This window comes from Plecotus auritus (assembly GCF_963455305.1).
Source record: "Plecotus auritus genome assembly, chromosome: 3".
NCBI lineage: Eukaryota > Metazoa > Chordata > Mammalia > Chiroptera > Vespertilionidae > Plecotus > Plecotus auritus.
The window spans coordinates 46456386-46528474 of NC_137772.1; positions in this window are offsets into that span (position 1 = coordinate 46456386).

The window sequence follows — 72089 nt, forward strand, 5'->3', positions numbered from 1 at the left end:
CTCTTCTATTTGTACTTTTTCTCTGCCCCTTTCCTGAGAGCATAAGAATATCCTGCAATGATGGTCCCTGTGCTGTGAGGTATAGCGGGAACACTCAGGAATCCAGCTTCAGTTTGAATTTTGGCTCAGCAACTTATGAAATGTCATAAATTGAACAAATTTATCTCTCTGAGCCTGCTTTCCCTTCTTAAAAATGTTCACAAAAATCTTTCTTGGAGGATTATAGACAGAATTAGCAATAAAATATGCAAAAATACTAAACACATTGTAGGGACAATTGTAGAAACACAATGTCCCAAAGTTAACCCAGCTGCCCTAAATATATGTAAATTGGTAGTTCACTCTCATGTTCATAATGCCTTCTGGATTAATAACACAATGACCCAATTTGTTAGAATAAAATACCAATCTGGGCATGTTCTTAAATAACACCCCCGAATGAAAAAAAAAAAAAGTTTATATGGCTGCAATTTTAGATTCCTCAGAGGTGATTCTTTTTTGTGAAATGATTCCAAAAAAATGTCAGTAAAACTACAAGGGTGGGGAAAACCCTCCAAAGCAACAAAAGATGGAAATTCTTTGAGTATTTGTGCACTTGAATTAGAGATTATTACTGAAAACATCCAATAAAAGTTTTCCTAGTGAAAAGCAAATAAAATGAATGGCTGTCACAAAGTCAAAAATCCGTTTTCATGAATATTGGGCAGGATAGGTAGCAACATTTGACTAGCAATTCTCTGGGAATGTAAAACAGTGAACGTATAAATCCTTGGCAATTTGTTGCTATCACTCAAGCCGAATCACCTGAAGTTCGTAAGTAAACTGGTGCAGCTGCCAATTGGCGAGCTCCTGACTGCATAACACACTGGGAGCCAATCATGCTGGCTACAGAACAGGGTGTGAGGCAGGTTGAACAAAGGACAGGTGCTTTCTTTGCAACATGGTCCACAATTTAGAAAGGAATTGTTCACAGGCACAAAAGGAAGCAACTAAAATATTCTTTCTTAATGAAATTTTTGTTTCTAACTTTCAAATTTTAAAAAATGCAGAATGTTGAACTTAGCAGGCTTTCTGGTAAATGGGAAAAGTTATTTAGAAAAATGTTTTATCAAATCATCACAAATTTTCCTCTTATATCCAGAAAAAAAAGTCTTCTTTATTTTAATGGTTGATTTGCTTTTACTTACTTTTAGGTGTTGATTCGGAACTCTGTCCCTGCACCTTTAACAGGGAATTTTTTTTAAAGGATGTTGCTATTTTGGATGACATTCTGCCTAAAGCATTTGCTCAAGGTGGTGCCCGGTTGTTTCCCTCATTTTGATGGGATGTTATGTATGTAAAACTGCGTTTCTCCATGTAGGGTCCTCATATGCTTGGAGGTGTATTCTTGGAGGTCTGGGCTTACTCATAACAATTTTATAGTTTAATGTGTTTTTTATTATAACAGAATGAACTGTAAAATTAAAATAGCTTAAAAAGAGAAAAATGGTGGAAGAATTGAATTATTTTGTAGCACATGGTAGGCTTTATAGGCCAAACTTTAAAAAACCCAAAAAACTTTGTTGCCCTGGCCAGCATTGTTCAGTGGTTAGAACATCGGCCCACAAACCAGAGTCCCGTGTTTGATTCTGGTCAAGAGCAAGTACCTGGGTTGCAGGTTCCCCACTCTTTTTAGGGTGTGTGTGAGAGGCAACCAATTGATGTGGCTGTCTCTCTCTCTCTCCCTCTCTCTCTCTCTCTCTCTCTCTCTCCCCTCTCTGTCTTCTCTCTCCTCTCTACCCTTTCCCCTCTCTTCCCCTTTCTCTAAGATCAATAGAAGAAATATCCTCCAATGAGGATTAACAAAACAAAAATCTGTGTTGTGACAATCAGCATATATTTCTTTATTTTTATTTAAAAAAAATCTTTATTGTTCAGATTATTACAGTTGTTCCTCTTTTTCCCCCCCATAGCTCCCCTCCACCCGGTTCCCACCCCCCCCCCACCCCATGCCCTTACTCCCCCTCACTGTCCTGATCCATAGGTGTATGATTTTTGTCCACTCTCTTCCCGCAACCCCTATACCCCTTTCTCCCTGAGGATTGTCAGTCCACTCCCTTTCTATGCCCCTGATTCTATTATATTCACCAGATTATTCTGTACATCAGATTTTTTATTCACTTGATTTTTAGATTCACTTATTGATAGATATGTATTTGTTGTTCATAACTCTTATCTTTACCTTTTTTTTCTTCTTCTTCCTCTTAAAGAACACCTTTCAACATTTCGTATAATACTGGTTTGGCGGTGATGAACTCCTTTAGCTTTTTCTTATCTGTGAAGTTCTTTATCTGAACTTCAATTCTGAATGATAGCTTTGCTGGGTAGAGTAATCTTGGTTGTAGGTTCTTGCTATTCATCACTTTGCATATTTCTTGCCACTCCCGTCTGGCCTGCATAGTTTCTGTTGAGAAATCAGCTGACAATCCTATGGGTGCTCCCTTGTAGGTAACTAACTGTTTTTCTTTTGCTGCTTTTAATATTCTCTCCTTGTCTTTTGCTCTTGGCATTTTAATTATGATGTGTCTTGGTGTGGTCCTCTTTGGATTCCTTTTGTTTGGGGTTCTCTGCGCTTCCTGGACTTGTAAGTCTATTTCTTTCACCAGGTAGGGGAAGTTTCCTGTCATTATTTCTTCAATTAGGTTTTCAATATCTTGCTCTCTCTCTTCTTCTGGCACCCCCATAATTCGGATGTTGGTATGCTTGAAGTTGTCCCAGAGGATCCTTACACTATCTTCATATTTTTGGATTCTTTTTTCTTTTTGCTTTTCCAGTTGAGTGTTTTTTGCTTCTTTGTATTTCAAATCTTTGACTTGATTCTTGCTATCCTCTAGTCTGCTGTTGGATCTCTGTATATTATTCTTTATTTCAGTCAGTGTATGCTTAATTTCTAGTTGGTCCTTTTTCATATCCTTGAAGGTCTCACTAAATTTATCGGCAGTTTCTAGAAAATTCTTGAAAAACCTTATGATCATGATTTTGAAATCTATATCCAGTAGTTTGCTTTCCTCCATTTCTGTCATTTGTGACCTGTTTCTTTGTCTCCATATTTTGGCTGCTTCCCTGTGTTGATAGAGTGGCTTTGTGTGCTAGGTGTCCTATAGGGCCCAGTGGCTCAGCCTCCCCAGTTACCTGAGGTGGACACTCTTGGTGCACCCCTTTGTGGGCTGTGTGCACAGTCTTGTTGTAGTTAAGCCTTGATTGTTGTTGATATCACTGGGAGGAATTGACCTCCAGGCCAATTGGCTGTGAGGATCAGTTGTGTCTACGATGGGAGAACTTCTGTTCTGGAGACACCCTTATGGGGCAGGACTTGCTTCAGTGGGGCTTTGGTGCTCACTGAGTCTGCCCCCTGAGTGTGTCCCTTATGGATCTGAGGAGTCGTAATCTGGATGGTCCCACTCTTACCCCTGGGTACACTGGCTCTTGGATCTCCAAGGAGGTGCTAATTTAGCCTCTGCCTGAGGCCACCCAGCAGAAGCTACAGAGAGATCTGCAGATTCCTCTTTTTTATTTTGGTTTTGTAGGTGCCCCATGAGGCCCAGCTGTGAAGCAATGCAAGCTGCTGTGGAGCCTTGGGCCTTCTTTTGGATATTCTGGGTCTCTCTGACTCAGCTGTAGTTTGTAAGGTAAGTTTAGATTTCAAAGGACCAGGCTATTCATATGCAAAAGCCTCTGCGCACAGCTTGGATGGGGCGGAGTCTCAGGGCGGAGCAAACATCAATGGCTTCCCATCAGCCCTACCCTAAGAGGCCCCTGGGTCTTAGTGTCCCGTGATAATCGCTGCAAGCACCTCTGAGAGAAGCAGCCCTCGAGTTCCGCCTGATGCCAGATAGTCCAGTTTCTCCCGTTATGAATCTGGGTCCCCAGAGTCTCGCCTGGAACTCGAGTTCAGAGCAGTCTGGAGCTTGTGTCTCCCTCCGGCTTGAAAAAGCCAGCCGCGTACTCAGTTGCCAGCCCTTTCTCCTCATGTTGCGGTGACCCCCAACCATAAAATTATTTTTGTTGCTACTTCATAACTGTAATTTTGCTACTGTTAGTGAATGGTAATGTAAATATCTGTGTTTTCCGATGGTCTTAGGCTCTACAGCAGCAGTTCTCAACCTGTGGGTTGCGACCCACAGGTTGAGAACCGCTAGCAGGGTTGCCTAAGACCATCAGAAAACACAGATATTTACATTACGATTCATCACAGTAGCAAAATTACAGTTATGAAGTAGCAACGAAAATAATTTTATGGTTGGGGGTCACCGCAACATGAGGAACTATATTAAAGGGTTGCGGCATTAGAAAGATTGAGAACCACTGATACATAGTTTTCCAATTAAAAGAAGTTTCTGTGTATTTAAGCTTAAAAAGTACTAATCTAAATTGTTCCACAAGCTGATATAGTTTCTGCTAAAGTGTGTGATGACAAAGCCAGTCAAGAAAACATGGCTGCCCGGATTCTAACTCTGAGAAGGAGATATTTATTGGATGACTTGGTCACCTGACACTTTGGCTCTAGTAAGGGGCATACATGATGGGCTTTCTGTCCATGGAGGCCCCAGGAGTCAAAAGTCAACGTAACTTGTCAGCTGGTTGCAGTTGGCCTCTGGCTGCAGCGCTGCTACCTGCAGACAGTGCCTCTGTGGCTATGGACCAACGTAACTCACTGTCTCCGTTGGCTCACTGGTTTCTGAGCTTTTGCTTGTATGAGGCCTTTTTTTCCCCCAAAGGAAAAATATCAGATCCCTTACTTGAAAGATAATTGTACTTATAATGGAGAAATATATACTCACCTAGATACCATAAATTCAGTAATGCTATTAAGTGAATTTTAGAATTTTAATCATCACCATAGCACTTACCTATTTTTTAAATTAGCCCTTATGCATGAATATTGCTGATCAGTCTTCGGAGAAGGCTTGGTATGTGTAGAGATGCAATGACCACTTGAAACTATTCCTGGTCCAACAAGTGTCAAACCCCAAGTTGGAACCATTGTTGTGGCTGTTACTGCTTACAGTTTCAGCATAGAAATGAGTTTTCATCAAGGCAGGCAATTGCCATTGCGCTTCTTGACATTATTTAACAGCTATCAGAAGGGCAGCCCAACAGATAGATGGTGGAATAATTGACAGTTGAAATGATTTACTTTAAAGCACCTGAGTTATGCTTATATATGTGTGTGTGTGTGTATACATATATACATACTAGAGTCTCGTTCAGTGCATGAAATTTGTGCACGGGTAGGTTTCCTAGGCCTGGCCAGCAATCAGGGCCAATTGGGGCCTTCCGGCTGCCGGCCAGAACCTTCCTTTGTTCCGTGCTGCCCTCTGGTGGTCAGTGCACATCATAATGAGTGATCAAACTCCAGGTCTCCTGGTCAAACTCTGGAGGGGACACTTTGCATATTAGCCTTTTATATATATACTAGAGGCCCAGTGCACAAAATTCGTGCATGGGAGGTGGGGTCCCCTCAGCCCAGCCTGCACCCTCTCCAATCTGGGACCCCTCAGGGGATGTCTGACCCCTGTGGGATCGGGCCTAAACCGGCAGTCAGACATCCCTCTCAGAATCCGGGACTGCTGGCTCCTAACTGCTCACCTGCCTGCCTGCCTGATCGCCCCTAACTGCCCCCCTGCCAGTCTGATCACCCCTAACTGTCTCTGCCTGCCGACCTGATTGCCCCTAACTGCCCCCCCCCCCCGCTGGCCTGGTTGCCCCCAACTGCCCCCCCTGTCAGTCTGGTCGCCCCTCACTGCCCTCCTCTCCTAGCCTGGTGGCCACTCACTGTTCTCCTCTGCCAGTCTGGTCACCCCTCACTGCCCCCCCTGCCGGCCTGGTTGCCCTACGCAGCCTGCTGTTCAGTTGTTTGGTCGTCCCTCACTAACCCCCCCTGCTGGCCTGGTTACCCCACGCAGCCTGCTGTTTGGTCGTTACTATGAGGGCGTCCTGACCAATTTGCATATTACCCTTTTATTAGTATAGATTAGTAGATAACAGATATATGGGGTGGGCAAAAGTAGCTTTACAGTTGTGAGTATGCAAAACAGAGTTTATTGTATTATTATTTATTAATTATTGCATTATTTTCCATATGAACAATTGTAAATGCACTTTTGCCCACTGCTGTATATATATGTTAAATTAATTCAGGTAAATATATACGTAATTTTTGTTATCTAATGTTTTATTGATATTAGAAATTGCAGGAAAAGGCCTTGCGAAGTTCTACTTCATGGGAACTATAAGGAAGAAAGAAAAAAACATAACTATATACATATTTAATTCTATCATCAGTCAATTACAGACCCAGGGCAGAGATATTTTTTTGCAAGACTTTGGCAGATTTCCTTATTTGTGAAATGGACACTAAAAGAGAAGTTTCAGGAAGGAGAAAACAAATTATTCTTTTTAAAAACCTCTTTTCCTTCCCCATGTTGCTACCCTGCAATGTACAACAAACAAAACTCTGAGTGGTGACACGATTTCCTTACAAAAAAACATCTTGAGCTAGACCTGGCAGCCAACTTTAGTAAGTGGCTGAATTCCAGAGCGCTGACTCTTGTCAACTGAAATAGTAAAAATGTTATCACCTGTTTAAGCACCGCTGACTGATGTATATTCAAAAGCAAATCCAAACAGTCGCACCCACTTTTCAAGCATCAGGGAAACCAGATGAGACCAGTGTCTCAGGGATTTGGTGTCAATGGATTCTCTCTCTCTCTCTCTCTCTCTCTCTCTCTCTCTCTCTCTCTCTCTTAGTAGAGTAGGGGAGAGAAGGAAGAATTGCATTAAAATGTAATGTTTCTCAATGGCTGTGATTTTAAAAAAGGGGGTGGGGGGAGAAAGAAGAAAGGGAAAACTTGCCAGCCCATTGCCAGCTAAGGTATGCATCTCTCTGAATACATTGGTAATGCGAGGGGCTGATTAGTCTGGAAGGCTGCCTACAGGTTAGCAGGCCTCATTTCAAATCTCTGACAGCAATATGTGTCGTTTCATGCTTCATCCTCATTCCCCATGTTCAACACAAACCGGGGTCACTCTATATATGGAAATCACTGTCTTCGGGGCAAAAAAATTAAAAAAGGTGAGATTGCCGCTGTAACCTCACTGGCCTCAGAAAATATGTTTTAGTCTGATACATTATACTAGTAGGAATTATTTATCAAGAAGATACAAGCTTGATATTTCAGAAATAATGAGATGTTCTGGTTTTGCAGCTGAAATTTTATGGTCCACAGAGCATCGGCTATGAATCCTGGGGGATGAAGTAAACTTGCAATGAATGATATAGACCATGCAACCCAAGAAAAATGGCCGTGGAAAGGGTAATATGAAAGTTATAACATAGTACAAAGCTTTCTGTAGCCGAAGTTCCTTTGTTGCTAAGAGAGGAAATATATTTTAAGGAATGTTAAAAAAAGGTCCGCACATAAAAATCTTTCAGACTTTCCTTCCTGATATTTTATTTGGCAAACATCCTACAGGATGAGGAAACTGTAATAAACATTACAGTCTATGGTTTACATGAAATACTAAAAAATTCACAGCAAAATAATCAGAAAAGCTCTCTGACCTGTCATTATTGCATAATGTGAAAGCTGTAACAAGATTAACCCATAGAAATGGCAATTAGGTAGTGAATAAAAATATATGATAGTACTTTTTGGAAATGTACACATAAAAATGAGAATTAAAAACTCCATGTGAGGAAAAAAAAAAGAAGCCATATAAGGAAGTGATGGTCCAAATAGGAATCAACTGGTCTTAATTAGCAGAAAAAGTCAGTAGACAGTCATGAAAAAGAATAAAATTGATCTTAAGTAATAGGTAGAATGAGTAAGAAGCTTAAGGGTATTAAGGATGTCATAAGAAGGCACATGATTCTTCTCTCAACCAGAAAAAGAAGTCAATCTCATGGAAAATTAAAAAGCTGTGCAAAGCATGATCTGACTCAAAAGCAAACACAACTATAGCAGATTTTTAAATAAGTGACTAGATATAATAAAGGTGACTCCTTTTATTAAATATGTATTTTATTGATTTCAGAGAGGAAAAGAGAGGGAGTGAGAGATAGAAACATCAATGATGAGAGAGAACCGTTGATCAGCTGCCTCCTGCACACCCCACACCAGGGATCAAGCCCACAATCCTGGCGTGTGCGCTGCCCAGGACTCAAATTGTGACCTCCTGGTTCATAGGTCGATGCTCAAACAGTGAGCCACGCTAACCAGGCAAGATGATTCCATTTTTATACTTGTTGACTAGAATCGGGGTAATCACTTTCAAATTATAGAGAAGGAAATGTAATCATATCACAACATCTGCAATGAAGAGTATGACCAGCAGAAATTGGGAAGTAAAAGATCAAGAAGAGATCTGGAGAGAAGGACAGAGAAGTTAGCAACCTCACCTTACAAATGTGGGAGCTGTTGACAGAATGAGAAATATAAGTTTAAACATATTGATTAATTTTAAAAGGTAAACAAATAGATGTAAAACATAGTGATATTAAAATATAAATATTAGAAATATAAATGAAGCCAAATCTTGGTAAGTAAAGAAATGGAGGTGAAGTATATTATTTAAAGATATGGAGGTTACCACTGGAAGTACTAAAAGTAGAGATTATTTGATTTCCCCTCCCCCATCTCTCCAGGGAGGCAGCTGAAAACAAGGAAGGTTGGGCAAGCAATTCTTCTTTCCATAAAAGTCCTTTCTATTTTTTTAAAAGTTATATGCATATATTACTTTTATTTTAATTAATTAAAATAAAATTAATTAAATAAAATTTTAATTAAAATTCTTTCCATATAGAAATTTGCCACAGGAATTAAAACAGATTATCAAATCAGTTTAAATGAATTTAAAGCAATAGATTATTTGCTGTAAAAATGTTTTCATTTATCAAGGGTGTTTCGCCCAAGGCAATGAATATTATATCATAGAAATCAACTTTTTTATAAAGAATTTTTTTTTAGCCCTAGCTGGTTTGGCTCAGTGGATAGAGTGTTGGCCTGTGGACCGAAGGGCCCCAGGTGCGATTCCGGTCAAGGGCATGTACTAGTACCTTGGTTGCAGGCTCCTGCCTGGCCTAGGCCCTAGTCAGGGCCCATGCAGGAGGCAACCAATCGATGTGTTTCTTTCACGTTGATATTTCTCTTTTTCTCTCTCTCTTCCACTCTCTAAATATCAATGGGGAAAAAAAAAAAAAAAAAATATATATATATATATATATATATATATATATATATATATATATATATATATATATCAATGGAAAAATATCCTCAGGTGAGGATTAAAAAAAAAAGAGTATTTTTTTATAGTAACACTATCCAACTTTTAATGACTTTATTTTAAAAAGGAGATTTCTCATGGTTTGCTGATTTCAAAGCACTTAGGGTACAATCTGGTAAATTTTCTAAAGAAAATTATTTCTCCAGATGTTTGGGTTTTAGGCACACAGTGTTTCAGAAGCAAATCTGTTTATTAAATGAAGTAGTCTCTTAAAAATCTAAGTATATTTTTAGGTAACACAAAACCAAATTTATTTTAAATAATTCTTGTTTTAAGGCAATCAGCTTTTTGTGAATTTAAAACTTCCAAATATTACTTGTTTTAAAGGAGTGTGGAAAGTAACATACCTTTCCCTAGAATATGTTTCCCAGCAGCACCCACAGCCTTCCCCATTTGGCAAGCCCCTACTCATATTTCAGGACTCAGCTCATGCAATTTTCTCAATGCCATAATCCCTTTGTGTTCTCACTGTGCCTCATACATACATCTCTCACTATGTTGTTTATATGTTTATCCCACCTAGAGGCAGACAGTAAGCACTTGTGAGGTTCTTCCTTTCCAGCTTGTATCTCCAGTGTTTGTTGCCCAGTTAATGGTTTCTGGGTGGTTAGATGAATCCCCCATTCTTTCTATATCTGTTTTGCTTATATAAAATATTCAATGTATTTGGTTCATTTAAAAATACATTAGTACAAAAGGATATAGAAAAAGATAATAGTTTAAAAAGTAAGAAGTATTTAAGTTGTCAACTAATGCAGAAGGTATTATCACATTAACCTTTTATTCCCTACTTCCCTTTCTCCATTATTTTTTTTCATCTTCCTTCTTCCTTATTTTGCACCTAATTCCAAAGAAAGAATTTGAAGTGATGCACAATAAAGCATATACAAGTATAGAACAGAAGTAGCATAAAAAATATGACAATTGTACCACAACGAGGACGTGTTTTCATTTATTCTACAACTAGAGGCCCAGTGCATGAATTCGTGCATGGGTGGGGTCCAGCCAGCCTGGCCTCAATTGGGGTGGATTGGGGCTGGGCCTGTTGGGAGGAGGAAATGGCAGGAGATTGGCTGGCTGGCCTTCCCCTGATTGGTGTTGGGGGGCCAATCTGGGGCCAGCAGCCAGGGGGAGGGGCCATGGGTGTTTGGCCAGCCAGCCCCGCCCCCAATTGGAGGGGCCAATCAGGGGTGGGGCCAGTCGGGGAGAGGGGCCACAGGCAGTTGGCCAGTCAGCCCTGCCTCTGATCAGAGTGTGGGGGGGGGGGGCAATTGGGGGTGGAGCTGGCTGGGGGCAGAAACCATGGGCCGATTAGGGGAGGTGGGGGTGATTGGGGGTGGGGCTGGCTGTGGGGAGGTGCTGTGGGCAGGGGCCCTGCCAGCCCTGCCCCCAAATAGGGTGTGGGGGGCTGATCAGGGGCCCTGCAGCCAGGGGGAGGGGCTGTGGGTGATTGGCTAGCTAGCCCTGCTCCCAATTGGGGGGGCCAATTGGGGGTGGGGCCAGCTGGGAAGAAGGGCAACGGGCAGTTGGCCGGCCAGCCCTGCCCTTGATCAGTGGGGGGAGGCGATCAGGGGTGGAGCTGGCTGGGGGGAGGGGCCATGGGCTGATCAGCGTGGTGGGGGTCGGGGGAGGGGCTGCAGAGGTTGGTCGGCTGGCCCTGCTCCCTATTGGCGCAGGGGGCTGATCAGGGGTGGGGCCGGTGGGGGTAGGGGCTGCGGGGGGATTGGCTGGTGGGCCCCACCCTGGATTGGGCCAGTTCGCTGGCCATAGTGGGCGTCATAGTGACCGGTCGTTCCGGTCATTACGGCATTCTGGTCGCTGGCTTTTTATATATAGATACTAGAGGCCTGGTGCACGAAATTCATGCACAGGGGCTTGTGTCCCTCAGCCCAGCCTGCACCCTCTCTAATCTGGGACCCCTCTCACAATCCAGGACTGCTGGCTCCCAACTGCTCGCTTGCCTGCCTTCCTGATTGCCCCTAACCACTTCTGCCTGCCAGCTTGATCACCCCCTAACCCAGGGGTGGGCGAACTTTTTGACTCGAGGGCCACAATGGGTTCTTAAACTGGACCGGAGGGCCGGAACAAAAGCATGGATGGAGTGTTTGTGTGAACTAATATAAATTCAAAGTAAAGGAGCGGAGGGGAGAGCAAGAGAACCCTCCACTCTTTCGGCTCCGCGGGCCGGATAGAACAGCTGAACGGGCCGGATCCGGCCTGTGGGCCGTAGTTTGCCCACGGCTGCCATAACCACTCCCCTGCCAGCCTGATTGATGCCTAACTGCTCTCCTGCCAGCCTGATTGCCCCTAACTTCCCTCCTCTGCAGGCCTGGTCCCCCCCAACTGCCCTTCCCTGCAGGCCCGATCGCCCCCAACTTCCCTTCTCTGCTGGCCTGGTCACCCCCAACTGCCCTCCCCCGCAGGCTTGATTGCCCCCAACTGCCCTCTCTTGTGGGCCTGGTCCCTCCCAACTGCCCTCCCCTGCTGGCCATCTTGTGGTGGCCATCTTGTGTCCACATGGGGGCAGCCATCTTTGACCACATGGGGGCAGCCATCTTGTGTGTTGGAGTGATGATCAATTTTCATATTACTCTTTTATTAGATAGGATTATTTATTGATCACCTATGTGCCAGGCAATGTGCTTGCCATCAGGTTCTAAAAGGTTGCCTGACCCTGCTTACATGGTGATTACACTCTAGTGCAATAAAATTTCTCATTAATTGGATAGTAAATTTGGTTCTGAGATTTCATAATACAAAGCAAAAGAAAATCACCTTAGGTAAGTTGTTTCCATTTTGTGTAATAAAATATTTTGGGAAAGACCATATATTTCCCCTAGCCATTAAGAAGATTAAGTGAGAGAATTCATGTGACATCAGAGCTCAGACAGATGTCAGTTATTATACAGAAGACATTAGATAATGTTTCCACAGTGGCTTTATTGAAGTATATACTTCCTGGGGACCCAATGCCTGGGCATGATGTAAGCCCCTCCACACCCACCCCCCTCCCAGAGCTTGGAAAAGGGAGAGATCCTAATGGACTGAAATTAGGTTTCTACAACTCCCATGGAATGGGGACTTAAAATTGAAATTAAGTTTATATAGAAAATAAAATTAAATATATTGCATTCCTAAGTTTGTGGACCAAGTCATCCTGGTACATGTGGGGGCTTGTCCGGGATTGCTGGGGATCCTTGTGCAGTATGCAGCTATCTGCACTATGGACTGGTTGCAAACCGTAGAAGTAGAGCCATGTCATTTGAGCAGTGGCTTTGCAGTGAAGAGTGGAGAGTACTAGCAAACATGCTGTGGACTCTTGGGACTCACTTCCAGGAAACCATATTGAGATAGAGTTTGCAAGAATAAGGAGGTTTTAAACTTCCTGGTGAGAGAAAGTGGGAGTATTTAGGAACAGCTTGACTTTTAGCTGTGGAAGTGTGATTACTCCAGCCAGGCTGTTGTGATTGATTGATGAAGTATGCCATTAAGTGAAGCTGTTGATTTGCTGACTTTCAGAAGCCTCTTTACTGATGCAAAATCATCATTGATCAATTAGAATATGTATAAACCCAGTTCTGGAGGTTACTTGTTGTTCTGGCCAAAGAACAGTCAGCACTTCCCTACAAGAATAACTATTACACTCATGATCCTATCTTTAAGGAGCCTATAGTATACTTATAGTTAATGGAGATAAGACAAGTACACAATAAAGTGGTGTAGCAATATATCATACCAAATTGATAAATGAAGCAGTGTAGTATTCTAAAATGAATGTTGGACTCATGTCCAGAAATCTGGGTTTAAATTGCAGCTATGTGACCTAGGGTAAGTCAATTACCACTTTTATTGGGCAGAGAGAGGACATAGGTAAGAAACGGTGATTTAAAAATCTGTGTTAGAAATGGAATACTACTCAGCCATAAAAAGGATGAAATACTGCCATTTCTGAAAACATAGATGGATCTTGAGAGTATCATGCTAAGCAAGATAGTCAGATGGAAAAGGACAAGAATTATATCATTTCATTCACATGTGGGATATAAAACAGAAAGCAACAAGTTCATAAACACAGACAACAGCATGGTAGTTACCAGAGGGGAAGATGATAGGGGGAGAATGAAGAGCATAAATAGGGCCAAATATATGCTAACAGAAGGAGACTAGACTTTGTATGGTGAGCACAAAATATATAAATGGTGTATTATGGAATTGTACGCTTAAAACGTATATCATGTATTGACTAATGTTAACACAATAAATTTAATTCAATAAAAAAATTTGGAGTAGAGCAGCCTCTGTTTAGAGAGCAGAGTCCTGCAGTGGTTCATACAGGAATCCTTTGTAAACGCCTCTATTTGGTTCACGGGGCAGTTAGGAGAACAAAGAGTGGTGGGATTTCACAGGCTTCTCCGAGATTTGCTGTTTAAAACAGTGCCTCCCTCATTGGCTGTCCATTGCATGTGGTCATTCAGTAAGAGTCCATTTGGCTGAAGCCAACTCAGAGGTTTCTGCCTTTGCTAAAAAGACAATTCCCCAAAGAAGGCTGTACATTAAGTATAATCAATCATTCACACTGACTGTGAATGGATCTTTGAAAGGATGCAATGGAGATAGCGCAAGAGTACACTGGGTACCGAAGGATGGAAGATGCAAATGCTTCCCAAGGAGAAAAGGGGTGCAAAGGGGAAGGCTGCAAGTGTGAAAGACAATGTGAGGGTAGGCCCATCTGCCGGTCTGGAAAAGCAGCATTTTCAGGGCTTCGAAGGAGCAGGTGCCGTGGAGAGGTGAGGGTGAGAGTGAGGATGCATGGGATTTAACTTTCATTTAGAAAGCTTAATATCTTATTAGAATACCAGAGTTAGTCCTCTTGTATTTAAAATTCTGGCTTAGACTGCCCCTATTTTAGATAACTAGAGATGATCCACAGCGTCCATTGTACTGCCAAATAGAAATATAATGCAAGTCATGGATGTGAACCACGTAGACCATTTCAAATTTCCCAGTAGATACATTTTTAAAAGTAAAATGAAACAGGAGAAATTAATATTGATAATATGTTTTATTTAACTCAGTGTAATAAAAATATCATTTCAACATGTAATCAAACGTCAAGAATTATTGAGATAGTTCATTCTCTTTTTTGTACTGAGTCTTTGAAATCCAGTGTGCATTTTATACTTACAACACAACTCAATTTGAACTAGCCACATTTCTCAGTAGCTACATGTGGCTGGTGGCTACCACATTGGACAGCTCAGGTACATAGTCCAAGACACACCTGTGCCAAAAGCAGGTGCAGATAACCTATGTCTTGGGCAATTAGAAAAGGGCAGAGATTGATGAAGGCTGATGTGTCAGGTTGAGGAATTCTTAATGGAATTTAGGATGGAGATTAAAATTAGGATGTGGGGGTGGAAGGAGGTAACAATAGGCCATTCCAAAACAAAAAGGTTTGGGGAGAGAGAAAAAAAAGGGGAAATATTAGGAAACTCACAGTCGAAGGGCAGAGGGAGCAGAGAGACTCAAGAATCAATCCAGCCCTAGCCGGTTTGGCTCGGTGGATGGACTGAGGGGTCCCGGGTTCGATTCGGGTCGGGGGCAGGTACCTTGGTTGCGGGCACATCCCCAGTGGGGGTGTGTAGGAGGCAGCTGATCGATGTTTCTCTCTCATTGATGTTTCTGGCTCTCTGTCCCTCTCCCTTTCTCTCTGTAGAAATCAATGGAATATATTTGAAAAAAAAAAAAAGAATCAATCTAGTGTATAATTAGCTGAAAGCAGCACAATTACTGCTCACTCTTAGGACAGTTGTTGCCACATGGGTGTGACCTCCCCTTGCCCAGGCAGACACGCTGGCCAGAGCTGCCTCATGTTGTCTCCCACTGTGAGTATAAACAGGCTGGCCTGGGTTGCCTTTATTAAATGTTGATTATCTATAACTGGGCTTCAAATTTTCAGATTTGTCCTTCACTCCACAGCCTTTGATCCTGCACCCAACAGCATTTTACAAGGGTCTCTGGAGGGATGGGGCGGGGGGAGGAAAGAAAATGTCCTCACAAAACAAAAACAGTATTTTCAGAATTCCACTCTGCTGCTTTCAGACTATTTCCATCAACCCTCTTATTCATTTTGATTTATTTCTATCCATAAGCAGACTAACGCTTCTCTATGCTTTTATTGTTCTTCAAGAATAGGCCTTCTATTGGAGGAAAATAATGTCTCTACAACCACCACTTTGCTCAATGCAGATCTTCATTAATCTGCAGCCACAGAACAGGCTTTTAGCAGCGAGCACTTTGGATGGGAATTGAATTTGATATTGCATTATGGTTGTGGGGCGTTTCTCAATAGACTGTGTTCTTTTCTGTGTCTGAGCACAATCAGAGAGACCCAATTAAATAATTTGATGCAATAATGGAGAACAAAAGAGCATAAGGGCTTAAAGTGAGGGCTTCAGCATTTGTATTCTCCCTTTTCTGTATCATGTTAATTAATTTGCCTCAAAATCAAAAGAAAGACTACAATATAGAACAGCATAGCTCATCTACAACATGTAGATACTATAAATGCAGATACTGTACCAAATAGTCTCTTAAGAAAAGGGCAGTGTATGAGTTTCTTTGGGCTGCCATAACAAAGTATGTCAAATACTGGGTGGGTTAGAACAATAGAAAATTTTTTCTCGAAGTTTTGGAGGCCAGAAGTCATAATCAAGGTGTTGGCAGGGCCATGCTCCCTCTGAGACTCTGGGTGGAATTCTTCCTTGCCTCTTCCAGCTTCTGGTGGGGCCATCAATTCTTGCCATCCCTTGGCTCACAGCTACATCTCTCCAGTCTCTACCTCTGTGGTCACATGGTATTCACCCTGCGTCGCTGTCTTCACATAGCATTTTCCTCTTCCTATAAGGACACCAGTCATAAGGGATTAGGACCTATCCTAATGACCTCAGCTTAACTAATTACAACTGCAAAGACCCTATTTCTAAATAAGGCCACATTTACAGGTACCTGGGGTTAAGACTTAAACATATTTTTGAGGGGGGAGGTCAGATTTCAACCCATAACAGTCTATGCCATTTATTTATAAGTAAAAAGTAAAGTAGAGCCCTAGCTGGTTTTGCTTAGTGGTTAGATCATCATCATGCAGACTGAAGGGTCAAGGGTTTAATTCCAGTCAAGGGCACGTACCTCCACTGCAGGCTCAATCCCCAGCCCCAGTAGGGGTATGTGCAGGAGGCAACCAATTGATGTGTGTCTCTCACATTGATGTTTCTCCCCTTCCCTTCCACTCTCTAAAAATCAATGGGAAGAAAAAAATATATATATCCTTGGGTGAGGATTAACAGCAACTACAAAAGTAAAGTACATATTCATGCTAATGCTGAATGATCCCCCTACCCACTTGGTCCAGGTGATTGTGGCAGTCATCGCTGCCTGAGCAACTGAGAAAAGAGAGCTCTGGATCCATGGTAGCATCTTACAGTAAATAACATGATTTTAGAATATAACTGGGGATGTGAGAATGAACACATTGAACAACCAAGAGGACAATGGCTTGGTCAGACCCAGTGTTTGACTAACTTCAATCAAATACTTCAGACATGAGTGCCGGAACTTTGACTCTCAGTTGTGGCTTTGTCTAAGCCTGTCTTCGGCACATAACAATGAGCCTTGCCCTTGCAATGGTGCTTCTGTGCCGGGGAGAACTGGCTGCGGGAGTCTCATGATGCATTGCCATCTCTAATCCTGACCCGAGGTCCAACATACCCTCCTGCAAATTTTGTCCTGGGTTTCTGCAAAATCAGATAAAATGCACACCTGATAAAAGAGGGAGCTAAAGAGAGGTGTGTGAATGGAGTTAGTTATGTAATTTTATCTGTCATCCTAAATGAATGGCACCTCTTTGCACAGGGGTGTATATTTCTAAAACTTAGCTCAATTAATGGCCACTGTTTACATTCTCAGCAGGGGTGGGGGATGATAATTAACATGGGAGCTAAGTAAGCATATTTGTTAGACAGCCTGGCAGTCGAGGGGCCAGATGGGCTTTGTCAGGTGAAGCAGTGGTTGAGAGGTCACACGGCCTTGGGTAAGTAAGTGCAGGTGGTTCACTTTTCAGGGTGACTCAGTTTTAGGTATTTCATAAAAGGAAAGGGAACCAGGGTGGGGGTGGCATTGGTTTGGGATGGGATCTTGGCACACAACCAGAAAATGCCACTCTGGGGTCCCAGGGAGGAGTCGGTGGTCCTCCTTCCAAGGTCTGATGTGCTATTTCTTGTGCCTGGGACAAGAAATAGCACATCAGACCTTGGAAGGAGGACCACCGACTCCTCCCTGGGACCCCAGAGTGGCATTTTCTGGTTGTGTGCCAAGGCTCAGGATTTGGTTCCAATCCGCTTTGAAGTTCACATTGCAAGTGCTGGGACAAGTGCTGGGGCTGAGAGAGAAAAAAACTGAAAAAGAGTGGAAAAACTGAAGGACTTGGAATCAGACCTGGACATGGATTCAGGGTAATCCATGTGCTTGTTTTATAACAGGTAACCTGGGCAGGCTACTTAAGCCTCAGTTTCTTCATCTGTAAAATAGAATTTAGAGAACATTCAGTGGGATAATATGTGTACCCAGCAGATTGTCATTGCTTCATAATATTAGTTCCCATGTTTACCCCTCAATTACTCAGTCTCAGTGGGACTGTTCAACAGTAGCCAGGATGCTGAAAGCCCCTCCTGGCTCTTTGAAGTGCCCCTAACGTTTCTACATCATGGCTCATGCGGAAGATGAAAATCCTTGTGCAGTGCCCTGGGGCAAGCAGATGATACTGCTCACAGGCCACCCTCGGGGCTGAGGGCCAGACACCTGCATACAAAAAAGATGCCTCAGGGGATTCTAATGTGTTGCCAGGGTGACACCCACTGAAGTACCTGCAGTAAGAGGAGGTTTTAAAAATTTGGACAAGCCATTTTTCATAGAAATCAAATTATCCAGATTCAACTACCATATATGATAACCTATACCAGAGGGTTTTGTTTTTTTAATCTATTTAGTATTTTGGGGCATTTTTTATTGTGGTGAAATAGACATAAGATTTACTCTTCTAACCATTGTTAAATGTGCAATTCAGTGGCATTAAGAACATTCACAGTGCTGTACAACCATCACTGCTATCCATTTCCAGAAGTTTTTCATCCTCCTAAACAGAAACAGAAACTCTCTGTAACCATCGAAGGAAATAGCACATTTCCTGCTCCCACCAACCTCTGGCAATTATTATCCCACTTTATGAATCTGACTACTCTAGACACCTCACAGAAGTGGAATCACATAGTGTTTGTCCTTTTGGGACTGGCTTAGTTCACTTAGCAGAATGTCCTCAAGGTTCATCTGTGTCATAGCATGAGTCAGCAGTTCATTCCTTTTTAAGGTTGAATGATATTCCATTGTGCTTGGATACCACAGGTTGCTCATCCATTCATCCAATGGACATTGGAGTTGTCGCCACCATTTAGCTAATGTGAATAATGCTGCTTGGAACATTGGTGTACAAGTACATCTGTTTGAGTTCCTGGTTTCAGTTCTTTTGGATATATGCTTGGGAGTGCAATTGCTGTATCATATGGTAAGTTTAATTTTTGGAGCAACTGCCAAACTGTTTTACTCAGCTCCTGCACCATTTTATACTCTCATTAACAATGTATGAGGGTTTTTTATTTCTTCATATCCTTTCTTTGTTTTTGTTAGAAGCCATCCTAATGGATATGAAGTGGTACCTCACTGTTTTTTTTTAAATGTGTTGAGTTTGTTGGCATGACATCTACACTAATAAAAGAGAAACATGCAAATTAACCATACCCCCACTACACCCACAAGCCATGCCCACCAGCCAATTAGGAATGAGTATGCAAATTAACTCAATCAAGATGGCTGCGGCCACAGAGTGAGCAGGAGGCTTGGGTTTCCCTGGCAATGGAGGAAGCCAAGCTTCCCACCCTGGCCAGCCCTGGCCTCCACTCAAGGCTACAAAGTTTCAATTATAGAAGATAAATAAATCTCAGATACCAGGACCTCCGCTTGGGTTGCCGAGGGGCATGGCCGGCCTGCAAACCACCACAGGCCCCTTGCCCAGGCTGCCCCATGCCCCAAGGGAACCCCCACCCTGATCCGGGACACCCTACAGGGCAAACCAGCCGGCCACCACCTGTGCACCAGGCCTCTATCCTATCTAATAAAAGAGTAATATGCAAATTGATCATCACTCCAACACACAAGATGACTGCCCCCATGTGGTCAAAGATGGCTGCCCCCATGTGGACACAAGATGGCCAGCACAAGATGGCCAGCAGGGGAGGGCAGTTGGGAGGGACCAGGCCTGCAGGGGAGGGCAGTTAGGGGCAATCAGTCTGGCAGGGGAGCAGTTAGGCATCAATCAGGCTGGCATGCAGAAGTGGTTAGGGGCAATCAGGAAGGCAGGCAGGCGAGCAGTTGGGAGCCAGCAGTCCTGGATTGTGAGAGGGATCCCAGATTGGAGAGGGTGCAGGCTGGGCTGAGGGACACCCCCCCATGCATGAATTTTATGCACTGGGCCTCTAGTTGGCTAATAAAATTATATAGGTTTCAGGTATACAATTCTATAATATATCATGTGTATATTGTATTGTGTCCACCACCCAAAGTCAAGTCTCCTTCCATCACCCTGGTTTTGGTTTGAATATACAGTTGCCCTCGAACAGTACGTGTGTTAGGGGCACTGGTCACTACTGCCCGCCCACCCTGTAAAACCCCCATAAAACTTTTGACTTCCCAAAAACTTAGTTGTCCCCTTGGCATCTTTAGGGAATTGGTTCCAGGGCCTCCTATGGATACCAAAATCCACAGATGCTCAAGTCCTTTATATTAAATGGCACAGATAAATTCATAGAGTTGGCCCTCCCCATGTTTGGACTCCCAACCATGGGTCAAAAATAATGTAGGTATTTAATGAAAAAGAAAATCCATGTATAAGTAGACAGACATAGTACAAGCCCATGTTGTTCAGGGTCAACTGTAATTCATTTTATTGCCCACAAAAACCCTGTGAGGTGGGCATTATCAGTCCCTGAACTTAGAGATGAGGAAACTGAGTCAGCAATCCTGCCCAGGATGATTCAGATAGTGGAGTGGCAGCGCCAGGCTATGTGACCATGTCCTCCCAGGTACATAACGGAAGTGTCTATTTAAAGAAGTTCTGCGGGTAACCTTTCTAAAGAGAAACATCCTTTTGTTAAGTATACAATACCCTTTCATCCTACTCTAGGTCCAGATGGTCCTAATTCGCCTAAAGTGAGGTCACTTTACCTAATACCACCAGCGGGCTTTCAATTTCTGCAGCCTTTCTCAAAATATGGTAGTGCTGTTTTTCCATAAGAGAATCCTTCCATTTTTGTCCCCAAATGTCACCCAGAATTTTTGCTAGCATTACTGAGAACCACAGGAAGAGCCCTCAGGAACAAGGACTTGCATTGCTCTCACTGTGAACTCCTGGAGACAGGCCTGTGAGGGTCCCTCTCTAATAAGGACTCCCCTGTGCCCTGGGGTTCATGCTTGACTGTCCCAGCCTCATAGAAGGTGAGAAGATAACGGGTGCTGCTCCTGAAGATACCCCATTCACGACCCCCATCTCCCACTGCAAAAGTGGGCAGGGGGAGTGTGGAGGGAGGGAGGCTGGGCATCAGATTGCTCCTCTGGGTCCCTAAAGAGGGAAGCTACAGAGGCAATGCTTTCCTACTGCAGGGAGAGGATGGATTCACCATGAAGAAATTATGTGTAGTTAAAAACTTCAGATAATACCCAGATAATATCAGATAATACTTTGGATTTCATGTTTTGGAAAATATACACACGTAATGAAGGTTGTTTTGAAATCCATCAGCAGAAGACCATTTTATAATGCAAAGTGGCCGCCATGGAAAACCCTACCTTGGCTTGCCAAAATGGTGGAAGAAATACTGGTTTGAGTGGAGAGAGAAATTTTTCCCTCACCAGCTGGCTGTCCAATGGCCCCTGCTGGGCTGGAAGGGGTGGGCTCAGGGAGAATCCTGTGCTGTCGACAGGGAGTGAAGCCAGAGAGCTTCACAAGTACAGGATGTTATTCATCCTTAATACTGCCATTCCCAGGGGAGACAATAAAATCAGTTTAAAAGCTTTTTTTTCTGGAGGTAGGAAGGCAGGCGGAAGTTAGTGGGGGTGTGGAAGCTGGGAGCAGCCTGGAGAGCTTAGAACCTTCTGCCTTCCTGGAGTGGTCATATCCTCTTTTCTCACCACAGTTAGAAAGCTCGGCTAGAAAGAATAATTAATTCACCTCCCATTTAGGAAGACCAATAAGTCTGCCCGGGTACAAAGAACATCCATTTCAATGAGCATTTACCTTAGAATCAACCCTTGAACTTGAAGGAGAAAGGATTATCTTATACCTTAATAACTCAACTCTCAAGGTCATTTTGCGGAAAGGATGGTTTTAATACCTTACATTTCAAGTGAATTACAGAATAGGAACCATTCCCGGCCTCATCTTCAAACAGAATTACCCCAGCAAGTATTTCGTATGATGCTCAAAACCCAAGCATGAGCTTGTTCATCCTAAGATCCCGGGACCACAGCTCTTCTGACACTTCTTCCGGGGCCTCTCGTGCGGCGGTGGTGGAGGCAGACCAGAGGCCACCATGGGCCCCATTGGCCAAGTTACTTTTTCTGCCTCAACAGATTTCATCACATGATGCCACAGATTGGTAACTCTACTTGCCCATCAGCTTGGAGATGGAACCAGCCACCATTACCTTCCCAGTTCATTTGGGGGGACCCTCAAGTTATCTTTATTAGTGCTGTCTATTCTGATGGGTTTTTGGGCTGTAATTGAAATAAACGAGGCATGTTGTGGTTACATTATATTTCTGATGCCCTACAGAGGAGGGAGACTGATAAAGACAGAATAAATAGTTTTCTTGGGACTTCTTATTTTATTTTTATTGATTTCAGAGAGGAAGGGAGAGGGAGAGAGAGAAACATCAAGGATAAGACAGAATCATTGATTGGCTGCCTCCTTCACACCCCCTTCTGGGGACGGAGCCCACAACCCAGGCATGTGCCCTTGACCAGAATCGAGCCCGGAACCCTGCAGTCCACAAGCTGATGCTCTGTCCACTGAGCAAAACCAGCTAGGGCTCTTGGAACTTCTTAAATACCTACAATAAGTCGGCAGGGTTCGGAGGTGGGACTGGGGAGAGGAGGCGGTGGGGAGATGGAGGTACAATCTGCGCTTCCTCATATTCTCAATTAATTCAGCCTAAAAGTATCACTCTTATTCAGCAGCAGCTAAAATAGGCTGTGATGAGAGCATGACAATTTCCAGCTAAACTGGAGGATAATTAGAAATGCCCTGTAGCAGGCAAGTCAGTGCTTCAATTTATTTGCTGTTTATTACCGAGTCCCTGCCCCTTGGGTGTAATGACTGCAGAGCCGCGCCGGCAGCTTCCCTGGGCTTGATTTAGTGCCGTAAATGGTGCTCAGAGAGTAGATTAAGCTGGAATGTGATCAAACCTTATTTGCAATCCGATTATACAAAATGCTCCTTGCACTGACCAGATTGAAGTAATTTCCCTATAGAAACGTTACACTCACTTTGGTGTAAAAATGATTAACATTTCCTGACTGTAGGTCAGCCTTTCACTTCCACTGTAATCCTTTATCAGGCAATTTGCCCATCTTTCTCTGAGGTCTGTTGCATTCACGTCCTGTGTGGTGTTTAACCAAGGCATAGCACCTCAAAAAAAAAAAAAAAATTAGAAGAAATCTCACAGGCTTATGGTGATGAAGGATCACAATAAGTAAACACTCTGCAAGAAAAGGACAGAGCATATTTTCTTCCGGTTTGATTGTTCCACATTATGGACGTGCTGAATGATCTCATGGAGGACTCTTAGGGGCCAAGACATTTCCATATCCTCTTGGAAGGGACTATGAGGTGCTTAGAAGCAAGTGGTCCACCGGCAGGGTTTTCACCACAGAGGGGTGTCGTTTTGGGACCAGCATTAATCTCTGAGTTGCCCTTCAAACGTATTTAAATACCAAGGGCAGCCACTAATCCTTCTCCTTTTAAATAGTCACCCACGTAGGGTACCTGGCTTCCTAGTAGTCTCCTCACCCTCCCTGCCACCATTTTCATATCAGGATTTCTGGACGTGAAAATAACTTTCCTACAATTAGCCTCTGGTAATGAAACACAACCAACTCCATGCTGAACACTGAAAGCAAACCCTTGGCTCCTCATATATTTGTGTGACAATCAAAGAAAATACTTGAGTCTGAAATTCATTATCATAGCCTAGCTCCAGTACCCGCAACAACATGTTTTGTTGTACAACATATTTAAACTGATTTTCTTCAGACATTTTTGGCCTTAACCCTTTAAGGACCATGACGCTCTATAAATACGTTCCCAGGCTTCAGTCGGATAATTGAAAAAATTCCAGGCCAGCAGAGGTTAATTATCTTGGTGAGTAGTTCTAAGTGATTTAAAAAGATGCAGGTGGCATTGAACCAACAGGACCACATTGAGATAAATTCTTTGCAGAGCATTTTCGGGTGAAGTGTAAATGATATATCAATTACATCCGAAGCCTGTGCAGACTGGAAGCGACCACTGCTTTTTGTATTCTTCCCCTGCCCAGAAGACTGTTTCTCAAAGTCTGGAAGCTTCAGGCAACAAAACCAATGTAATTTTTAACCGTGTTGCTAATTTTCTTTGGAGTTTACAGTCCACAGACTATTGATATGTAGGAAATTACATCAGCCACTTGGACTCGAAGCTTCAGGAGCACTTCAGGGTTGCACATTCTTTTCTTTCCAGGAACCAGGGAACATTTGGAAGCAGAAAGTACAGTGTCCTACGGCTGGATTTGACCCTTGCCACCTGGGGCGTATGTGCGTGCACACAACAGACAGAGTTTATATTAACAATTAGAAGTCAGAAAATTAATAAAGAGATCCTATTGATTTACCATCTCCTTTTGTAGCAATGAGTCCTTAATAAATTAGAAATTAGTTAATGATTCAGAAATTAGTTCTACTCAAAACCATTCTAAAATCTGCTCTTTTTTTGTTATAAAAATAACACTGTAATATCAAGTCTGAGAAAACACAGTGAAATGAAAACTAACTTAAAGAACATATTAACACTCCACTGATGAAATAAATTCTGTCTAGAAATGACAGCAACATCTAAACAAACAGCCTAACATCAGACAAACCTCAGAGCTAACATTCCTGTCCATTTGATTTTGGCGGGGGGTGGGGGTGATACACAGAACATGCAGGAAAGACAAGGGGGTGCACCTGAGCAGTTACCGCCACAAACCCCTGCTCCAAATACACCTGCTTCAAATATACTTCCAAATAATATAACCTCTGCCTCTTATGTACACCCAGGGCGGGGGGGTGGGTGGGGGATAAAGCGGCCAGCTGTCTTCTCTAACAGTCATTACTATAAATCAGGATTATAATGCCAGGTCGCTATGTACACCTAGTCCTGTGGCAGGAACCACGGTAAGGGGGCAGAGCTGGGAGGTGAGAGCAGCCCTCTGTGTGTTGCCACAGTAGAGCTAGGAGAAAGCAGGAGGGGGAGGCCACCCTGGCGAGCCAGTGTCAGCAGATGGCCTCGGCACTCAGCTATAATTTTGTCCTGTCCTGAGCTGGGAGGGATGGGGCAGGGGACTGCCATCCTGCTGGAAAAGAGGAGGCAGCTTTCACAGGCAGCTTGGGATGGAAATCCACAGCTGCACAGAGAACCAGCAAACACAGAAGAACCACAGGAGACAGGGAGGAACACTCACACTCAGTTAGACAGCTCTCTCCCCGCTATGCCTGTCTCACCAGGAACCTTCTCCATAGCTTCTCTAAATGGCCAGGTTCCCCTTTTGTGACAGCCTTAGTAAAAATTTCCTCACATGACATTTTCAGGATAGTAATTTGCAAGAGCAGGCAAATAAAATTATACATATCATGGGGACATGATTCTTAACAGCTCATTGCAGAGGTTCTCTGAATATATACAATGTTTTCTAGACTTTATTCTTAAATTGTCCCACCTGGGGGGAAAAGGCAAGGTTGGGACAAGATGTGAAATTTATCTCAAATGTGACAGCTCTGAAACTGTCTTACTAGTAATGCTTTGTTGGCACAAATAAAATATTTTCACATTGAATATAAAGGGCAGGATCTGTTTCCACTTCTGCCCCATGTCCCAGAGGTCTTCCTGTTTCATGTTATGCATTTTTTCAGAGCGTTCTGACTGGCTAATTTTGTAGTGCCGTGTATAAAATAAGTAGCATATGTATTATTTCCAACTTATAAAGTCCTGCATTCAAATGCCATAAAAATCACTGATTTGGGGAACATACATATTAATAGTGTTTAGTTTCTGATTTTTCATGCTGTCCAACTAAGAAAAGAGATCAGAGGATTCATTGAAGTGACTTACATGTTGCTATTGAAAGATGGTTTCACATAATTAAACCTTTAAGGTAGTTATTGAATCAAAAGATGAATTACTTTGGTAACATACCAAATCGTGAGCCATCTTATGTGTGTTGTAAAACTAGAGCCTACTGGCTTTACCTTCCAGTTCAACTCTGATATAATCATCAAAATAATATTCAAGTGATTGCTTTCACTTTTCAAAATGCATCCCCTGCCTGCTGCCCTTGAACTTGATTGTGCAATGGTGCACTTCGGACACAAACATTCACGAGGTCCTTCAGAAGCTCCAAGGAGCACATGGAGGGTCCTCCCCGCTCAGCACCTGTAGACACGTTAGCCTGTGACTTTTGGCAGATGACCCTGGTTTCTCTCTGGTGGCTACTGACGCTAGAACAAATGTAAATTATTTTTTTGAAGTAGTTTCTAATTATGCAAGAAGTTTAGTTTTTATTTCAAGTTGCTTGTGAGTTCATGGTGGTGATTCATCACTGAATAAAAGTTGGCAGCGTTGTTACAAAAGAGAACGTTGATTTTCCAGAAACAAACAAGCAAACAAACAAGAGCAGAGGAACAGAGGGGCCTTCTCTCATTCTCTTATTCTATTTATCTATCATCTATCTATCTATCTATCTATCATCTATCTATATAGATATGTGATTGTATATGAAACAAAACTTTGTAAAACATTAGACAAAAAGAACAAAGAAGAATAGGGAGGTCCAGACAAATGTTTTTAGAGTCAAAGGCTTAGGAAGTATAACCAGAAGTAAAGGGAGGGTGCACTGTGCTGTTTCTGTAAAGGGCTTTATACCAAGGAGCCCTTTGGCGGAAGTCAACAGTGTGGATGAACCACAGAACACAACCACTTAACTGGCACAAAATTTTGAAGCCATATTTCCTAACTCCCACTTCACATTGACATATTTTCAATGATTACTCTTCAATCAGCATTGTGGTTGTTATCTCTCTCTATCTCTCATCTCTTTTAAGATGGGTGGCTTTTCAGGAGGGACATCACCAACCTTTTTTGTACATTTAACCTGGACGTGCGATGCTTAGTTTGAACTTGAGGTTTGTCCTACGGCCTGTCCTCTAGCACCTTTCCAGTTTCCTGTCTGTGTGTCACAGGTTTTATTTATTTATTTATTTACTAGTAGCCCTGCGCACGAATCCGTGCTCCAGTAGCTTGCTGCCACCCTCCAGTAGCTCTTCACCAGCTGCCCCGCCCACCTGTAGCTCCCTCCACTCCCCGCCCCCCACCCCCCTCCATAGCTTGCTGTCCTGCCCCCTCCTGTAGCTCTCTGCCGCCTGCTTGTAGCTCGCTGCCCCACCCTCCTGCTGATCCATGATCTGGTTGTTACGTGGTCGGTCATTACACTTCACAGCGTAACGACCATTTGCATATTACATCTTTATTATATAGGATTTATTTTATTTCTATTGATTTCAGAGAAGAAGGGAGAGGGAGAGAGAGATAGAAACATCAATGATGAGAGAGAATCATTGATCAGCTGCCTCCTGCATGACCCACACTGGGGATCGAGCCCACAACCCGGGTATGTGCCCTGACCAGAATTGAACCTGGGACTTTTCAGTCCACAGGCTGATCCTCTATCCACTGAGCCAAATCAGCCAGGGCCCATCACAGGTTTAATACACCGGGTCCATGTGCACACATTACAGATGTGTATGTGTGGTTAGCTCTAATTGTGTGCCCTTTTTGGATATTTCTGCTGCCGCCATATTTTAATCCTTCAGCGGAAACTAAGTGATGACATTGCTAAACCTAACTCTTGCCTGAATGAAAATTGGATGCTGCATCGTGGGTTTGGTGCCTGCTGAAAGGACACCATAATGATAATAGCTGCATCTGTGAGGTTTCTGCTCGGGTTTTGAGATCCTCTGGTCATTATTTTACCAATGCGGAAACTGAGATGTTAGAAACCTTGCCAGGAATCAACTCCAGACACCATCCTGATTTGTTCTGTTCATGGAATGGACCCTCTTTAGTAACCAGGACACTTCAGGACTTCCTGACGTTGTAACTGGTGGGCTCCTTTGGTAAGCTGGGGCAAAATCCATTTTGGAAGTGAGGTGACAGTCATCAGATGATGTGGCACACATAGCCTTTGACTTAAAATTTAGGGCTGAATTTCTCAAATTCTAGTTTGGAATATGCCTTGCATACAGCTTTATGGGGCATTTGTTGGGCAGAGGTACAAGAATGGCAAGCTCTAAGCCTTTTATTTTAAATTAGATTGTTGTGATTGGATACTAATGACAGTGGAAATATGGGCCTCCTCCTGTTGTCACTTGCACTTGGGGACAGACAGCCTGGCCTGCCACCCTCCTCCACTGGTAATTTGTGTATCTAAAGTATCTCTTCTCTGCGGGGCAGCAGCAAAGGGAAGTTGCTGAGGACAAGATGCAGGTGGGAAAAGCATCTCCCATGGGAAAGCCTGGGCTGACTCCCATGGCTGGGAGAGATGCTGTGGACGGCCCTCCCAGGTGCAGCTGCCGTTGGGGTGGCGGGGGCGGGGGGGGGGGGCGGGTCAGTCAATGTTTGTCCCGGGTGATAACTGCAGGGACAGCCAGCCAACTGCTGCCCAGCAACAGAGCTGCAGAGGACAGAAAACATCTCGCCCACCAACATTTCCGCCAGGCTCTTACCGAAGGCCTTCCTGCCAGCGGCTTCCTCAGGACATAGCCCCTGGTCCCTGAATTGAGTGCCCAAGGGACACACGTGCTTCTGCTTGCAGGCCAGCATTTCATCCACCTCCCCCCGCACCCGCCCCCCGCCCCCCCAACCACCACCACCAAAATCCTCCAAACCCACCCGAATGCTGCAGAAAGCAGAAAAGTCACTAAATATATTTGGGCCCAACTTCACTCAACGGATGCAGTCAAAAAAGTTCACAAGGGTACTTCGGGTTTATTTAAGCTAGTACTCTTATTTTTAAAAGGGAAAACTGGGGCCCAGCCGGCATGGCGTGGGGCTAAGCAGTGACCCATGAACCAGGAGGCCTCGGTTTGATTCCTGATCAGGGCACATGCCTGGGTTGCGGGCTTGATCACCAGTGTGGGGCATGCAGGAGGCAGCCGATCAATGATTCTCCTTCATCCTTGATGCTTCTATCTCTCTCTCCCTCTACTTTCCTATCTAAAATCAATAAAAATATTTTTTTAAAGGGGGAAATGGGGCCCTATTAGCTGACCAGGTCAGAAGGCACAATACTGGTTTGTGGCAGAAGCAGGTCTGGATGTCCTTCTGTCTTCAAATCACACCCCAAAGATAGCTGCAAACTCTTCAATGCCTGGGGCAACCCTGAAGCAGCAAGCTAACCACTCTAATGATGGTAGATAGCATGCACGTGTGTACAAGCATCTCCTGAGAAGACACAACTGACCAACAAAGCTTTTATTTTTAAAATCCTACCTGTGAAGTGGTCTCATACTCCTGGGTTTTGGTTAGATTGCCACTGCTCATGGAGCTAGGGAGAGAACTTTCTGGGTTTCCCTCCATATACACATGCAGTGCTCTGGCCTTCTACCAGTACATCATAGTCCTGCTGTGGGCGAGGTGGTGGGGAGAGAGGAGTTTCAGGCATGAGTAGCTGTTTCCTGGAGGAAAACAGGGAAGAAGAAGCACCAAGCCCTGTTTCCTGGGTCTTGCTCCCTGCCCCTGCTCCTTCACTTAACACCAGGGTCAGGGCCCTTAGGGGGCTTTGAGTGTGGGATCAGGACAGATGACACACTCACCTGCAGGGTTGTAGACATGTGGCAGGAAAGCAGCTGCCTCTCTGTCAAGTAGGCTGTTTGTGCCTTTTCCATAAAACTCAATACATTAGCCAGCCAGTCCTGGGGGAAATGACTCTAAAAAGTGGGTTTGCAAGCTTCCCCATTAGGAGTACATTCTTTGGGTACATTACTTAGGAAACTGCCAACTCTTCTTTAGGCTTGTTTTATAAATTTCTGAGAAGAAACAGCTGTCCATATTCCCTCTGAAACGTGAGAGCAAACAGTCTGATGAAGGGGGTCTACTATGGACAAGTAAATTGCACACTGAAATTATGGGGCAGCATATTCTTGTATTTCTGCTAGTTCTTTGAGTTCTCAGATAAATTGCAGAATCCTGAAATCATGGGGAAATAGAAAATAGCATGAATCAATTTTTCCCTATAAATTTAAAAAATATCCACCAGGACTTAAGCAAACCAGGCAAAAATCTCTGTGAAGCATTTAAAAGGCTCATTGTAACTGCATCTAAGAGATGCTGGAGGTCATTGTCCAGGCATAAAAATTAGCCCAGCTGGTGTGGCTCAGTGGTTGAGCATTGACCTATGAACCAGGAGGCCACAGTTCGGTTCCCAGTCAGGGCATATGCCCAGGTTGTGGGCTCAATCCCCAGTGTGGCACATGCAGGAGGCAGCTGATCAATGATTCTCTTTCATCATTGATGTTTCTTTTTTTTTTATTAATTTCTTTATTGACTACGGTATCACATATTTGTCCTCATCCCCCCATTCCCATCCCAAACCCCTCCCCATGCATGCCCCCACCCCCCTGTTGTCCATGACCACTGGTTAGGCTTGTATGCATGCATACAAGTCCTTTGGTTGATCTCTCCCCCTTACCCCCACCCTCCCCTACCTTCCCTCTGAGGTTTGACAGTCTGATCGATGCTTCCCTGTCTCCGGGTCTGTTTTTGTTCATCAGTTTATGTTGTTCATTATTTCCCCTAGATGAGTGAGATCACGTGATACTAGAAATACCCTTATAAGAACTGAAAATGAGACAAGCAATAATGGTTATGCTGGGAGGCAAATGAATCAGTCTGTAGTGAGTTTCTTTCTGGGCCAACAGTTCTTTTGAGTCCCAATTTCAATGTCAAACAGTTCCTTATGTGTACATGTCAGCAATGATATTTCAGTTCTGGATGGTGGACAAATGGTGGTAATGCAGGTCCGACCCTCTCTGGTTTGGTCCTGGGCAACCTGCCACGACGCACAGCTGCTGACTGCTAGTATGGCAAGGCGTCATCAGCATCTTCCATCTCTGGACTGTTTCTCTTCTGTCTTCATGGCTGGAGCAGTCCTGTCCATTCCTCTCTGTTGCAGGAATCCACATGGTCTTGGAGGTGTTATCTCTCTCTCTCCCTTCCTCTTTGAAGTCAATAAAAATATATTTTAAAATTTAAATTTCAGTAAATAATTAAAATGATCTTCCTGGAATTATGGATGTCATACAAATATGAGTCTCTCCTTCCACTTTATTCTTGTTGACTTATCAATTCTGACTGAAATATTCCTTATGAAATCATATAATAATGTTTCAATCACTTCCATAACAACATCAAAAATTTTCTTAAAGTATTTAACCTAATGCATAAATAAAGAAATTCATAAAAGAAATGACATGCTACTTGAGGTATCAAAGAAGTGAACATTAAAACATTAATGCTGGTGAAGATGTAGTGAAATGAGAACACTCATTAAATACTTGCACGTCTATAAATTGGTTCCATTTTTTTAAGTGAGCAATCTGGAAATAATACATATTTTTGAATGTTTAATTAGGCAAATGTTCATGCGTTTTGCACTGGTTTATCATTTAAGGACCTGTCTTAAGGGAATGATCAGAGAACACAAAGTGAATGTTCAAAGCTATTTAGTGAAGCATTATTTTCAACAGTGAAGAAAAGGAGAACGTAACCCCCTAAGTGCAGAGGAATGGAAACTCCTAGAGTGTAGTACAGAGGCTGACTAATGCCATGGTGATCAGGGATGCTTATGAAAATAGTAAGTTTTCAGATTTATTCTTTACAGAATCTGATTCAGAATCTTCCGTCTTCCAGTTCTAAATGCTTTCTGCTCTACCGAGGCTCTTTAAGATTTCAGAAAATAATGACACGTTATGGTCACTTCAGATGCTGGGCACTGTTTGTAAAGGAAGGAAAGAAGCACAAGAAACAGTTCAGGGGACAAGAGCAGTTCTAACCTGGAATCCGCCTTCAGCTTCTCTCAGGCTCTGTCTGTGTGATTGTCTTTGCTGAGTCGTTGGGATTACCAGAGGTGAGAGTCATTGGGATCCTCTGGGCTTAGGAACAAGAGCTATTCCAGCCAGGACATGTCCTTTCCTTCTCTCAGGCCTAATGGATGGAACTGCAGGCAGGTGCATTAGACCTGACTGTCTCAGGCTTCTAGCAGCCTAATGTTCTGTATTCATCAGTAAAGAGATGTGTGATCCATTGTTCATCAGCTTCATTTTGTTAGTAAAGGGCACAATAATTAATATATGCTTTCTGGATCACTGTAACATAGTAAGCTATGTTTTGGAGGCTTTTCAAAGATTAGTGTCCTATTCTGACCCTAGTATTCAGATTCTAGAAGTGCACAAATCATGAGGGTATAGCTTGATGGATTTGTACAAAATGAAAGCACCCTTGTAACCATTAGATTTTTAAAAAGTAGAACACTGCTAGAATCCCAGAGTCTTTCTCATGCCCCTTTCAGTCATTACTCACCAAGAGTAACCATTATCCTGACCTCTACCAGCATAAGTTGGTTTTGTATGTGTTTGAACTTAACGTAAATGGAATATGCACTCTTTTTTTGCTTGGCTTTTTTCACTCAGTACTACATTTGTGAGATTCATTCATATTGTGGTGTGCAGCTGTGTTTTATTTTCATTAGTTTAGTATGCTAATGAACCATAAGTTATTTATCCATGTTATCATTAATGACTGTTTTGATTACTTCTAATGTTAGGTTATTTTCAACTTCTGGAACAGTGTTGCTATGAACATTCTAGGCATTCTTTTGGTACATGTGTTTACACATTTTTGTTGAATATATTCCTAGGAGCAGAACTGCTGGATTATAAATTATACATACACCCAGCTTTAGTAGATGGGCTAACAATTTTCCAAAGTGGTTAACCAGTTTGCACTTTCCCCAGAAGTGCAGGAGAGTTTCATTTGTCTCACATCCATGCTCCACATTTGGAATTCTCAGTTTCAAAACAATTTTTCATTCTGGTGGGGCTATGCGGTATTGCACTGTGGTTTTGATTTGTATTTCCCTGATGAATAATGAGGTTGTTGTCTATGTTTATTTGCCATTTGGCTTTCCTAATTTTGTGAAGTGCTTATTCAAATTTTTTGTCCATTTTTTAGAAATATGCGTTGTCCTTTTTTTTTTTTTTTAGATTTTTCAGGAACTCTATATATATTCTGGCTATGTCTTTTGTTAAATATATTAATTGGAAATATTTTCTCTCCTCTCTTAGGATGAAGATGGATGATAGTTCTTGATTTCAATGAGGTTCAAATTATTATTCTCCTTTATGATTCATTTAAGAGATTCATGCCTCTCTAAAATCAAGATACTCGTCTTTATTATCTTCTAGCAGTTTTATTAATTTTCCCATTTATTTCAAAAATCAACAGGATTTAACTTATGTCCGTGGTGTGAGGTAGCTGTCAAGATTCTGTTTTCCCATATAGATTTTTAGTCAACTTGAATTCTGCTTACTCTTGGTTCATTTGCTTTGTGACTTTTACTTTTAGCCTTATCTGCTTCCCTGTCACTGTGTCCATTTTGAGCTCTTTTCTCTCTGCCATATATTGAAACTGCCTTCAAGGGGCCCTTCTTGGGTCTATTAGTCATGGCTTCTGCATAAAACCCCTTGTTTGGGCAGATTTTTGTTACTAAGTAGGTTGTCTTTCCACAGTTGTGAGAAATGAACCTCAGTAATGTAACATGTTAACAATAGAGGAAGCTGGATGAGGAATGGGCAGGAATTCTCAATGGTAGCTTTCATCATTGATGTTTCTATCTCTTTCTCACTCTCCCTTCCTCTCTGAAATCAATAAAAATATATTTTAAAATTTTTTAAATAAAAAAAAAAGTTTGTTTAAAAAATTCTGCCTCTCTAAAAGAAGGCAAAAGAGTCAATCCAGCATTCAGGTACAAGTTTGTTCTTGATTTTTGTACTTGCTCCTCAGTTAAAGCCTCAATGTTGCCCTGGCCGGTTTGGATCAGTGGATCAGCCCTCGGACTGAAGGACCCTGGGTTCGATTCCACACACATGTGGGAGGCCGCCAAGCGGATTGATCTTTCTCTCTGTTGCTCTCCGTCCCTTCCACTCTCTCTCTTTAAAAAAAAAAAAAAAAAAATCAATGGAAGAATATCCTCGGGTGATTCAACAACAACAAAAAAGCCTCAAAGTTGAAGTCAGATATATATCTACTAGAGGCCCCGTGCACAAAATTTGTGCAGGGGTGTGTGTGTGTCCCTCAGCCTGACCTGCATCCTTTCCAATCCAGGAGACCTCGGGGGATGTCCAACTGCCAGTTTAGGCCCAATCCCGCTAAACTGGCAATTGGACATCCCTCTCGCAATCTGGGACCTCTGGCTCCTAACTGCTCACCTGCCTGCCTGCCTTAACCACTCTGCCTGCCTTCCTGATCACCCTAACTGCCCTCTCCTGCTGGCCTGGTCACCCCTAACTGCCCTCCCCTGCCAGCCTGATCCCCCTAACTGCCCTCCCCTGCTGGCCTGGTCACCCCTAACTGCCCTCCCCTGCCGGCCTGATCACCCCTATTAACTTTTTTTTAAATCTTATCCCCTTCACACACAATTGTATTTGACTTCCTTATTGGCTTCTCCCTCTCACACAATTTTTCTCTCTCCTTTATATAACACTTTTTCTTACTGACTCATCATTTATAAACTTTTCTTTCCTCCTTATTTCCTACTTCTGTTCCATCATCCTTCTTCCCATCTTTCTCCTACCCTCCCTCCCTCCCTACATTCCTTCTTTCCTTTATCTTTACCTCTATCCTCCATCCCCTTTTCCTTCCTTCCCACCTTATTTTTTTTCTTCACTTCCTCCCTCAGACCTGTTTTGCTCCCTCCCCCATTTCTTCCTTCTTCCCGTTCTCCTTTTAAGCTCTACTGGCTCCCCTTTAAAATTTTTCTTCCCTCCCTCTTTCTCTCTCATCCTACCTTTCCCATACATTCTTCTCTACTTACTTCCACTGTTTTAATATCTATCTATCTACCTGGCTAATTATTCACTATCATTTATCTTTTTTCTTTTCTGACTCCTACTTTTAAATCTGTCCCCAGTACACAACTATACTTGATTTTCATTATAGCTCCTACAGTTCACTCATACATCCTCTTTCCTTCTTTAACTCTGCTCTCTACTGACTCCTTTATAAAGTTCTTCCCTTCTTCCCTCCCTTCTTAAAGCTTCTGATTGAGCAGGGGCGGGGGGGGGGGGGCGGGCTTTAACCCCCAGCCCAGGGCTCAGCCCCAGCCAGGTGTTCACTGCCCCCTTCCCTGGCCTCCCCGCTGCTGTCCTGCTCCCATTCCCTGCCCAGGATGCCGAGCCCAGCGAGGGTGGCTGAGGCCCGCACGGCCCAGGCATTGCTGCTGCCGCTACGAAGCAGGAGTGCCTTTACCCAGAAGGCCTCGGCCGTCCACCACTGCGTCCTGGACCTGTAGGCACCTCCCTGCCAACGGCCTTTGCAGGGGGCCACCGCCCTCCTCCCACATCTGGGTGGGACTCCTGCCCTGCCCCTCACTGGGTGCACCTGCTCCCCCTTCTCCCTGCAGTTGCCACCCCCTCCTGCGTGCAGCCCCGCGTTTCCTTCCCTTTTCCATTCCTGTGTCTTTTTCTTGTTCCCTTTCTGTATTTCTGTTTCTCCTCTCGGTCTGTCTGCATGCAGGCCTGCCTTCCTCTCCCTCTCCTTTCTTATCCCCTCCTATCCTACCCCGGGGCCTTGCAGCTGCCTGAGCAGAGGGCGGGATGCAGCCTGCTGATCCAGTCGTGACGTGATGCTGTAATGGATAATTTGCATATTTCTCTCTTATTAGTATAGATTTTTTTAAGGTTTGCTTTATTCCTCAATGTTGATCAAATCTTAATATATGGCACAGATTTCAACCACTGTCACTCATTCAGGACAACATTCCTGCTGCATTGCATAATCACCACCATGGTCTCGGTTCAGCAGCCATGACTACGAAACCCTGTGGGGTGGATAATAGTAGCAACCAGCAGACCAGGCTGGCTTCTTCCCACAGTCATCCTGAGTTAAAGGTTTATTTCAACCATGTCCTACAATTTCCTTACCAAAATATAATTCTATCCAGATAGTCTGGATAATGCTCAGATGTTTTCTACAATAGTTAATGAGGGTGTCATTCTACAATTTAGTGTTTATTGAGTTCTTATATTGTGGTAGTCCCTGGCCTACATCTAAAGTGCCTCATCACAGAGTATGCACCAAGGATGGCCAACATACAAGCTCTCTGAGGATGACCACATTGTAAGCTATTTTGTGCCCTAAGTGCCTGGAACGTACCATGTCATAAAAACACTCTGCCCATGACCTAGGGATGACTGCACCATGCAGTGGGAAAAGCAAGGGCTTTGAATGGATTGGTCTGGAGTTTAGTCCTACCTCTTACATTTACTTGATGCTGCACAAGTTGCCTGAGCCTTCTGGGTCTCACTTGTCTCACCTGGAAAGGCGGGTCCAGAAAGCCCCTTGGGAGCACTGCTGGACTGGAGAGTGGATGCGACAGGCCAGGTACATCACAGCCTTTCAGGGAATAGTTTCCTAAGATGATTTCCTGATGAACCAAGAGCAGTGTTAGGGATTTACACAGGTGACTAAAACATCACTTTAAAAAAACAATGTCTTTTTCAGGCATTCCTGATTTAGGGGGCAAAGACAGCTGGGCCAAAGCATCACAGCCATTCAGTGGAGAAAGCAACCAGCTCTGAGTAGCTTCTCAAAGCCACTTGAATTAAGTCACTGTCATTACTGTGGGTATAACAGAGGGGGAATATCTAGTAACACATTATCACCCACTAATAATTGAACATGGGCCCTGGCCCGTGTGGCTCAGTTGGTTGGAGTGTCGATCCCTACACTGAAAGGTGGTGGGTCCTATTCTGATTAGGGCACATATCCAGGTTGTGGGTTCCATCCTGATCATGGCCAATTGATGTTTCTCTGCTTCTCTCTCCCTCCTCTTTCTAAAAACAATGAAAAACAACATCTAGAAAATTTTTACTTTACAAAATTAATTTTCATTTGTAATGCTAACAGCAAGACTCCCATAAAAAACACACATGATGTCTAAATAAGACAAAGGAAAATCGTTTGGGCAAAAATAAAAAGGATCCCAAATCAATTATATAGAAAAGATTCCTTTATTAACTTTTGGTCGAGAATATGGTTGTATATTTTCAGAAAACAACTCCAAGACCATGTGGATTCCTGCAACAGAGAGGAATTGACAGGTCTGCTCCAACCACGAAGACAAGAGGAGAAACAGTCCAGAGATGGAAGACGCTGACTACGCCTTGCCACGCTAGCAGTCAGCAGCTGTGCAATGCAGCAGGTTGCCTAGGACCAAACCAGAGAGGGTCGGACCTGCATTGCCACCATGTGCCTACCATCCAGATATCATTGCTGTCATGTACACATAAGGAACTGTTTGACATTGAAACGGGGACTCAGAACGGTTGGACATTGAAATTGGGACTCAAACATTTTTTGTTATTATATGTTTATCTCTAGTCTGCAGAGGCAAGATTTTTTAAAGGAAAGAAATGGGGAAAAAATAGATACAGAGGCAAAGAAGCATTGAACAGACGGTCAAACTACAGCGGGAAGGCAGGGGAGGTTGGGGGGGGGGGCTGTAAGAGATCAACTGAAGGACTTGTACACATGCATATAAGCAAAACCAATGGATATAAGACACTGGAGGGGGAGGCAGGTAAAGGCATGTACTGGGGGGTAGGGGAGACCAGGTGGGGGGAGGTCAATGGGGAAAAAAAGGAGACATATGTACTTTTTGTAATACTTCAAACAATAAAAAGTAAATAAACATAAAAAAATAATGAAAAACATAATCCTCTGGTAAGGATTTTTTTTAAAAGTGAAAGAGCTGCTATCATAGACTCAAAAAGCTCCATCTGAGACAACAGGCCCAAGACCGGTGTCCAGTCTAAAGACATCTCTAAGCTATACCCCAAAGGATGTGTGCCTAAGAGGACCTTGGACCTTGCTGCTGCTTCTCAGGCATTGAAAAGGAGGAGGGTCAAGAGAAGGGTGTGTGTGTGTGTGTGTGTGTGTGTGTGTGTGTGTGTGTGTGTGTGTGATATTTTCATTCTCTAATTCCTTCAACAAATATGTGTCAGGCTCCTCCTTTGCACAGGACTCTGAGTTAGACAATGAATATTCATCCGCAATCAACCCTCTGATCAAGTCAGACAATGAACGTGCTTACACTAATAAATACACAGAAAGAAGTGCTATGAAAATTGCCTAAGATAAACTGTGCCTGGCTTAAAGATTTTCTGATAGCTAACCCTCACTGCATAACTGAAAGGATACTGAACAAATATTGACTATCTCCCAGTCACGAACCTAGAATGAATGGGCTTGGATAATGGCGCCCACTGAAAAGATTGGTTGAACCCCCTGAATGAATGTGCTTTCCCCGAAGGCTGTGGAATTTGATGGAAACTGCAACCGACCTAGAGTCCAAAAGGCTATTTAACATGCTGCCCATTTGCCATATTAGAACCAGGTTTCCAAAGCTAAAGCACCAGGAACGATCGAATAAATCATTCAGATGACTTTACCTTCTCTCAGCACTCTGCTCTTCTCTCTCGTGCCCTCTTTCCTCCTGATCCACAATCACTTTTGCTTAAATTGCTTAGAAAAACTACCCAACTTTTCCTTTTCCTTTGACTACAGAAATGTGGTGCATCAGACATAACTAGTTTCTAGAATAATTTCTCCTGCCAATTCATTCAACATGTGCTAACTGATTAGGTGCAACTATACCGTATCATACATTGGTGTTGGGGCAACTAAACTCTGCGCAGAAATCCGAGGCCATAATCAACATTTAAGTAAATTGTGTTGTTTCTTCAATATGGAAAATAAGTATCAGTCTATAAAAGTTAGTTCTGATAAATTATTCACATATTAGTTCTAGGAAACCACCAAAAATACTGTTGCAGTTGTATTTTCACAAACACACACACATACATACACACACACCCCAGAATGTAGAAACGAAATGTATCTTTTTTCAAACTGTAGCTTAATATATTCCCTTTGATTCTTTATAATATAAATTAGCCTTGTATATCAAGTATATAATATAGATATTCTTAAACATTGAATAAGCCACGGCTATGGGTTTTGGATATAAGTAGACAATGGCTAGAGGAAAAGATCTGGTTTCTAATCCTTAAGCAAATTCAGCTTCAGTGCCCATATCATTATTATTAAATCACTTTATAACCACTAAATTCTGTTATTTCGAATATAAAGTAACCTGCTAAAAACTAAGTTAACTAGAATAAAATCTAGGAGTTCTTCCAACAAAACCATAGTAAAAAAGAAAATCATATTGCTCTAAATCAACTTAAAAGTCTACTATAGCCAAACAGTTTAGAAAATTTACTTATAATTCTTACATTTTTTCTTAAATATATTGTTATATTTTATGTTAATTATTATGGCTAAAATTGCATAAAACTATATTGACCACATTACTTTTGTGATGAGAATAATTATTTCAAACTATTAATTTGCCAGGATGCAACACAACTAGTTAAAAGGTGCAAAGAACTTTATTTAACAAGAAGAAACTCCACGTAATGAGAAGGCGCAAATAAAAACTAAGGTCAATTGTTTTCCCAATACATAACATATCACTGGTTTCAGTTCAAATGCCTAATGCTATGATGAGTCACCAAAGCAAATATTGTTTTATTGCACTGTCTGCAGAATAACACTCTTAATTATCTTCATTCCAATGACTTTTAAATTGTTGGTTTACCTCCATTATTTCCTAGTCTATTTTAGTCTTAACTTTTTAAATTCTCATAAAGTGTAAAATTTCTCCAGGAAATACGTAATGCAAAAGTTTACATTTTTAAAATCACCTAGTTGAGGAGCACTCCAAGTCCCAACAGATCTTGTTAAAATTAGTGTGGTCATATTAAAAGAGTTTTGGGGCAGAAGAAAGTGGCTAACTGTTCTCTATTTCTGAGCACCATAAAACAGGAAAGCACACATTTGGGATTTAGATTTTAAGAAATAGAGGAAGAATTTCTCAGGAGTGCCAGGAATGAGCTAACAAATGTTTACATATTTTAATGTAATTGAGAGAGCAGCAGGGATGAGACTGAGGACTGATTTTGTGGTGTATTTCTGTGTTGGAGGAGAGGGATTGGGAACATGGTGATGACTAAGGGAGGTAGGCCGGGTGGGACACCTGGGGAGAAAGTTCTGGAGGATGTGCACTTGATGTCAAGAGTTACATTTCTCACTTTGATCATGGAGAATGCATTTCAATTGCTTTCCCTCAGTGAACTACAGAGGTGCTTGGAGAGCCCCATGGCAGGCTGGGGAGTGGGCATCCAGGACAGCCAGGGGGTCTCCATCTGTTCTGTCTGTGGGGTTCAGAGGAAGGGAGGTCAGAAGAAGGTGGAGTCCTGCTTTACCTGAGCCAGACCTTGCACAGCATCAGAGAGTAGGAGTGTCCATTTAGCCTGCTCTCTCCTTGTACGTCCAAAGGCTATGTAAATGGCCACTCTTACATATATAATTGAGTTTAGAGAGAGGAAGGGAGAGAGAGAGAGACAGAAACATTGATAAGAGAGAAACTTTGATGGGCTGCCTCCTGCATACTCCCCTACTGGGGATCAAGCCTGCAACCCAGTCATGTGCCCTGACTGGGAATTGACCCATGACCTCCTGGCTCATATGTTGATGCTCAACCACTGGGCCACACTGGCCGGGCATGGCCACACTTTTAAAAACCATATCTGAAAAAGGAAGCTGGGTTTTCCTGTGTTTCTGCCTCAGCTAATTGTACCCAGCCAGCCCTGTTCCCCATCCTTGCTTCCTTCTCGACTTTCCCAGAGCACAACAGCTGTTTTATCGGAGTACACTCATTTGCACATCTGTTTCTCTGCACCACTCTGAGACTCTTGATGACAGAGACGGGTCTTCCTATTGTAATAGAAGCTTAGGAAATTTTTTTTGTGTGTGTGTATACATCTACATATACATGTATATATGTGTATGCATATACATACACTCTTATAAACACATATATATACATACAAAAAACAAAGTCATTGCAATTCTGCAAACATCAATTTTTCTTATCTGGGTTAATGATGCTGCTACTGATGATAATATGATATCAATGTACTGGGGTGAGTATTTTATAAATATCATTTCATGTGTCTCAATCCTGTGAGACAGAGCATCGTATTGTTCCTACTTTTAGAGACAAGGAGACCGGGGCTAATAGAGGATGGAGGATTTCCCCAAGGTCACACACAGGGAAAGAGGCAGAGCTAAAATTCATGCTGGGATTGGTCACAGCCAAGGGGGAACCTTCCCTCTACACCCTTTCTGTAATCTCACATGTCCCCCCAGTGGCCTCCAGCTCCAATGCCATGACCCATGAGACATGACTATCTCACTGGATGATCAGATTGATGACTTCCTCTGATGGTGTTAGAAAGGTAAGTGCAAATGTCCAAGACTCCTCTAGACGGCATGTGAGGAGGGACGTGGGGGGCTGGGGTGAGGGGAGGGCAGACTCTGGTCTGCCTCACCTCCTCCCATGACCTTCTCCGACTAGCAGTGTGTTCGCATGTATGTCTGTGTGTATGCATTTGTATCCTGCCTTGTCAAAGGGTTCCTAAGCAACTTAAAGATTTTCTAGCAATACAACAAAGTAAAAGAAAATGTATGTATATTAGGAATTAAAAACCAGCAACTATGGATGAGGCTAATATAGAAACACATTTAAAAATTCTGTGTACTTGCTGAGGTGGGCCCTAACTTTGGCTCTAATCTTTCTTTAAATTTCAAAGTGAAGTGGGGAGCCTGACCAGGTACATGATTTACAGTGTCCAACTATTTCTGATACCAAGATCAGGAAAAAAACTCTACCTGGGAAAATTGTTCCCTGTGCAGTGTCGTGGAGAATATCCTCCCAATAGACAGAATCTGTCTCCATAAGGTCTTTCCTTTACTCCGTGATTGAAGAAAAGGCCATTTTCTACTGTTTGCAGTTCTGCCAGGAAAGTGCCTCTGGCAACACTAAGATTCCTGTTAGAAAGAAAGATCTGAATCTGCTTTGACATCTAAAAAACAAATTATTGGGCCTCTTGTTTCTGCTCCAATCGTGCACATGAACTTAACCCAATGCCTGGACCACCGAGGCTGTGGGCTTCCCCATCCCTCCCACTGACAGAGGCTGCACCAAGCTCAAGGGGCCTGAAATATGCCCCTTCCCCTCTCAGCAGGGGTCTGTAATAGGAGTGGGTCACTGTCCAAAGACGAGTACTCTATTTGCTAACTCTGTCTTCTTGTTGCCCCACCTATACCCAAAAGAGAGCCGGGAGCTTTACTGACGTAACTCATCCTCAACTCTTGCAGAGAAGTCTCCAAGACCACAGTTTATTTTGCTTTGCTGTCTTCAGAATGGTAGGATGTCTTTCTCTGATGTGTGTTCTGTTGAAAAGTGCCTTATATTTTGGTCACACTGTCTCATCTTCCTAATTTCATTTTCACTCAAGCCTTTGAATATATACAGTGGGCTGTGAATTAGATGCCTGGGGTTCAAACCCTGGTATTGCCACTTCCTTTGTCCTTCTGTGGAATCTGGCTGCCTTAACTCCTTGCTCCTGGATTTAAACTCACAGGTATTAATCTATGTAATTTGGGTAGAAGCAACCATCACAGCCGCTGGCACAGAGTGGAAGCTCAAGAAATACTTTTGAAAGAACAATTTGGAGAATGCATATTTCTTCTCTCAACCCTACACAGTTGCAAGCACCCAGCAGAGTGTACACAACGATTGATACTGTTTCATTTTGGGATATATGTGCCAGCAGGTTCAGGCTACCAATATACCTGATGAGAGTTCTAAGGACAAAGGGCAAAGGGCATGAAAACCATTTGCCACAAAATAGTATCTAAAAATAGAATCTGAGCGTATTTGCCCTCTTTTGTGGCCTGATTTTCTAACCCTGACTATATTGAATTGTGATGCCAAGAGGGGAAAAACAGTTTCACAATTAAAATTATAGTTCAAGTGCCTACTATTAAGTTATTAACTTTTATGTTTTAAAATTATAGAATAAATATAGCCTTGAAGCTACCTAAACCACAGTACTGTGATTCAAAGGCAAATCTATGGGAAAAGCCACCCTGAGTATCATTTTTATTAGTTTTATATACTCTAAACTTTTATAAACATATTTAATAATATAACTTACAAGCCGAAACCAAACAACTAAACACACTGTAAAAACAGCTCCCTGTCCCCGGAAACTTATATTACATTTTGTATGTGTGTGGGTAAGTTTCACCTTAAAGATAAGTGTAAACTACTAATCTCTAAAAGTTGATATTTTTCATTTACCTTCATATTTCAAGTAAATTGATATTTAATCTTCTTGGGTTAGAATTGGCTCAGCTTTTAACCTTTGAACACTTCATACCTTATTATAATAAATGCAAACTAGGTTAAACCTGAAGTTTTTATTCTTTTACTAGAATCTTTGTTAACTACAAAATATAGGACTGCCATTACCTTTTCAGTAAAACAAGTATTTTTAAATAATATTTTTCTGATTGTATATTTTTCTTTGTAGAAAAATTAGAAAATGTGGAGAAGAATTTTCTAAGAATAAGTCATAAATTGAGGTGATGAAAGATGCTCAGATTTGGGATATACTCTTTTAAAATATAATAATTAATATTTGTGTGTGTGTGTGCGCGTGCCGCGTTTGCTTTTACATAAATGTCCTTGGCTTGGACACTGCAAATACCTGGCTGCCAACATTGTTTTTTAATGTTTTGTTCACTTGTCTCTTTAAGAATATCTATGTACTTTTCTTGGCTAATTCTATTTTCCAAACTCTAAATAGCATTGCATTTGTTTTCATGTTCTTTATCAAACTAACATTTCTTTCATTAGCTGAGGCTTTATTGATGTCTCTTTCTTGCTATTCCTCTGAATGTTTCAGCATTCCATAAAAGTATGACACATACAATATAATTTTAGTTGCCATGTAAGCCCAATAATGAAGATAGAATAGATGTTAATACTTAATGAACATTTACCAGGTACCTTACACCTTGCATTGTTACGATGTCATTTAATCTTCCCAACCCTTCTTTGGGGATGGGTGTAACACTATTATCCAAATATTGCTGATGGTAAAATTGAAGCTCTGAGAAATTAAGTAACTTACCCACACATTTTGGTATCTGTAGTTTGAAGGTAGAAATAATAGGACTTCTTCATGGATTTGATATGAGATGTGAAAAAAAGGAGGAGTCAGGATGACTCCTGAGTGTTGACTTGAGCTACTGAAAAAATGGAGTTGCTGTCCTTTGAATGAATGAATAAACAGGATGAAAATAGGAAGAAAGATGTCAAATTGGAGACATACTTGAAAAGCCTTAAAAAATGAAGGAGACAATAGTCCCTCTGTGAGTGAACTGAACGAATAAAATCTAAACATCTTTTCCTGAGTGATTTGGAGACATAAAAAAGACAGAGTGAAGGTGTAACAAAAACCTCATCATACTAAACAAACCCTACAAATTGTTGAAGTTGTGTGCAGAAAATACTGCAATGTAGCCAGCAGCGTTTCCTTTAAATTACAGGATTACGAGATTGGTATCTATTCTATGCACTAAGATACTATCGCAGTGGCTTAGTAACATCCTTCATCTTGATTTGGAGAGATACAGATGATTGACAATTGCAGTGATTCCATGTGAAGCTCCATCTCTTTAAAGGAAAAAATATGTATTTTCTTTTATCACTAAAATGAAGAGAAAATAAAGAACTAGCAAGCCCCCATATTCCAAGATGCTGGAGTTTTTCCCAAGGAGGTAGGTTCCATGCCTGTGCTCATCTGGATAAACCTAACTAACCCAACTGATTAATCAAGTGTCTTCTATTTGGTAGCTTACTCCCCCTTCCATTTCTGTGTAATTATGTTTATTTAATGTTTTACGTTGCATGACTTTGCCTTGTAAATAGTTCTATAATAAATGCTATAATTAGCTTAATAGCACTTGGACTACATTATATTTAAGGGTGTGCCCTCCTGCATCTTTTGGAGTCATGCCAAGGAGCTTCTGTGGAGGGGAAAACTTGTCAGATCCCCCCTAACAGATTAGTTGAAGGGTAGGAGGGGTAGGAGGGGGTGTAACCTTGGACTACAACTCAAAATGCTTACCACATGTCTAATATTTATCTTTAAGGTATACCACCAACAGGTTCCCAGGCTAAGGAAGGCAAACCAAGGGGTCCCTGCAAGGGCAAGGCCCAGGTTGCCATATTCTCACTGGAGACCTAAACAAGGGGCCCAGTGGGAAGTCTGAGGCTCCCATAAACGAAGCTCCAGGACATCCTCTCTCCCCTCCAAGCTGTGGGGAAAGGGGCCTCCAGTTGTGCCGTGCGTGGCTTCCAGGTCCTGGGGATGAATCATTTTCATTTCCATCCCTGCAGAAGAGGTCTGCAGCACTGCTGGGGAAATGGGGACCACAGAGGAGTGAGTTTATTTTAGTACTGCTCTCTCAAAACTTCATTGCAAAGCTGCAGAGGTTCACAGATACCACGCGAGTAGAGCAGTTTTCCCTTTGGGGCATGTTCTAGAAGGAATTGCTGGAAGGAAATCCTCATGAATGTCCAAGTTCAATAGATCTGCCAGCCATTACTCAGGTTTATCTCTCACACCAGTCAGCCCATCATTACCTCTGAGTCTGCCCCTTGATAAAATCTGTTTGGTTGGTGATATGTTTCACCTAAGGAGATATTCTGATTTAAACACACATCTTCCTGTAAATCACCGTATCTTCATTTTTATGGTTTCCATGGTGCCCTATTTACAGTCTAAACTTTGAAATAAATTCACCCACTTAAGAATGGACTGTCTAGCATGTGAAATCTATTTGGCATAAATGCCACTCACGAAGGAGGTGAGACTGTCCCTATGGCTTCATTTGATCAAAACTAGAAAATAAGTCTTCCAGGGTCAGTCTCTGCCTTTTGAGGCCTTAAAACTCTTAATGATTTCACTTTGGTAATCTTTCAGCTATGATAGGAGAGGCGGTGTGCACTTCGGCATGAGAGACTTTGAAAACCGAAGCCTATCTAATCATTCATTCATTCATTCATTTATATATGCACCTATTCATTCTAAATATATTTATTGAGTGTCCACAGTGCCAGGACCAAGAATATTAGCAGACCCCTTGCACACCCCTCCTTGCCCTCAGAGGCCTTCCAGTGTAGTGAAGTGGAGAGTCATATGATCTCATCAACTTTTGATAGCTATTAATAGAAATCATATTTGCTAGCAAGCAAGAAGCCTTTTTCAGTAAACCAAATGTGGTTTTGCTTCCTACAGCTTCTCCTTTCTGAACTTTGCAATCTTTTCTGGCCTGAGGTAGGTCCTGATATCTTTGAAGTCATGTGGTCATTAAATCAAATAAGTCAAACTCACAGCTCGGTTACAAAGATGGTATTAAGAAAAACATTGCTATATGATTATTAAAACAAGAACCATAAAAGCTAGCCCTCTGGCATTCAGTTTTGCTCATACACATCACAGCTTGAAATAAATTGTTAAAAATTAACAATGTTGAAAAATTAGTAATGTTGTGCTTTAAATACAATTCTTTAAAATCTTGTACTACATGTCCTTGGGTGATAGCACCCAAAAAGATCTATACAGTCTTTAAAGGACATAATAATGCAATAAGCTATATTGGCAAAACTAATCAATTGATGTTGTAAAGCGTGCCTACAGGAAATTAGACCCAGTGTTCTCTGAGTATCCATTCTGTACAAAAATGGATGCAGTTTGTGGTGAAGTTGAAGTTCAGAGTCCCCATGATAGAATTTTGGATAATCTACCTACAGCCTGTGATTTGTTGAAAAAGGCCTGTTCCCTTTATAAGCCACTTGAAATATGAGGGCGTGTGCTGTTTAAAATTTTTAATATGATATTTTAATACAAAGTAATGATTATTGTAAAAACATAATATAGGGAATAATTTTTTAAAATGTTAAAATTCCCTAACCCTGGCATATATCCTTCATTCCAATTCACATAGCCACTGTTAGCCATTTGTGTTTTTCTAGAACTTATTTAACACAAGAAAAATATGATGAGATTTAAAATACCTAAGAATAGAAAACAAAAAGCAAATTTTCCACCCCCCTTTGTATTTTAGTTCCATTTGCCAAAGGGAACTACTACTTTGAACCACTTCTCTCTTTTATTTTTTTCTAACGGTTACCTCCATACATCTGGATATTTTGCTTTACCTGTCTTTTTTGATTTGTCAACTTCTAGCCATATCAAGTAAATGAGAAAGGAGAGCTCACTTGAACTAATTTCTCTTCTCTTTCCACTCCCTCCCAACCTCACGTTTTTTTTTCAGTTCTATTGGTAATTGTATCCATTAAAAGAACATACTTAATCCTCTATTTTTTGATCCACTAGTTTTAGACTGTATGTCTTGACCTTCTACTGTGTGATTTGAGGAAATTGGAGCCGCTAACTGTCCCTTCACCTGTCTGCTTCTCTACCTACAATGTTCATGACTTTTATATTCTATTCTTTAGCTATAATTAAGTCTGGACATTTCCATAAGTTTGTTTTTAAAATTCAAAGCCAACAACCAACGTCATCATCTACCCTTCTACTGAATTTTTTAGTTCAGTGATCACACTTTATGACGCTCCCTTGTTCTTTGAGTCATTTTTCAACGCACCTTTTTTTTTTTTTTTAATGGATGCAATATCTTTTCAAAACACTAAACGGAATTTCTGGAGCTTCTTTTATGTTCAATGAATAAGCTCTAAGGTTGGTTGTTCTCTTTCTCCATCTTGCTCCTTCTTTCTGGTGCCATTGTTTATCATTGAATATCTGGTAGTCCTTCATTGTATCTGTGCCCAGGCTGCTATCTCTCCACCAAAATCTGCTCTTCTTCTTCCTGGTTCATGGCTAGACTTTTTTCCCCAGATGCAGTTATGTGTTCTACCCAAGGTAATGAGCCTCCTTTAGGTGAGTGCTTGCAAGAGCATGCGCATGACTCTTCCATGACCTCTTTCCCTCTTTCTGAGGCTGAAGTGACCCTCAACACCACGAGTTGATTATGGCTGAGCTTCCTTGATTCATGAGAAGAGCCATCCACAAACAGGATGTCTTGTAATAGTGATATGAACTTTTTATGTTTCTTAGCCACTGAATAATTGTTAGGCACCTTGTCACCATATCTGGTAGTAACCGAATAAAGCAGCTTGCATGGATTAGATGTCTTCTAGATGTGGGTACTGTTTTCCCTCCAAACCTTTTCCCTAAAAGAAAGGGCAGACTGTAAGAAATGTGTGTGCCTATAGGGCATGTCGACTGGCAGGCTCTCTTCTGGGTGTCTTGGCAGGGAGCTGGCAAAACATCTCTTTTCATTATGCCAAAATAAAGCTCTGGGTACCCACAGCCACTCTAGCTTCCCTAGATCCCCCTAAGCAACATTTTCTTTGGAGAGCAACCACCTGATTTTAATCTGAGACTAAAGGTCCTCCCCATTTGTGAGGGGTGTGGGTGGAGGAGGAAGAGTGCATTTGTGTAAATGTTCCAGAAACAATCCTTCAACAAACCACTTCCATTTCTGCCCATTTTTCACTCACTCCTGTTCTCTGTTGCCACCCCTATTCTTGGAGCATCTCTCTTGCTCGCCCACCAAGAATGCTTCCCATGCCCACTGTTCCTTCAGGAACTTGCTGACCTGTCCTGCCCAGGATGCCACTCAATATGACTCCTTCTGCTTCCCATCTTCCAGAAATTAATTAGTCTCTCTGCTCTGCTGATGTTTCTTCTTCCCCTTTCTCTAGAGTTCAATTATTTCCTTTTGGGTTTTTGTTGTTGTTGTTGTTGTTGTTGTTATTGTTTTGTTGTTGTCATCACAATCGTATTCTGGAAGAAAGGTGAGTAAACATTTATATTTATTCTGTCATCTTGTACATAGAAGCAGAGCTCATTTTCAGAAGTACAGAGACTTTATGGGGAGAAGGAATCTGAATTTCACTCTTCTCACTGAGGTCTTGTAAATTAATATTAAGGAGCATGTTGTTCTGTAATCATATCCATTAGAAAGTAATAGTAACCAGAAACCCAATGCTTCATACTTTGTTGGCCTGTGTGTACAAATACAGTCATTTCAACATGAATGTCCAATCCCTTATCTGCACTGTGGGAGCCCCAATTCCTTGGGGCTCACTTTCTTCCAAACATGTCTGCTAATTGACAAGAGGCATTTTACATGTTTTCTTGAATCAGTATAGTTGTTTTTGGCCAAGCCGGGGCTCTGCTACTGCTGGCCTTGACCAAACAACATGACTGCTACCTCAAGGCTATTAGAGCTGGAATTCAACCCCTCCTGGCTGAGCCACTGTGGTCCCAGTGCCAGTAGAGCTGGCATTCCACTACCTCCTTAGAGGGGACACCTGCCAATTCAAGCTGGCCAGATGATCTTGCAAAGTCAGAAGGCATACATTCCTTCCTTCTCTGTTATTCTCAATTAGAAAGGCTCTCTCACACAGCAGGGCTGCTTTTGCCCTAGAAATTTAAGAGAATTTCCAGGAACAGCCTTCTTTCTAAAATGAGCTGACTGTGGCACTCCGACATCAGCATGAGTTGCCATCTTGGTGCCAATTGCCTGTAAGATTCACCTTTTGACTAATAATGCTCTTGAGCTTCACAACAGTGCTGAGATTGCTGGGCACTGTCTTATAAAGGGATGCGGCAGACAATCCTTGTTCAGTTAATCTCTTGCTGGTTGAAAACAGGGAGGGTCAAGGGGGAGGCAGTGATCTCCTAGTGGATAACTTGAGCTCAATGCACTAAAGGGTTTAGTGAAGCAACTCTTTCAATTCTCATGAACAACAGCTCATTGGGTAGCAATGCACACAGAAATTCCTACCCATCTGGTTCTTAGGATCTGTTGTTGTCTGGCTCATTCTGTGCCTCTCCTTCCCCTGGTTTCTGTCACCTCTCCCTCCCCTAAACCATCAGTGTTGATATGTCTAACCACTAACTATGGGTGGGATTCAAGTGTCTCCCACTCCCAAAAGTGATGTCCTAGACCCTCATAATCATTACTTTACAGCTTTCTTAGTCCCATGTAAATCAGTAAATGGAAATAGATCTGAGAGGAGACTGTGTCACTTTAGGCCACATACAGGATTCCTAAGCTTGGAAGAAATTTCTCTTTCTCCAGTCATCATTTATTCTTCCTTTTGTTATCATCTATGCATTACCAATTTTCCCAGAATCTTGGGGATAACTGAATCAAAAAGCAATTCTCAAATATTAGGAAAGCCCACTAGTAGCCAGATAGAAAGAGCCGCATTATATAAAGTGCTCCCACCTGGACTATGAATAAGGCAATGTCTAGACTTTAAGCCTGTACACGAGTTTCCAGGTCAGGTGCACTATTTTCTCTACAGGGTGTGGGGAAAGGTGGCAGGTTAGGATCCCCAGGAGTCAGGGTGCCTAGGCTCCTTTTTATCTGCTAAAGTGGTTGAAGACCATTCCAATAGACAGCCAAACTCCACGGCCTGCCAAGCTCACCCACAAGCTTGAGAATTTCAGCCATTTTGGACCTCAGTATCTTCAACAAGAAAATGATGGATATGGACTAGATCAATGGTTTTCATTTTTTAAGCTGCAAAAACCTTTCTTCAAACAAAATCTATATGGAAGTACAAAGCACAAAGCATATAAAAGCATAGTGGTCAGAGTAAAATAAGAGTGGGAATTCTGGAGGTGGCTTGCTCCCTCTCACCCCTGGGCATTGCAGGAGCCTCTGAAGCACCCCTAAGGGCACTTAGGGTTCTATGGAACACAATTTGAAACCACTGCTCTAGAATATCTTTAAGGTTGCTTTGAGCGCTAACATTTATGACCTCAAATAATGGTGGGGAAAATCTATCTTTGCTCTAGAGAGGAAGCGCCACTTTGGGTTTCACGATGAAATGCCCTGGGGTTCCATTAGAGCTTACCCAGCTAAGGTGCTCGGAACTGTACATAGAACTCAAGAGGAGCAATGATAAGGTACGGTGATTCCAAGCCCACACATGGCCTAAGGCAGAGGACCTGGGTTCAAGTTCCAACTTCACCACCTAATACTCTGTATATTAGTTTGCTCTAACAAAGTACCACAACTGAGTGGCTTAAACAACGGAAATGTACTGTCTCACAGTTGTGGAGGCTAGAAATCCAAGATCAAGTTGTCCAAAGGTTGGTTCCTTCTAAGGGCTGTGAGCAAGAATCTGCTCCATGCCTCTTCACTAGCTTCTGGTGGTTTACTAGTGATCTTTGTTGTTCCCCAGAAGACCATGTGAAGATAAAGGCACCCTGATCTCTGCCTTTATCTTCTCATGGTCTTCTGTGTGGGTGTGTGCGTGCGTGCGTGTGTGTGTGTGTGTGTGTGTGTGTGTGTCCAAATTCCTCCTTTTTAGTAGAGTAGTCTTACTCTACTCCAGCTTGACCCCATCTTAACTAATTACATCTACAAAGACCCAATTTTCAAATAAAGTCACATTCTAAGGTTCTGAGAGTTAGAATGTCAACTATAAATCAAGGGGCTGCAGTAGGGATGGAAAGAGAAATAATTCAACCCATCACATTCTATTACCTTGAACACATTATTTTGCTCTCTATGCCTTAATTTCTAATATCTATGACTTATGGTTGTTGTGAGATAACAAGGCAACTGAAGTGCTTAGCATAGCAAGCATTCAGTAAATGTTAGCTATCATCATGAACATGCTTTTGTTTCATTTTCAATACTTTTGTGAAAGAGTGACACTTGTTATTATTTTATTGCAGCAGTATGTGATGTCCATGTCCCTGGGGGACCATATATAGTGATGTCCTAGACCCTCATAATCATTACTTTACAGTTGTATGAAAACACCCTACGATTTTGTTGTCTCATTATCCAGATTAAATATATATATATATGTATGTATTCTTCTCCCAATAGAGCTTTGAATGGGTAGCTATGTGAAAACAGTAAATTTAAAAAAAAACAACACTTGGTATTCAGCTAAAACCCACACATAGAGCAAATGAAATAGGAGAGCTCTAAGTCCCTCTCACTCAGTCTTTTGAGTTTTCTGAAATTTCTGGTTGGTTGGTTTGTCTGTTTTGCTGTGGTATATCTTATCTTGTTATAATATTTTTTCTTTTTCTATATATATCCCATATGCTAGCATACAGAAAAGTACATAATTCAGCTTGGTGCTCTGGATGTATGTGATTCTTTTTGCTGCCTTGATGGACAATAATTGTGCATATGCTGTCAGTCTGTGTGTGACATCCTCACATTTTGTGATTTTTGTACCCACCTCTTTTTCAGAGGATAAATATATTTGGACATACACCCAGAATTCTGCTATCTAACATAAAGAAAGGCATTCCGGTGTCCGCTGTTAACCTAATCTGAGATGTCTTCCTTGCTGACTGGGATGAAGGCAGCATAAGTGGGCATGGCTGTTTGACAAATAGGTTTCCGATCTCTCAACACTCATCTCCTGGCTTTTAGGAATAAGTTTGACGTGGGGTTTGTTTGCCTGTGTGTATATTTGTCATTTCTGCCAGAGGAGCCAAGATGAGGCAGGCAGACATTTTTTCTTCTGTATCTGGAAAGAAGTGAATGAATCCTTTAAAAATAACCTAATGTCAGCCTTTCTCACTCTGGGCAATGGCTGCAAATGTGCTATACAGGGTAGCAGATCCTTTTTAAGAGCAAGAGAATAAATTAAAGTTTTAAATTAAGATGATAATGTTTGGGGGTCAATTCTCCTAACACATGAAGAGGCTCTGTCAAATTCCCATTTTTCAACATGCAGTAAGATTAGGAGATTTGAAATACAGTTGGTTTTGTGCTCATGCTTTTTGGTAAAAATGAAATGTCATTTCTTCCCTTTTAATTTTTTTTCCTCCTTTTTCTTCTCCTCCTAGTTTTAATGAGATATAATTGACATATAACCATTTTCTTTCTGAATAAATCACACATTATTTAAAATAAACATAAAAGGATAATAATTCAAATGGAAATGAAACCCATGAAAGTAGAGAGGCCCCTGGGAATATATTTAATTACATACAGCATAGATGCAGGATAAAGGGAAACAAATCACAAAGACAGATTTTACTTTAAACTTCTTCAAGGAGGTTGGGTGGAATGAGAATAACAAATTGTAATTAAAAAATGTAAAACCATACCCCTCATTCAAAAATTTTGTGAATTATTGTTCTAATAAAATTTTTAAAAGATAGCAGAAAAATAGCTTTAAGGGAATTACAGCTTTTCTCCAAATGCCTGCTTCTCTCAACATACATACTCTCTGGTCGATATGGAAAATATGAAGAGGACATCTAAGTCCTACAGAAAGTCGCTGCTTTGGAAACTTAGTGACACTTTCATATCTATTCTGGGAGAAGAGAAAGAGAAGGCTAGAGTTCTAGAGGTGGCTGAGTTATATGACCTCAATACATATCCAATGAATAGAATTAATAGTCTACTTATAATATGTGTATATCTAAATTTTACCTTGCTTATAAACTTACAGGCTTTCCTTTCCTTATTTTTGAAAGTCAATATCAAACTGAACACCAGACATTACAGAGAATACTAAATCCATGTGTGTGATAACACAATGTATGTCTCCCAAATAACTAACGTGTGAGTAACTATTTCCACAATGTGAAAAATTTCCGCCTTGCACATTTAGGGCCCCCTGATGTCAACCAGCCATGGATACATGACCCCAAACGCAAGGACTTCAGCCACATAGCCTGCCGTTTTGCCAGATGTTGACTTTGTACTCATCATTGCCATGATAAATAATGACTTTTCCCCCATTCGAAAACTTTTATTTAAAAAACACACAATATCCTCTGTAACCTTCAACCACACTGTGCTTACTGAATGAGAGCCTTCTATTTTCTTCTGAATAGAAACGCCTCCTGCCCAGACCTTGTGTAGCTAGGGATTTGAGTGCAATAGACAATTTCAAAGACTGCTCTTTCCACTTAACAATTAGTGCATTAGGCTAAAATGTTCACACAAATGCAATAGCAACAGAAGGGGTTTGCAATGTAGTGACAAGGTCCTTCTTTTACCTGGATCTGGAGAATGATGAATGAGCATTAGCAGAATATTCTCTGGCCCTCAGGTTTACCTTGATCTTCTCACAGAATGCAAATTGAAATTATACCCACATTTCTATGGTATTTATTACCATGGTCCTGATGTGAGGGTTTTTTTTTCCATATGAATAGTGTAAATGGGGAAACATATTACTGCGAAGAGACGTTATTGTGCCGGGAATGTATAAACAGATGAGGAGAATGGAGCGACATGCTCATAATAGAAACTGAAAGCTCCTCATTTTGTCCTGATTGTCTCCCCTTCCTTTTTAAACAACCTCCCTTTTTTTCCAGCTATCAATACAAAGTTCTTTTTTTGGTAAAATGAAGTGCATTCATGCTGCTTGAAAGAAGCTTTTAAAGTTGATCTGTGGCCACACAAAGGAGAAGCAGCGCTGGGTCAGACCAGGGGAGGAAGCCAGCCTGGTCCGGGTTCATTACTCATGGCTCTGCACGCTGGCCTCCATATCCTTTGGTAAAGCATCAGATAAACGTTCCTCATGATAAACAACTGAAATAATTTTTCTTCGCTGTCAGCTCCCTTTCTCCCTGTCCCAGCCTGTTCTCACACTCTTCCCTGCTCCTCAAAGCAACGGAGCGCAGCTCTTTGGTCTGATAAATGGGCTCCTTTCAACGGGTGGCAGGCTTCAGGAGAAAGAGATAATCCTGGATAATGTGGACACAGTTTTCATTTCATGTCACCCAATTAAACTGCAATTATCCAGAGAGCAACAGCAGAAAACCTGGGAAGAATGGCCGGAGAATGAGGCACTGAGGCGCCCTGGGATTCTTTATACCACGCGCATCAGCCAAGATTTGTTCTGTCCCGATAATAAAGTGGCGGCCTGAGCACTCAGCCACACTAAACGGCCAGGCCAGCTGCAACCTGTGGCTGCGCATGAAATGCTCCCGCAAATTCTATGACAAACAGCAGTTAAGTCACAGTCACATTTTTTGTTTGATTCTTTGCTTCCGAAGCCGAGGTCTGCGCGGCCACCACGCCTATTCCCTCTCCAGCACCCTAGGAGCCTCGCCTCCCCAGACAGATCCAGGCGGGATCGCCCCTCGGACAAGAACAACATCCTTTCTCCATGGTTTCAGTCTCAGCACCTCATGAAACACCATCCCCAAACCAATGACCGGATGCTAAGAGAGTGATGATAACTCGGTTATTATAAACACGTTTAATAAATCACACAGTGCTAGATTAGTCTGAAGCCTGAATAGTTATAAAAATTTCGGTGAACAGCTGGCTCATCAATTGGGAGGTTTTCCCTTCATTTAGATGGGATGATACTCAGCCCCCGCAAAGAACTACAACCATGGGGTGACAGAGAGATAAAGGGATTCATCATCTTACATTTAGACATTATGCAGTTTTTCAGGCTCTCTGGCAGTATAAAGCAGAGCACTTTCCGCGGAGGAAATGAGAGAAAAAGCAAACCTTTAGGGTGAGGCTTAAATGTAAATAATTATGGCCGTATCTGTACACACCGTTGAGAGAAGATTAGTACCGGTGAAACTCACTGGAGGAAAAACAATGCGATGGAATGAAAATGACCTTTGAGTGTGACATTGTCAAAGTACAGCAGATAAAATAAGGCAGCTCCCAAACTCCCAAACTCCAAAATAAAATTTTTATCACCCATAACGTAAATCTTTGGATTTATTAATACCCTACTAAAATAAACTGTACAACTTTACCAGCCGGTCTATTTAGCAATGAATCAACTCCTTTAATCTCATAAAATGATTCTCTCGTGTACCGTTTGGCTCTACAGCTCTTCTTCCTTACCCTTTTGGAAATAGATCCCATCTTAATCTTTTTCAGAGTAGTCATCTGTGGCTCCTAAAGGTAGCAAAAGTGACAGAAGAGTCACTCAAAGCGGGTTTTAACCAGAATGACTTCCCTGAGCGGGGCTGTCAGTGGGCCTGGGGCAAGCACCCTCTGCCAGGTTCTGGCCCCACAGGGATAAAATCTGCCATCTGAGGAGAGCCTGCCTGCCTCCCCTCTGCCCTGGGAGGTACCCGAAGCCCAAGGTGCTCGCTTAACCCGGGCCATCAAACAGATGAGAAAGAGCACACCATTGCAATCACACGGGAAACTTCAAAATAATTGGGGAGAGTTGTTGAGATGAATTTGAAAATTTGGGGTGTTCTTCAATAATCATAAATGCAACAATAATCCCAGTGATAATGCTAACACAAGACAACATGTACATGCCTTTCATCTAGGCTCAAAGCACTAGACAAATAATGGTCTGGGCTAGGATCCCATCCTGTGTAGCTTTATGGGAGAATCCACAGTTACAATAACATAATGACACTATGATAATAAGAATAATAATACCTTATGTTTACCTAATGCCTATCTCTGGGAAACCTACAACAGTTTAGAGATGCTAATCTAATTAAACTCCAGGCCCCTGTTAAACAAGGAGGAGGCAGGTATTTTTAATTCAAATGCTGTTTAGGAAATGATGGGAATACTAACATCTGCCACCTCCCTTCCTCCTAGGTATTCGTGAACATAAAGAAAAAAAACATAGCTCAGATTTAAATCTTCTAACTACATGGAAGAACAATGATAATCATAGAATGTAATAATACTGTAGGTCACTTTTCATCTGATATACTTGTCTTTCAAATTATGGGTTAAATTCATATCCTGCATTCTTTCATGGAAGATTTTCACACAGCTTCTACACATGGGAGAAAAGATGGGTATGCTCTGTGGAAGCGAGTCCCCCTCTCCTGCTGAAAAACCTCTGGTAGCTAGTTCCTTCTGCCACTCCTCCTAGAGTGTAATTTTAACTTCCCTAAGAACATCCTTCTAAACATCTCAGAGTTAGATTATATAAACCTGCATCCTTTGAAATGGATTTTGGGAATTTTGAAAACATTGAATTCAGGATATTTAAAAAATACTAATAATGAAACAGTAGTTTGGGCTCAACCTGGGAGGAATTCAGAATAAATACAATTGCTAAGTGTAAAGACACCCTTTTAGAATACTATACTTTAAATAGACAAATTCAATGTAAGGAGTTTGTAGAGTATCCTTTCCCTCCCACTGATTATGAAATGCTTCAAAAGACAAATTTATTTTAAAAGACACTCAAGTCTTAGATGGGAGACATAGCATTACCACAGTCTGTAATCATGTTGTTCATTTATTTACTTATTTATTTTCCCCCAACTAGAAGAAAGCTCAATGAAAGCATGTATGTCTCATTCATTATTATACCCCTATGATAACATATGTTAAGTACATAGCAGATGGTAAGTAAATATTTCTTGAATGAATAGATAAAGAAAGAGGCTCCAGCATAGTAAAACAGCTAAGTACCTGGACTTCGCCATCAGCAGATCATAGTTTGAATCAGGACTCCACTTCTTACTCAGTTTGCAAACTTGGGCAAATCACTGAAGCTCTTTAAGCCTCAATTTTCACATCTATAAAGTGGGAATTGTATCTTTTAGAATTAGATAAGGATGAACTGAAATGAGGTAGGTAAAATCTTTATCACAGTGCTTACACACTCAAAAATACGAACTATTACTTTCTTTTTTCTTTTTTTGCTTCAAAATAGAATGTTAGTTTGACCTCATTTTAAAGGTCAATCTTGTACTTTTGAAATACATTCCTCCCCCTTCATCTTCTGCCCAGCTCACCACTAGGAAGCAACTTCGGGACAGGCATGTAGCTTCGTTCCCTGGCACTACAAGCCACAGCTCTGCTTCAAGCACAGAAAAGCAGCCTCGGTGTGTCTCCTGCCCCCAGTCCAAGGTCCTGGAAAGTTTCTGCCTTGGCCTCTGTGACCTGCACCCAGGTGATGCTGCCATTTAGCCCCCTGCAACCACCAGGACTGTGGGGGCATCCAGATTGTGGGCTGATATTCTCTGATATCTTGGCTCTACCCACATTCAGGCAAGGTAGGAGTCCAAGGCAGGAGCTTCCCATTATTCTCATTTCCTGCTTACAAACCCCCAAACTCACCCTCCTGTTCTGGATTGACTGGTGGTGAATAGATCATTTTAGGACAGAGACAAGGAGGGAGAGGCAGCATTGCCTTAAAATCACCGAGTGGCCCTGGCTTTAGAAGGGAGAAGTTGTCCCAGCACCCTCCCTTCAAACAAACCCTTCTGGGGAAACACATTAGCCTGGGGCGTGGAGGGCAATCTTTGAGACTCAGAAGAATGTGAAGGAGGCAGGAATCTCTCCTTTGTCCTGTATGGCCTTATTTTTGTCAGGATGAGGACATCCTTGGCAACTGTTCAAACCTTGTGGCTATTAACAAATCCAATTCTAGCTGAGACTGGAAGAGATAGGAAGCTTGGTCTTGATCAGTTTGCAGAAAATGTGAGCTGATGGCACACACCTTGTGGGGAGTCAGGGAGAGAGGACCCTGGTCTCATCTGGTCTCCCACATGAACCTGAATCAGGAGGAGGAAGCAGGCTGAGTGCCTAGGAACGCAGTCATGATGCCAGTCAGCCTTGCTCTGCTGCCAACAGCTGCTTCACCATTGGCATGTTATTGAACTTCCCCTCAGTTTTCTTATCTGTAAAGGGGAGATCATATCCTCTTCTTAAAAGATTGCTGTAAGAATTAAATGGGATGATATGGGTAAAATGCACAGTACTGGTAGATCCAAGTACAGGCAGTAACGGCTATGGCTGTTTTTTGTGGGCTCTAGTTCTATTAGCAAAAGAAGAAACAAGCTGAGTGACCACTGATGATGGACTGGTTAAATAATCAATGGTGAGTAAATCCATAACATCATAATTGGGTATGTACAATCAGGGCACATGCCCAGGTTGCCTGTTCAGTCATTTGTTTCCATATTATCTATGGCTGCTTTCATACTACAACCAGTTGAGCTTATTGTCTGCAAAGCCAAAATATTTATTATCTTGTCCTGTATAGAAAACATTTGCCCATCCCTCCTCTAGAGCATCAGAGAAAGTCTGGGTTTCAGATAAGTCTATTGTTTTCTGGAGCCATCTCTAGGCCCTACTTTGCATATAAAAAACCTGTAGAGATGCCCTGTATAGACAGGGTTTGAGTATCCATTGTGTTTCCTGGCTTATTTTTTCTTGCTTTCATTGATGAAGAAAAACCAGGTTCCTCCTCAAAGCCTACTGAACAATGGGCAAATGTGGTTTTGTTTTTAAACATCATCTTAAACCTGAGGTCCTACAAATATATTTCAAAGCAGTTATGAAAGGCCATGGACAATAATCACTTGTAGGTAACCATACCTGTCTATTTTTTAGGAACATTTGCCTCTCTTGACTCAGGGGCAGACTAATCATCACCAGCATCTATCATGCTGCTCTGGCCTAACACTAGCATGGTTGATGGACTGTTGGTTGGATGTGGCCCCCATTTCATCTCACGTTAATACAGCCCTACCCATGCTGGGCTACTGTAGACCAGTGATTCTCAAATTTTATCATCTCTAGAAATCACCCAGGAGGCTTATTAAAACAGATTCTGCCTTCCCCTCTCCCATACTCCTAGGTTCTGATTCAGTAGGTCTAGGATGGAGCCCCATGCATTTGCATTGCTTGTGATTTCCTAGCTCATGCTGATGCTGCTGGTCTGGAGACCATGCTGAGTAGTAGTGCTGTTGATCCCTGCAGTCCATCTTATCTGAGCTCAGCTATGAGCTGCCTCCCAGGACAGAGATTTCCATGGGATAGATCTGTCCATTCACCTATCCTCTAAATCTTGAGTAATTTTTCTCCACCCATACTGTTAACATACCTAGTTATTTTTTGAGCACTTATTATGTATAAAGAACTTGTGATTTTGAAAACTTAACCTCTTGGTTGAGAAGGTGAAACATACATTTACAAAGAAAAATAAACCACTTTGTCGAGTAAAGCTCAACTTAAAAGTTGTCAGCTGCTTCTAAATCTAGAGGTGGATTCAGTTAGTCACCTGGGAGATATTATTTGTCTTGGAAAAAATCACTTTAATGACCTTTCTTAATTATATAAATGTAAGGCAAGTATACATGTATTGTCCTGGAAAGAAAGACATTATAGGCCATATTTTTGTATGTTGACAAATGCCTTTTTTAATATTCCTTGTTAGGAAGGTGGCCAAAGAGGGGTGGGCACATTTGGCAGGACCTGGGTTAGTTTGTCAGGGACACTTGTTCTAACGGCAGAGGCCTGAGTCTGAAGGCCCCTTTAGTCAGCACCTCCAATACACTTGCATGTTTGGGCAGCAACAGCTACAAGAGTGAGTTAAGTTAAAGAGTTTTGACTTTAAAGCTTGCTTTGGCCCAGGCCTTAAGTGTCAGATAGCAACTGCTGGTGAGCACATCTGGTGGGAAAAGGCCTCCTAAGGAACAGTTGCTGCAAGGAGTGAGTCATGGTAGCATTGTGGGAGCACCTGTTTTCAACTGGTTTAGCATGTGGCATCGACAGATGCATTGCACCAGGAAACAAGGGGCCACCTTGTTTGAGCTGTAGCAGGTGAAGTAATATGTGCTAATCACCTTCTGAACATAGAATAGGTAGGTGTTAGGTAGATAGATGGAAGGAAGGAAGGGAGAGATGGAAGGAAGGAAGGAAGGAAGGAAGGAAGGAAGGAAGGAAGGAAGGAAGGAAGGAAGGAAGGAAGGAAGGAAGGAAGGGAAAGAAGTTTGTGGATGGAGAAGAAATTGTAATTCTGCATATCATTTTGAATTGATATGATGAAAACACTTCATTTTTGCACAACAGCACTGCTTTTTTAAAAATATCAAAACTCATGAAGAATTCCATAACTAGATATGTTGGGTAATCAATGTAACTAATCTTTTTTTGAGAGGAATGAAAACCTATGCAAATATAAAGTAACAAATTTGATTTTTATGTCTTAGAAATTTACTCTGATGGCAATATTATAAGAGGAGATCTATGTGAACAATTTTATCAATGGAGGATAGCTTTGAAATAAAAATATGATTTCTTTTAAAGCTACTTATTCAAATTTTATATCATTGTTTTGAAATGTGGTAAAATAAAGGGAAGGGATCAAGCATTTATCCTGCCTTTCAATATGGACTATATGAACCTCAGGAGAAACAACTAACTGATGAGGGAAAGTTTCTCTTTATAGAAGAATTTCAACTAACACATGAAAACAAAATGATAGAATTAGAATATTAAATTTTTCTGCATCCCCTCATGAATTAATGAATCTAAACAAGGAAGTCACCGATGATTGATAATATTACAAAAAGAGAAGACCATAAGTCATGGGGATGTAATGCACAGTGTAGGGAATAGAGTCAATAATATCGTAATAACTATGTACAGTGACAGATGGTTACTAGGCTTACTGTGGCAATCACTTCTCAAAGTATATAAATGTTGAATCACTATGTTATACACCTGAAACTAATATAATATGCATGTCAACTATAATTAAAAACATATTTTAAAAAGAGAGAAGAGCTAGGCATTATGTGCCTCCCAAAGGAAGTACATTCTGTTGCCTATGAAGTAGTCTTGCCATAAAATCCACACAGACTGTGATCAAGCTTCTAGCTCCAACTACCAATTTAATATACAAGCAACAGAAGAACACACACACACCACAACAGCTACCAGTTGGCAGAGTCCAGATTGTAGAAAATTCTACCAAGCAAGCCATCCAGTTTCTCCAAAGTAATTGCAAAGGGATAAAACAAGAAAACGACAGATGACAGGGGAGACTTTAAAGACATTATCAATTATAATGCATGGTCTTAATCAGATTCAATAAACAAACTGCAAAAATAAGTTATAAGATAATGATGAAAACCTTGAATACTAACTGGATAATCAATGATGTTGAGAAATTATTTTAATTTTAGAGTATAATAATGGTTTTAAGTTATACATATATTTTAAAATCTGATACTTTAGAGAAATATACCCAATTATTCATGAAATAATGAGACATCTAGGAGTTGTTCTAAAATATTTAGTGGGGGAGTAGTGAGGAAAGAAAGGTATAGCTGAAGCACAATTGGCCACAATTTGGTAATTTTTGGAAACTAGGTGATAGATACATAATTCAGTACACTGTTCTATCTACTTTTCTATAAGCTTAGAATTTTGCATAAATTAAGTTTTTCTCAAGGCAGAATAAAATGGTAGAAATAGGAAGCACATACATACACATGTAATCTGGCTTGCAGGAAAAGTAGTGTTAGAGGACATGGTATATTTTCTATTAGTTTTGGTCTTACGTGCTTTTATTAGGAAGAATGAAAGGCTCAGAATTAAAGGCATAAGCATATAATTTAAGTTAGAAAAATAATAGTATATTATTCCCCCCCCCCCAAAAAAAAGTAGAAGAAACTATATGGTAAAGGTAAGAGAAGATATTAATGAAAATAATGATTAACAAATCAAAAGTTGGTACTTTGGAAAGACTAATAAAATTGACAGATTTCTGGTAAAAATTTTTCAAGAAAAAAAGAGACAGAAGATACAAATTAAAAATACTATTAGGAGTAAAAGGGGGATATAACTACAGATGTACAAGAGATTTTAAAGAAAATAAGAGCACTCTAAAGTCAATTTTGTGAATATGTTTGAAAACTTAAATGTATTAGTATACATCTTTGAAAAATATAATTTAGAAAAACTGGTACAAGGAGAATATAACTGTCTTGTAATTATTAAAGAATATGAATTAGTAATTTAATTTTTTTCCACACAGAAAACATCAAGTCCAGATAATTTTTTGAGGTAAGTTTCACCGGATGTTCAAATAACAGGTCATTTCAATTTTGTAATAATTCTTCCAGGGAAAAGGAAAGAGGAACTATTGTCCAATGAATCTGATTAGGTTAGTAGACTTTTAATAAGAAATTAGATAAGTATGAAAAACGTGAATACTTCTCTGTCTCACTAATAAGCACAGATGCAAAAATCCTACACAATGCAAACAGATCATGAACAGAGTTAACCCCAAAAATGTACAATTGATCTAAAGTAAAAAATTTATTATTGAAATGATTCTCATGATACTTTTAAAAATAGCCAGTGCTGCCCGACCAGCATGGCTCAGTGATTGAACATCGACCAATGAACCAGGAAGTCATGGTCCTATTCCCAGACAGGGCACATGCCCAGGTTGCTGGCTCAATTTCCAGCAGTAGACAGCCAATTAATGATTCTCTCTCATCATTAATGTTTCTTCCTCTCTCTCCCTCTTTCTTCCTCTCTGAAATCAATAAAAATATATTTAAATGTATATATATGAATATGAGGAAACATCAAATAAAGAGAGAGGAAACACATTTTTACTCTTCCTACTGCTTCACTCTCTCCTGTCTCCTCTTCCTTATCTAATGCTTACCCATCCTTTAAGTCTTCTCCTCAGTCGCCTGCTATATGTTCCCATCTTTGTAATAGTTCTCAAGTTTACCGTACTGTAAATTCCTTGAAGGTGGAAATCATGTCTATTTTATTCACCCCTGAATCCTTATCCTGAGCACAGAATTTGATACATTGAAGTGAATAAATGCATAATTAAATTATGAGTACACAAATATTTAATGCATAAATAAATGAAAAGTGATGTGCAACTAATAATTTGTATTTGTATCATTATTAAGTTCAGTGTTTACAATCTGGGGAATGCAAACTGAAGCTGAATTTTTGCAAGCAAGCTTATTATATAATGTTTTACAACGATTTTAGACCCTTGATCCCAGCACTTAAAGCTCCAAAATGAATTGCCTGACTATTCTAAATTTGTCAAAAATTTCATGAATGTGGTTGAGAGAAAAGGTGTTGTTATCACCATCCAAAGGTGCCAAAAGAGAATTTTTTCACACATTTTGTCATTTTAAATAAAAGTTTAAAGTTGTGGTTTTTATCACTATACTAGAGACCCAGTGCAAAAAATTTGTGCATGGGAGGGCGGGTCCCTCAGCCTGGCCTGCACTCTCTCGAAATCCGGGACCCCTTGGGGGATATCTGACTGATCGAGCCTAAACCAGCAGTCAGATATCCTTCTTGCCCCTAACCACTCTGCCTGCCTGCCTCATTGCCCCTAACCACTTGCCTGCCTGCCTGATCACCACTAACTGCTCACCTTCTTGCCTAATCGCCCCTAACTACTCTGCTTGCCTGCCTGATCGCCCCTAACTGCCTCTGCCTCAGCCCCCACCGCCACAGCTTCGTCTGGAAGGACGTCTGGAATGACATCTGGAAGGTCATTCGGCTGTCTGGTCTAATTAGCATATTACACTTTTATTATTATAGATGCCTGTGCTAGGCATAAAGTGAGAGTTAGCTTGAATTTCTCTAAGATAATAATGTTGCTGACCAAAGTTGCTATTTCCCTTGATTCTGAAGTAAAATGCTTCAAGCTGAAAAAATACATTTTTGAAAGCATTCTGGGGAGTGCTAATTTTTCTAAAAGATTTATAGTATAATTTTGAAGCCTGAATTTACTTTCACCTATCTAACAGCAAATAATTTTGAATTTAAAAATGCATTCAAATATAAGGTATACTGAGATTAAATAATAGCAGTATGGAAAGGACGTTAAGCTATTTGCTGAATGACCAAAGCTCGAATTCCAGCTCTGGCTCTAACTAGTTATATAACTAATGAGTCATTTAAACTCCCTGAGCCTTAACTTCTTATTAGAGGTAAAATAAAGAGACTGAATAGGTACATATATAATTCTTAACACCGGGTTGCAAAAATTCACAATACAGTATGCTACAAAATTTTATTTTGTATGTATGGTTAGCCCAATACCTTTGGAAAGATCTCTTCCAACTTTGTGTAAGTTGGAAGCAGGGTCATCCATTTTCATTTTATTCCCCAGCAGGACCAAGGGGCAATTTTAATTCAAATATTTGGGCTGCCAGTTCCAAAGACAGAGACTCAAGAGGTTCGCAGTGGTAGGGAACACTCTGGGCACTTATCTCCCCCCTCACCAGTGAGCCCACTGGCCTCTGGGGACAGGAACCTGTAGCTGGGGCAGGGGTTTTCTCTGGACTGCTCCGTGCAGGAGACGGGCTGCCAGAAGTGCTTACGGAGGCACTTTCCACAATAACTACCACGTCCGGGAACAGGACACTTCCAGCTTTCATGAATTTGAATGCAGCTATGTGAAGTTCAAAGTTTGGAGTGTTTATGTTTCTCCCCCCAAGAGCTACTTGAGCACAGAATCCCCATTCTATCACCACAGACAATAGCGAAGTGAACTGAGAACATTGTTTAAAGTTTCTGTGCCTTTGCTATAAAGAATGTATGTACCAAAGAGCATTTCTATGGCAGTCAATTTTCTTTTGTTCCTTAAAGGAATATAAAAAGGGGACTTTTTAATTTTTTATTTACGTGAAGAAATGAATATCATTTGTCTTTCAAATGGCTTGTTTGGCCTTTCAGTGCTGGTGGGGAACTGTGGGGTGAGGGATAGGAACAACTAGAACAGAATTTGGTTTTGAGAACTGGTACACAATAATTATACACCAGCTCCTATCCTCTCTACCTCCTCACATTATATTTGGTCACTTGGAATGGTTAAAGAAAATTCAACATTAATTTCAGTTATGTCTGTTATTTATTGAACTCACACTGTATGTTAGCATTACCCCTAGTGCAGTGCAATAATGCAATAATTAATAAGTAGTAGTCCTTAAAGAACTGACAATCTATTGAAGGAAAGTGACAAGTAAACAGAAAATGACAATACAATGTGATAAACTCAGGTGTGTGTGTGTAAAGTATATATACTTTACATGTCTTCTGAAAGTCATGAAGAAGTTTTGAATAGTGGAAAGACAGAAAGAATCTTTGTACAGAAAGATTCATTATTCTAAATATAACTATCCTCCCCTAATTCATCTATAAATTTATCACAATCCCACTTAAAAGGGCAGCAGAATTTTTTTAAATTAAGTAAGTTATTTCCACATATTACATAGAAAAGTAAATGTTTAAAATACTCTTTTTTGAAAGTAGGGAGGAGGAACCAGCCCTATCAGAAAATAAAATATATTATCAAGCTACTATAATTGGTATGAATATACAAATCAATGGACCAGAACAAAGTCCAGAAATACCAAAATAACGTGGAAAATTTGTACATGCTAACATGGCATCCCAACCAGTAGGGAAAAGATGATCAATTTTATATCACTCACTGATTTAACAGATATTCTATTATAGTACATAGCTGGTGTCAGGACTCTCACTATCTGAGGCTTCATTCAAATTATTTTACTAAACTGGTAGATGCATTTGGATTAACACACTCTTCTGCTCGGTTACAATTTGGATGGAAAATGGTCCCAAGCTGGCAAAGACTTTAGTTTGTGTCACATTGAGGTAGCCTTCCTCTACAGATTGAATTTTCCAAATTAAAAGTGATTATTGCCTTTCTTAATCAGTTTATAGTTTGTAAATGACTATAAATGTCCATAGTGTGAAAGGATTGTTTTTCACATGTAATGCATGAAATAGACGCTAAATCTTGCTCTTTCCAATTGGATTTCAAAGAGTGATTGGAACCTGTAAAGGAAATGTTTTATCCACTAAATCTATATGTACTCAGTTCTAATATACAATAGAAACTGAAAATGCTGGAAATACAGCAGTGGAAGTACTTGGCTCTCACAGGGTTTGAGAGGATTGATTCCAATTTTAAAAGAAGCTCTACTGCTGGCAAAATGCTATCAAACAGCATCGCATGCTACAAGGAAATGATTCCTGAAAGAAAGAGTCAATCACTGTGTCAAACTTCATTGTCTTGTTTTAAGAAGCCACCACATAGTCTATTGAATAAATGGTGTTGGGGAAATTGGACAGATTTGTGAAAAAAAAAAAAAATGAAACTAGATCACCAACTTGCACTATACACACACACACAAAAAAAAAAACTCAAATGGATTAAAGACTTAAATATTAGATGTGATGCCGTAAAAATCCTAGAAGAAAACATAGGCAGTAAAATCTTGGACACTTCTCATAGCAATATTTTTTCTGATATATCTCCTCGGGCAAGGAAAACAAAAGAAAAATAAATAAATGGGCCTACATCAAACTAAAGAGTTTTTGCACAGAAAAGGAAACCATCAATAGAATGAAAAGACAACCCACGGAATGGGAGAACATATTCACCAATGGTACATCTGATAAGGGGTTAATATCCAAAATTTATAAGGAACTTATAAAGATCAACACCAAAAAAAAAACCCCAAACAATGCAATTTAAAAATGAGCAAAAGACCTGAGTAGACACTTCTCCAAAGAGGGCGTATTGATGGCCAATAGGCATATGAAAAAAATGCTCAATGTCACTAATCATCAGAGAAATTCAAATTAAAACCATAATGAGATATCACCTCACATCTGTCAGAATGGCTATCATCGATAAATCAACAAATAAAAAATGTTGGAGAGAATGTGGAGAAAGGAAATCCTAGTAAACTGCTGGTGGGAATGCAGACTGGTGTAGCCACTGTGGAAAGCAGTATGGAGTTACCTCAAAAAATTAAAAATGGGACTGCTTTATGACCTAGCATGTCTACTTCTGGGTATTTATCCAAAAGACCCAAAACACTAATTCAAAAGTATATATGTACCCCTATGCTCACTGCAGTGTTATTTACAATAGCCAAGATTTGGAAGCAGCTGGTGTCCATTAGTAGATGAGTGGATAAATGGAAGTAGATACTACTTTGCTGTAAAAAGGAAGAAAAATTTACCCTTTGGGACATTATGGATAGACCCATGCTAAGAACATTATGCTAAGTGAAATAAGCCAGTCGGAGAAAGACAAGTACTATGTGGTTTCACTCATATGTGGAATTTTAATGAACAAACTGAACTACCAAGCAAAGTAGAGATAGACTCGGAGAGCAGGCAGGCAGCTCTGGTGGGGGAAAGGGTGTTGGATGGGGTGGGGTGGGGTGGAGGGACTGAGCAAAAAAGAAAACAGAAAGAATCCATGGACATGGACAACATTGTGGTTATTTGCCGGGGGGCGGGGGGGGGGGGACGGGGGAAAGGTGAGATGGAAGAGGGTATAAAGGGGATAAATGGTGATCTAAAAAATAAAATAAAATGAATTTTATAGAAAAGAAACTGCCACAGCCACCTCAACCGTCAGCAACCACCATCCTGATCTGTCAGCAACCATCAACATCAAGGCAAGACCCTCCACCAGCTCAAAGATTATGACAGTTGAAGGCTCAGATGAGCATGTTTTAGCAATCAAGTGTTTTTAAAATATATTTCTATTGATTTCAGAGAGGAAGAAGGAGAAATAGAAACATTAATGATGAGACAGAATCATGGACAGGCTGCCTCCTGCATGTGCCCCACTGGGGATCAAGCCTGCAACCCGGGCATGTGCCCTGAGTAGGAATAGAACCGTGACCTCCTGGTTCATAGATCGATGTTCAACCACTGAGCCACATTGGCCGTGCAGCAATAAAGTATTTTTAATTAAGGTGTGTACGTTGCTTTTTAGACATAAGGCTATTGTATACATAATAGACCACAGTAACATAAATATAACTTTTTATATGCACCGGAAATAAAAACATTTGTGTGGCTTGCTTTATTGCAATATTCACTTTATCTCGGTGGTCTGGAACCAAAACTGCAATATTTCTGAGATATGCCTGCAATTAGGTCAAGAAAACCTCAAATAATCTTTGTACATTCAACAACATTTACTGCTAAATGGATACCTTGTCCTGATGCAGGGTGCCGTGGTAGAATTATGCACATTTAGTTTTTAATTTTCATAATTCACAGACTTTAAAATCTTTGTACCAGAGGCAATGATCTTGGGAGCAAGGAATAGGTTGAGGGATACATTTCTAAATCATAATGGGCCACCTGGATTCCAAACTTAGTGGGCAAAGATGGAATCTTCTAGGAAAATAAATTTATTTGCATCTAAATAGCATTCATGTGATGAATGAAGGCTTTTTAAAACTTACATAGACATAAAGCAAAACATCAGAAAAACGTTTGCCAAGAGCAGGGCTTGTATGTAAAAATCAAGCTTCACTGCCAATCAAAAAAAAAAAAGAAACGTCCTATAAGGCTGAATTGAACAAAAGACTCCTTTCATGTCTCTAAAAATTAGAGTTTTGTTTCAGAAATATTAATGTTACATCTGAATCAAGCAATATTAACAGGTTTGTGTTAAAAGCATTGGCCTTGATATTCACAACAAAAGAAATTATACAATCATCAGGTTATTTATGTTCCTTTTTGAAGGTTAAAAAGGTATTTGTCGAAATGTTTTAAATTTCTAAATGCTTCAGATTCACTGCCCTTCACCCCTCCCCACTGTGTATTTGTTAAAATGCTCCTTTGACACCCAATTATACAGCATCTTCAGGTTGAATATGGTTTAGCAGTACCCAGGCATTCTATAAAATAGCTGATTGCAAACTTTTCTTGTAACTCCAATTAACTACATACAGGAAAAAGAAGAACTGCTTGGCCAGAGAAGATGGAGAGATGATGAGTGAGCAAGGAAGACAAGTTAGAAAAGAAAATATTTTAAAAATTAGATTTCAAAGTGAACCTTGCCCTTATACACTCAACGAGGAGCCACAATTCTATTCTCAGTTCTAGATCAGACATTTTTATTTCCCCATACACTTATCTTTCAGAGAAAATAGCTAAGCTCAGAATGCCTATTTTCCCATCGGGGCCCAACCAGTATATTTCTGGACTGTTTTGTCCCCTAATCTCACTCCTTGCTAAGACTCTTTCAATTACCAGTATACATTTGACTGGATTGCATATAATTACTTATATGCATAGGGAAAAAGAAAGTTAATAAGTCACTGGCTATGTTAACCTTTTTGTGGTAATTATTTTGCAATATATATGTGTATCTAATCTTCACAATGTACACTTTAAACTCGCATATGTTATATGTCAATTATAACATATAATATCTCAATAAAGCTGGAAAATAAATAAATCACTATCTACCTTGATAAAGAATAAAGAGAAAAGGTACAAATAATCAAAATTAGGAATAAGGATGGGTGAATCACTCTCAGATGCTGGGAAAATTCAAACAGAATCATGAGAAAATAATAAATCCATGTTGATTTTAAATTTTTGTATTCAATTTTGTTTTAAGGGGCATTGCAGGTGTGATTAAAGACCTGAGATGGGGAGATTTTCCTGCGTTATTCAGGTGGACCCAGTCTTATCATATGAGACTTTCAAATTAGAGAGAAGGTCTCTGGCTGTGGTCAGAGAGAGAAGTGATGCTGAAAGGAGGTCTAAGAGATGCATTGTTTCTGATTTTGAAGATGGGGGAGTGCGGAAGGGAGAGAGGGAGGAACAAGCCAAGGAATGCAGGCAGCCAGTAGAAGCTGAAAAAGGCAGACTCCTCTGGAGTCTCTGGAAAGGAATGCAGTCCTGCCAACACTGATTTTAGTCTCATGTGACCTGAGTCAAACGTCTGACCTAGAGAACTGTAATATAATAAATTTGCATTGTTTTAACCATCAGTTTGTGGCAGCTTGTTACAGCTACAATAGGAAACTAATACACTCACTTTTAGGTGTTTTTAAAAAATATATATTTTTACTGATTTCAGAGAGAAAGGGAGAGGGACTGAGAGAGATAGAAACATCAATGATGAGAGAGAATCATTGATTGGCTGCCTCCTGCACGCCTTCTACTGGAGATCAAGCCTGCACCCCAGGCATGTGCCCTGTCCAGGAATCAAACCATGACCTCCTGGTTCATAGGTCAACGCTCAACCACTGAGCTATACCAGCCTGGCCCTTTTTAGTTTTTGAGTGCTTTACATGTACAAATACTTTATCTCATATCTGTCTAGGCTTTTTTTTGAAGAAATGGAAATTTAAATAAAAACAAGTTCAAAATAATAGAAAATTAGAAGTGGACAATTTCCAGCATCCGATGGTTTACAGTCCAATCCATGCACAAAAGCTAAACTTTCTAAATGTGTCTGAGATGAAATAAAGCAAATAAAAACAAACCCCGAGAACATCAGTCTCTGCTAAGTAGCTGCTCCTCAAAATTGTCAAAGGCAGTTTTCCTGGGGACACTCTGAAAGCTTACAATGGGCTCTTTTATAACGTTGCATTACTCACAGACCTTGGCTCCAGAGCCCTGCTGTAGGTTGGAGCAGTGGTCCATGTCTTATCTTCTTCTTGTCTAGTCCTTACACTTAGATCCTCCAACAGAGCTTGCTTTCTTTTCTTCTTGGTAACTAATACCACCCAGCCTTCCCTTTCGATGCGATTCCCCTCACCTGGTTGCAAGGTAGCCCGTCTCTCCATCGTTCCCACCTCCTAGCAGCCTCTGAAGACAAGCACAGGTCTTGTTTTGTTTGCGGAATCTCCCCTCTAACGGCTATGGTGAACAGTGAGACAGGAATAATATGACAAAGAGGGAATGACAAAAAATAGCAAATGAGCCCTAGACAGTTTGGCTCAGTGAATAGAGCATCGGCCTATGGACGGAAGAGTCCCAGGTTCAATTCCGGTCAAGGGCATGTACCTCGGTAGCAGGCTCCTCCCCAGCCCTAGTCTGGGAGTGCGCAGGAGGCAACCAATCGATGTGTTTCTCTCACATTGGTATTTCTCTCTGTCTTTCCCTCTCTCTGAAAATCAATGAAAAAATATCCTCAGGTGAGGATTTAAAAAAAAAAAAAAAATGTGGTGAAGGTCTTCTAGTCTCTGGCTCCTAACTAATTAAAATCATAAAAGCTGCCCTGGCCGGTTTGGCTCAGTGAATAGAGCAGTGGCCTGTGGAGTGAAGGGTCATGGGTTTGATTCCAGGTCAAGGTCATGTACCTCAGTTGTAGGCTCCATCATGGCCCTGGTCAGGGTACCTGCGGGAGGCAACCAATAATATGTCTCTCTCACATTGATGTTTCTCGCTTTCTGTCTCTCCTCCTCCC